Source organism: Macrosteles quadrilineatus, unplaced genomic scaffold (genome assembly GCF_028750875.1).
Source record: "Macrosteles quadrilineatus isolate MER2022 unplaced genomic scaffold, UCM_ALF_1.0 Scaffold_4__1_contigs__length_99947679, whole genome shotgun sequence".
NCBI lineage: Eukaryota > Metazoa > Arthropoda > Insecta > Hemiptera > Cicadellidae > Macrosteles > Macrosteles quadrilineatus.
Genome location: NW_026542597.1, coordinates 24,106,050 through 24,166,997, shown reverse-complemented (window position 1 = coordinate 24,166,997; position 60,948 = coordinate 24,106,050). Strand labels below are relative to the sequence as shown.

The 60,948-nt window shown below is 36.1% G+C and overlaps 1 protein-coding gene across 1 annotated transcript; it reads right to left on the bottom strand.

The window, feature by feature from the left end:
- Window positions 1-810: 810 nt before the first annotated feature.
- LOC128991604 (toll-like receptor 7) lies at window positions 811-42,135 on the bottom strand. Its single transcript, XM_054414627.1, has 2 exons — window positions 37,605-42,135; window positions 811-1,760 (listed from the first exon to the last, which is right to left on the bottom strand). Exon 1 carries the CDS (start codon window positions 41,708-41,710, stop codon window positions 37,625-37,627), a length of 4,086 nt encoding a protein of 1,361 aa, XP_054270602.1. The 5' UTR covers window positions 41,711-42,135; the 3' UTR covers window positions 811-1,760; window positions 37,605-37,624.
- Window positions 42,136-60,948: the final 18,813 nt, after the last annotated feature.

Below are 60,948 nucleotides of genomic sequence, written 5' to 3'. Positions count from 1 at the left end.
TTTTATTTTTATTTACCTGAATGCTTGAATACAATAATATACATTGAGGACTTATTAGTCTCATACTTTGCTTTTCCCCATTTTTTAAAAATTAGTTATGATAATTATACATTAGGTTTTACCCCAGTATAAATTCATTTCACTACGACTTCAGGTCTGACTTTAAGTAAAAAATATAATTAAGAACCAAAATGCATATAAATTATATCTGTGTTGATTGCATTAATGATTTAATACCAATGTGAGAGCACTGAGTAAAAACTCTTAAAACCAAGGATAAGAATAATTATTCCTCAATTTTATTTCTTCTAGAGAACACCAGTTCAAGTGGATTACTTTCAAAATAGGTTACATAAATTAACACTCTTTATCGACTGTTTCGCAATTTGATTTTGTATTTAATGTGCTTTGAAAATGTATTGTTCAATAGCAGTTTTTATACATTAAACATACTACTTTCGTAAATAATGTGTGCAAACTACTACTATAAAAAAACTTCAGCCTTCTACTTCATTTCTGGTAAACTTTGTTTTGTGTCCATTAATTTTTCAATTTGAAATTAATCATTCAGGTATTTCTATTGCACTTAATTTGGTAAGTTTTAAACTGAATGATGGACATTTAACTGAATTCTCTTAGTATTTTACAATAGTAATTTATATTGAAAAAATGCTCATATAATCTTGAACTGATTCCATGATGTGCAGTACTTTATAATAATGTTGCACGTCATTTGTTATTCACTTTTTCATTTTTTTTACTTCATAACACTGAGAGGAGCAAATGAGAATGGTGAATGAAACACAGATATGAATGGTACGGTGACTGGTTATTATTTCCCTATGCTGTACAGGAACTAGTTTACATTTGTACAAAATTAGATACACGCTTTTTACATATAATACAACGAACCTAGGCCTATAACGTACACTTATATAAATTACATGTAAAAATAGTTATGTAAGTAGCGTCAAGTCGTTTGACAAAGCTATCAGTCGTATATAATAAAAAATCTAACTTTGCTTAATCACAATTCGAACTTTATTAGAGTTGAGCGGATTCGCTCCCCTACCTACGCAGGCACCAGTTACCGCCTTGTATCACATTGAAAACTGCTACAGAACACAAATAAACATAAAACTAACATGAACACAAAATAACCCTAGTCGTATAACTGTATGCTTTTGGCACAATTTTGTTTTTCCCGTTGCAATACAGAATTTTAAAACAATTAGTGTGTTAGTAGATACATGACAAAACTCATATTTGGTTTCAGTAAAATAAATAAAAAATATGTTTAATACAGCTATTAAAATCCAAATTTAAAATAAAACAAACTATGATTATAAATACAAAAACACACAATATTGTTTTTAAATATATAGAAATGATTATAAAATTTACTTAACAAAATTGCAACATTTAAATATTTAAAGCACCTTATTTCAATTGAAAAGTTAACAAATACCGTATTGATAAAATACACAGTTACAATACTCAGCGAATCCCAGAGCTTACATTCGAATACTCTTACTCAAATCAGGAACATTACACAAGAAAGCTTAAGTAAAAAATACATAAACGATAATAAATATAAAACACGTATAAATATCAATAATTGGAATATAAGTCCATATGACTATGACTGAACAATAAATTATGCTGACGAGTTGAACAAAAGCGACGAAACGATGATCTTAAGATACTTCGATGATTCAACGTAAGAGCACAGGTCCAGGAAGAACTGGTAGCTCTTCAATCTGGAACAAAATATACATTTATTAGAATATTATTAAATTATTAAGTACATTTAGTACACAATTGGTTGAAAATACAAATAGAACATCATAGGAACAAATATCTCTTCTTGTTTTTACATATTTTGGACAATAAAAACGTATGTGTAAACAATTTAAACCCCTCCCTTCTATTCGAGCAACAGGCATCATTCCAGACTCCTCAAACTCAGAGAAACAAAGTTTCAAGAAGTGTTGAAGAGGCTAAGATTCTGTTAAGAACTTGTATCATAAAAGTTAACAAGTCGGCTAGTATTACGCATACATTTCTAAATGTATATCTTTAAACTGACCTATTTGCTAAAAGTTATATCTTAAAAATACGGTAAACCAACTAAATAACCTTAATGGGCAATGTCTTCATGAAATGTTATTATTCAATTTTATTTCTCTGTGATAACGATGAAAAAACTGGCACTATTGTTTGTCAATTTTAGTATTACTATTAGGCCTATTTGAAACTATTTAAGCATCCGAAAACGTATTGCTAATCTAATACTTAATTAGGGTAATAGAAACATTACATTGTAAACTCTAATTGACAACATAATTGATTGTTTTACTGTAGTATTTACAGCCAGTAAGACAGCTACGGCCAAAGTTCCATCAAATGTTTATGTCGGTTTAATGAGTTTCGATCACCGGTAATCATTTCTAATCGAAGTTTTATCGGCGAATTTCATTACAATCATAACATTTAGGAGCGCCTCTTCGCTTGGTAATGAATTTTGATGACGTTAGTTTGGTAATTGTGTGACTTTTTATTGTTATAAACATAAACATTAAAACTAATGACAGATAATTTGTTAATCCACTCCACTGTGTTGTGACTAAGGCCTTTTAAATCATTTAGGTAAAAGTGTTTTAATGAATCTTATGCAAACTTGTGTGTCAAAGATTATTCGTTAGGATGAGAGACTATTGCAATGATCTAACAGTTTCGCATGCATGCGGATTCAGTATTTATATTTCATTAGTTTCACACTGGCTTCAATAATTTTGTATATTACAGTTACATAATTATATACTGTATCTCATCCTTTGGTGTGTTCTTAATGCACTCGGATACGTTGATAAAGTCAACACAATTTTTATCTGATTTTATGGTAAATATTCAATTTTATTCGTATTTTGGTTTGAATATATAATATAGTAAAGAGTATCGTTCATGTCTTCCTAACCTAACCTAACTTAACCGAATCTAATCTAACCACCCTTAGGTTAGGTTATGTTATAATTATTAGGTGTGGTCGGAGTAATACCAAAGTACCCATAGCAATTATGAATCTGGTTAAACTTCAAGTAATAGTTAACATAGAAACACTTTTCAGAGTACAACATTTCCTGGATTTCACCACCTGATCCATTCTAATAAATCTATTGAAATATTACGCCTTCACAAATACACACCCAAACATACGGATGAAATCACTTTATCGCTTCAACATCCAGTCCAAGGCGCATAAAAAGGAGGTAAAACGATCGATAAATAATACCAGCAGGTCTGAGAGTCAAATAAAATGCAAAACGGAAAGCGTTTAGCCGCCATAACGCAGACAGGTATTTTTATCCGTTTTTATGATATCCAAGAACCAGTCCGTGGCTTAGCGGCTCGTAACTCGACTGGGATCCTAGCAGTGATTCGTATCCGCGATTAATCGAATTCGCAACGCTACACCGTGTAAAATAATTAGGTCGTGGCGATAAACTATCGTATTATAACCTGACGCAGTTGAAGTTGTTATTTCAACGAATGTGTTATAAATTTTGTAAATTCCCATACTGCATGTCTTGCAATTGAATCGAGATGTCTTCACAATGGTGTATCGTAAGGAAACTAAGTGAATAAACTTTCTAGTTGGATATTGTAATATATAAATGAATTAGGATCACACTTATTTTAATTTTGTACGACCTTGGTTGAACATCTGATTGATGGACACAGACAGCCTATAATACATTTCAAATGTAAAAGACTGCAACTGAAAATTAAAATGATCTCATAAAATTAAAATTTAATTTAACATAATTTTAATGTTGCAAAGTAGTTCATTTTTGGGATAAACACTAGAGATTGTTCAAGGTTTCGATCCCAATGTCAAGAAACTTTCTAAATCCTAATCCTTTAATTCCCCTCTTTGTCTATTTGTACTTTCCCTTTTCCCCTTATTTACCCGTTAGTAAAAACCCACTGATTAACGATTCAAAAGTAGCCTACGTTGTTTACTATTTATAAGTCTTAAATCTTGCCCACACGGTTCACCTGTAAAGGTCCCACGATTATTACGTTATACATATTGCACCATTGCCCGAAGAAGTATTTTGTATTTTGGATTTGAGACTCAATGCACATGTTACATCCTGCTCACTAATCATGTAACAAGATCTCTCTGCTCCCCCGTATCACCAAGGAGGAAGGATGACATTCATTTCTTAGTTCGTCTCATTTGGTTCCCCTCCATCTGAAACGAGGGACATTTTTCTCCCTGATCCCAGTTGCGTGCTTTGTGTACACGTGGAAATATATTACTTAACATACAAACATAGTATTAAATGTGTATTTAACGGTTCCGAGGAAATTAATTTATGTACGTGAAATAGTATGCACTTCAGAAATACACTGTGTTAAATACTGGTTGCAACGAGGGTGAATTGCTAGCAGAGCTTTTTGAAAATCGACCACCCCTCGAGTTGGGAGGAGCACTTGACCTAGAGCCAATAACTCTTCCAACTTAACCTGGGTGAGAGCGACCAGCGATTATTACTGTTAAGTTCAGTATTAGTTTCACAGTACAATTGTGGAGGGTTCGTCTAGGAAGCTGGACTAAATATGTTTGAAGTGAGTACAAACGTTACATTTTTAAAGAAATTTGTTTTACGTTTATGAAAAAGAAATTTATGAACGGCTTCTTTGTAAAAAATAAATCCTATTAGTTTTATTCCAGATGTGTTTATTATTACTATTGTACCATCTGGTTGGTAAATATAATACTTTAACTCTCGCTATTACGTAAAAGAACTGATTACAATATTACTAGATGCTGAGATTCAATTTGAGAGTTGAAGACGACAATGTAAGGTTACAAGCACAATAAAACTGTATTTGTACTTCGCTTCATTACGGGTCGAGATGGCCTCGAATACAAATTGTCTTTATTCAAATCTCTCTTCCGCACGCAACACAGCTGAATATGAAACGCTGTTTATTTCTTTCCTGATAGCTGTTGGCGAGAAAAGTGGCTTCGTTTTGTGGTATCTTGGCAGGATCGCGTTTTGGCTTCGGATTGATTTCGGTCTGCTTCTAGGACGTCGACCGCGTCGAACAATCGATTCCTGTTGAATAAACATGGCGTATAAATTACGTTTTAATATCCTGAATTATGTGCACCGCGAGTACATGATTTATTCAGCAGACGCATTAATGGGCGATACATTGTCATTTTCTAGACGTATTTTTAATCTAGTAAAAAATCACTTTTAATAACGGTTTTGACCTTGGGACGACCACTTATATTCTACACTATAACGAACCGAGTCTTTAGCTTTCGATGACCATTATTAGGCCGATAAGGAATGATCGATTAAAATTACCATAATTCAAATCCGTCGCTGATGACGCACCATGGGACACGCATCTCGACCTGCGCTCTACAGTAATTATACAGAATATCGACACGTTAATTCTTCACGCGTCGCGACAAGTGTGCCCATTAGGGTAATTAAAAGCGATGACGTCGCGAATTGAATTCGTTAAAAGCATTATTATTCGTGGCTCGTTGCCCGCTCTACGCGGTAACGGCTGAAATTATACGTAATATATTAAAATGATTTCGTAATTAGGGAAATGAAACAATCGCAACGGGGACAGGCCAAATTGGCGGGAAGACGTACGAAATGCCCGCGCCGTATAATAACACGTTATCGAAAACACTCGATGTGTAATCATTCAAAATCCTGTTTGACCTGTCTTCTGCTACAAAATAAAGAACGGGTCCGGTTATTACCGAGATTGCCAGTAGTTCTATTACAGAAGTCGTCTCCGCTATCAATTAATACAGCTGCGTTGCCGCGCGGCCTATTAATAATGCCGAGGCTACACTGCGGCCCACGGTAGCCGCCAGAACCTCACTTCTCGGCCTCGGCACGCAGCAATGTAACCACCTCTTTGTCCAACACCTCGCTGCCAACTGGATCACTCCGGCAGCATGCAACACTCCCACATACCCGGCCTCTGTTCTCGCCGACAGTTGACATCTGGAGTCGATGTTTTTGTCACATGTGTCGGCGGGAGTCTCTCTCTGACGGCTAAATTGGCATTTTTTCGTCAGTAAGCCTGTTTTTAGATTACCACGAAATCCCAGTGATCAAACATTTTCTGTCACAACACGGTATAAATCTAACGTAAAGTGAGTGTAATTGTTGTTGAGTTTGTGGTTGAATTAATTGATAATCTACAAATTAGTGACTGAAATATCACGGTGTGAACTTACTTTAGGATGTGAAACAGGTAAAACTGACAATATCGAGGTAACCCGAAATTCTGAACTAGTAATGATCCGGCTGATCTTAACATGCCTGTGTTCAGAGATCCGTAAACGTCCTTCGTATATGTCACGTTTTACCCTGAAGCCCACGATGTTGTCACTAAGTGTTACCGAAGAAACCTTTATTCTATCAAAACTGGATAACATTCTCACGAAACGCTTTTTGACGCAAAGAGGTGGCTGCGGAGACAATGGAAGACAAATTGAGGAATAATAAACAAACCGCAATGACACTTCACCTAACCTCGGGGTAAAAGAGCAAAACTGCGAGATATTTGAATGGCTACGTCGCCGCACAAAGCCCGTGATAGAGTGAATAATGTTTGTATTCAGAATTAACGAAATAATGAAAGACAATGTGGCCGGTGGCTGAAACGGTCGCAAACAAACAATAGTTGGTAGTGGACGAAATTATCATACAATGCTGGGCATTTCCATTCCGACCTTGTACAGACAAATAAATATTTTATACTTCTGTTCGGCGGAGATAATTCGCACGCGGTCTTCACGCGGTGGATCCTCATACACCGCTTTACAAGTTAGTCCCGCATACATTTATTCATACGCTGCACCACTTCTTTGAAGCACCAACCGACCGTCTGTCTCTGTTTCATACATTTTTCACAAGCCTAACCTTCACCGGTCTAATTAGGCTGGTTTCATCTCGTCTCGACTGCCTCCGTTCCACCCGCTCTGTATTCAATCGCAATCGCAGTGCATGCAGCACTAACGCTTGAAATGTTGCATATGAGTGTTAAATTTTGTTTATTTCTTCGAATACTTTTTTGACTTAGTGGAAAAATATCCAAATTCGACCATTAAACACCTCAAAGCGAACAGCCTTGGTTGTTTTCGTTAAAATACCAGCTAATGTGATCCAATAAACATTTATCTCAGATTGTTTTTCTTTAGTCACTAATTTATTGACTCACGTATGGAAACTATATAAACGTACAGAAACTTAAAATTTTACTCGACAAACCCATACATGCAAAACTTTCCTAAGTTTTGCAAATTTTCAGTTACGAAAGTATGACGAGAGACGCAAGTTTGCCAACAATTCACGCCGGCAAACGAGTTATTCAGCGCGACGATAAAGGGAGGAAAACAAGATGTAACTTGATTTTAAAACTCATATATTTCCCTAGTCTGGAAAAGAAGTAATAAATAAAGGAGGCATTAAAGAGTCGTCATCACAAGTTAAGCTGCATTGTGGTGTTGCCGCTTCATTTCGCGAGCCTCAGAGCGTAAATCACGGGCGAGGCTTTGATTCACAACTCGCCAAGGTAATCGAATCGCGCTATATTTCAATCTCAAAGCCTATTACATAATGTAAGCTCTCATTCCACGGTAAAATTCTCTTTCCTTTGTCAAACTTTTTACCGAGCACCGAGTCCAGACGACTTTATTTCCTGTACAACCCTTGCCGGTTCCCACCCCGACGCTGATAAAAGAGATCTTATCCCATAGAGGCCGGTGGGAAGAATAGCCTCAATGCGGATCCTTTATGAAAGCCGAGCTTAGAAGCCCATCTGGAATAATTCGGGCTGAAAGACCGGATGATTTACCTTTCAAAATATTGTTCCCGGTCAGCCGCGGCATCCCTTGGTTTTTAAAATGAATTTGTTTTACCAGATTTAATAATATTTATCTTCTAGACTATTGGCTATTTTTATTTTTCGCTTACACAATGATTGTAAAAATAAAAGTGCACATTAGTTTAATTACTACGTGCATAAATAGAAATACTTTCCAAGAGAGTTGTATTTTTTTAGTTATCACAAAACTGAATAATAGTGCCAAGAGAACTTAAGCAGAAAGTTTATTATTTGCAAACTGACTTTAATTATTGATAATAATATCATAATGGGACAGAGCCTTCCACAGGAGTGCTCTTTGGAATAAATTATGTGACACACTAATGCAAAAACTAAGTTTAAACTTAGTTTTAATCCAATCCTCTTTTAAACCTGAGACGCTATTTCCAACCGTGACTGCATAGCAACAGAAGAATAATCCCACACCACTATCCATAATGCAATTCTTAGCTAAATTGCAATTTACGCAAACGCAGGCTAGAATCGAACTGGAAACTTTCCATTAGGACAAATTGAGGGATGCCATGAGAGCAAGGGTAATTGAATCGAAAAGTTGCACAGCTTGCGGCCGGACGCCTCTGTAATCCCGGACACCGGGTTATTATAGGGGCTTTGATTGACACGGGCCCCGGCGGACATATGGGCGGTCCCCGGCTCGTACCCAGATATGAATATTGATACCCGGAATGCCGAAGTAACCTATGCTGGGCCGGCTTCCACCTTGGAGGAATTCTGGGCCGAACGTTTAGACTCGATTTTGTCCAAGTAGATTACTTTGCTCCTTCTTCCACAGGAACATAAGAATGGTAAGTGATGTAGGAGTTGATGTTGATTTCCAAGTAATTTAACGTTATTGCTTTGCTGCTTATTAGGGGTGACACTTTGGATACCAAAAGATTCATGCAAATGAATTTGGATTTTCCAAAATACCATTTTTCCACGAGATGTTATGCATGATGCTGTATTTCAAAGGATTTGTTAGGTAATAAATTGTGTAATTTAGGTGGGTATTAGTACCATAATCTTCTATTAGATGTGTGTCCAGTGTACTCGTTGTACAATTTATGATTTCGCCTACTATGTTACAGTAGAAGTAGATTGAGGTAATTATATTTAGTGAGTGACGTACACGTGAGTACGATATGTTATGTAGAGAATATACAATACGGCAAATACTTTATTTGATGATTAAGTGTGCACAAATTGTTCATGTTCAACGGGCCCATAAATTCAACGGGTTTCTCACGGTTATACCCATCTTCAAACGGTTCCACATAAGGAAAGTGTAGCCAGACAATTACTAAGAATTGTGTTTCAAAACTGCACGGATCCTTTGTTTACTTATGAGTCGTGTCTAGGGGAACAATAACTGTACAGTTATTGGAAACTGCCGAATCCCGCACGATACGACCCGTGACCCATAGTAGACCCTAGACCGGCCACTCAACTCTACATTCTTCTACTTCTGAAGTTCAAACTGAAATACACCGACAAACGGAAATGGAATTCACTAGAGAAACCTTTCGATCCTTCTTTTGATAAGGAGTATAAAGCATTCGTGAATAGAAAACAAGATTAATCACAACATTTCTATTGATCTTATCCGGGTGCTTTCAACAAATCGAGGCGGGGATGAAAACATTGAGCAAAACTAATGATCGTAACTTTTTACTCCAATCTTTCAATAGGTAAAGGTAATTACTTTCTTAGTGAATTCACTTTAAACACTTAAGTATCGTTTAAGATATTTAAATTTTAACTTTGCAATTCAATTTTATTTGAATTTGCTTACAATAATTTCAATTTCAATAAGCCCGTTGGTCGTGAACTTTTCATAGTTGCACAGGTAAAACCTGCTGTGCGACCTAGGGTCGTATCCTACTGATCGTTCAAGGCAAACAGCTTTCTACAGTATTTACATTACGCTTTAATAGTTCTGGTTTTAATGAGTTTGCGGTTCATGACGAAAACGGCCTTGCTGACATGACATAGTGAAATATTAGTCTGTAAGTCCATTTATTGAGATCTTGAGATTGAAATTAATATTTACATCATTTTATGTATTTTTAATGCGTTAAGGATGGATTTCAAATTTTGTTTTCGCAATTAGTCAGACAATTGTACCCACTCCCTAAAATCATTTCTAAACTAAAAGTATTGTTAACACATTATTGAAATTCCTTTCAGTTTCTTTCCCTACAAAAAATCCCCTGTAACAACGAATTACACATTTTCTTCCAAGGCAAATCACAATCAGTATTCTGTCCAGCTAGATTTTTATAACAATACAGTGTTAATGGAATAGTAATAAAACGAATGTTAATTCACCGATGCACGGAGGTTTTAAATGAACTCGGTGGAAATGCAGGTCGTGTTATCGGTTTTCAATTAGGTCTCGTTGATTTGGCTAGAGAATCAATCTCGGTGGACTCATTTCGTAAACAATTTCCTCCGCGACCTTTCAACCTATTATGTATGGGACTGAGCCCGGGGCCGCTGAATAAATGAGTTAAAAGCTTCGCAGGTTCAGCGTCAGCCTAACGATAAGTTGATGACCTCGGGTTCCCATGAGAAAGACACTGGAAATGTTGAAACGATGGGTCCTCATATGGTAGATGGAAATTTAGCGAAATGAGTATAGAACAAAATATATTTGTTATATCATTGTTTTAGACTGACAATTATATTTTGTACGATACGTTATTTTTATTTTTTTTCTAGGACGCTAGGCACGAGCCTGGGATTGTTTTTCACATTACTTCAGGCTAGACCTAGAGGTCGCGGCATTATCAATTAGATAAAATCCATTGGTGACTTGGCGGTGATCGAACCCGGGACCTCAGGGACTGAAGTCCCGCGCTCAAACCACTACGCCAGCTCGCTCCCCGATACGTTATTGCAGAGTCTACACGTTCAAAACATGTATCTTGGATGTTATAATTAATTATTGCGGATTTTTGCTAACAAGAGTCGTATTAAAATGCAGTGTTGTTAGGGAAGTTTGTAAGTAAATTACAGTATTTGATTTCAAACAGTTAGTTCTACTTCAAAGTTAATTTCCTCATGTACAAACTTTAGATCGAGTTGTATAACCAATAAACACATCAGAATAAAGAGCAAGTGTGTTTCCATACTCTATGCATATAACATTGAACATTGCATCACCTTTAAGTATGGTTTGGTACGTTTTAACCTCCGAACATATCTACTCAACACTGAGGAAGTTTCGGACACAGATTATTCAAACAGAAACCCGCTCCCGGGCGAATTTCTACTATAAACTAGCGCCCAACAATCAGCTGTTTTCCCACATATATCAAACGATGCTCCTACTCGACCAGTCTACCTGGTATCCGTTACACCTACACACTACCAGTGTTATAATTACCACCTCGCCCTACAACCAGCAACCAGCCCGGCCTACAATCTACATGAGCACCACCTGAGCCGCTCCAGCCGTTCCCACATTTACCGCGTAATGCCATGTAAATTAACGGGTTCCAATGAAAACGTCAATTTGCATAATCATATTGTATTTGCATCTGAGTGCATCGAGTGCACGCGCGCAAACCAAATATTACTTGATGAGTTTAATTGCTTCTTTTTGCGTAATTGCGCGAACAAATTGGCAAAGAAAGTCTATTGAGTCCGAATTGCAATTCCGGCTTCATCGACTATGAAAGGCCTCGACGCGAACTTATTTAATTACCTTCTTTCCATTGGAATTCATCGGGCGAAAGAAATTATGACTTTTATTAATTCGAAGTTATGATTTGCGATCTCTGATTTGAATGGTGTTTCGGCGACTTTTAATTTTGAAGTAAATTGTCTGCGAACACAATTTTCACGTTAAGCCATATTTTGTACGAACAAGTATTAAATGTAAATATGAAAAATCCCTCCAAAATATAGAAGACACTCGATTAATCAAAAGAATGCTCGTGACTGTAGCAAAGTCTGCTTTAAAATAAAGACCGCGTGTGCAAAAATGTCATAAATCCACATTAGGAATGTTTTGGTGGACTGGTTCCCCGATATTTACATACATCTTGAATAACCCAATGAGAACGTCATCGACGTTTAGATTCAAGTAGAGGGTCTTTTACACCCTTCTGCATAATGTATGGAATTACAACATCATCAATAATTTACAGCTCACCGAAGTCATGGATGAGTTTGGGAAGAAAACAACAATTCCTTTGAAGCTATTATTAATTTTTAAAACCAAAATATAATGCAATGTACGAATTCGAGTCATTTTAATTTCATCATCATGTATTATCTTCCTATTTAATGATACTCTAGGTTGTCGTCAATTAACTTCACATACAATACTGAAAAGATGGTAGATAAAAATGGATAATTTATCACCTTCACAATTAATTTTATGAACCAAGCAAGATGAATTATACCTATTTATTTTAGAAGCAGATATACAGCTATTATACAGCATACGAAACTTATGCTCAAACTGTGTTTATTGGCGTAATTTAAGCAATAATTTTTCCTTACGTATGAATGATATTTTCCCATATTTTACTTGTATATGAAAAGATTTCCTATCAGTTTAAGACTGAAGAATCCACACATAAAACAGAAATATTCACATGAGCATCTGTTAATTTTTTGTGACCTCCGACAAACAAAAATTATACAAACCCAGACAAATACCATATCTGAGGGAGATCTGAATATCATAACTTCCCAACTATACGGCCTACCGGCCCCGAGATCCAAATCTGTACAAAACATCCCTGTGGGAAAAATCTTGATTTTCAAATTCTAGATGGTACGTACAGATACAAAAACCGTAAAACCCGCAAGGCTCCGGGTGTCAAAACGGGAAACGTCACTAATATTTCAAAGAACAATTCCACCCTAACTAGCGACGGGTCGTAGCAGGTTGACAATACAAAGGGTTGCAACGGGAGACGAGACTCCCCCGCGGGGTCGGGCCGAGGGAGGACTCAGATATTTCACGTCACCCCCCGGGTCTAAGGGCGGGTTCCCATCCATGGTCACCTCATTAGACACACTTTGATTTACATAACGAGGGAGGGTGAAAAACCTTCATAAATTCATGGCTTCTGGAATGTTGACAATTGCGGTAAAATTAATTGGACTAATCCGCCTGCCCATGACGACAAATTGGCTTAGTTACTGGATGTGGGTGGGAGCGTATCCCGTTAGCCTGCACCATGGAATGGTTACTGTAAAATCTTCCCTGGATAGTGTGTTAATTGTTGACTGGGTTGGGGAAAACTCGGATATGATGACGTGGGTTATTTTGGGGACGGATTTACCCATTTTTGTTGTTGATCTTGATGATTGGTGTTCAGTTTTCAGAGTTCTATGTGCAGTGATGGGAAACACCGATCAACGGAATAGTAATAACAATTCAAAATGAGTTTGAAAAGGTTATTACACAATTATGTTGGTGAACACAACAACAGTTTAAATATTTCTGTATGTTATACTGTAAAACTATATATTTAGTCTCCTTTCGTCAAAATTCACTCTAAGACTAACCACAAATACGTTTAGGGAGGATAATATATTAAATCTCGAGAAACTTCAAAATAGTCTAGCTAGATAGAACCATTGAGGACAAATCTCCAAGCGTAGCAAATTCATGGGCAAATAAATACTCGTTTTTATACATCAACGATATTGGGTTGTTTGAAAATATAATATCACAACCAATATCGGACATTATGTCAACACAAACCTCGTATTGCAAACAATTCACGGTCACTACACGCATGTTACTACAGTCGTCAACAGATACAATGATGAAACAGTGTAAACTATACAGCTGTTTGATGTGACAAGATTTATTGATTAAACAGGTGTGTTACACCCCCCGCGTTACCTCCCCCTAACCACTAATTCCCCCCTTCAGTATTAGGTCAAATTAATCAGAGGTGATCGTCCTTAGTAGCTGTAACGTAATTATACTAAGCTGATGGGATATTAATGGTGTTATGTGGGTGAGAATTTCGTCGGAATTTTGACAATATTAAAAAGGTTAAGGGGTGGGTCTTGTGGGGTGTTTAATATTTAGATGTGTGCAGTATCAGTAGTTTGGAGTTCGGATTCAGGACAAATTCAGGGTTAGGGAACTTAATGTATAAATTTAGACTTAAGTATATCTATTTTTGTTTAAGCAAAAGATGACACAGTGTTTTGTTAAAATGACAAATAGATACTTAATGCTAGAGGACTAAGGAAAACACAGTTATAATCTCCAACATTATTACAAGTAAAAATAAACTGCTGTTTGTCTTGACCGAAAATACCCACAACCCTAAGTCCAAATCCCGAGTCGAAAATACTTAAGCCATCGAAGCGTAAAACCGGGGTTTCACAAACATCACTTTTAGATGGCTAAATACGGAAACAAAGCAAAAGTGACTCATAACGCCAAAATGAAAGAAAAACAGTCCTTTATGTCGAGGAGACAAATAGACGGGGAAACAAAGGACAAAAGGCTTAAGACCGTAACAAGCTAAGAAGGAGAAATAATGTGTCGAAGTCTAAGTCTCGGTGAGAGAGGCTTTGTCCAAATTCTCGGAACAATCTCCTGAAAATCGATAGAACCTCTTTGCTCTTGTTACACACATAAGACGAGTTTAATAGAGCCTAAATGCATATTGTAATGACTCTTGATTTTGAGTAATTGTATTTTGTGTTATATAGGTAAGTACATGGTGGAGTGAAAGGTCAAAAGACAACATACTTGTCTAAGCCAATAGAACAATTAGTTTATATTATATTCTCTTTACATTTTATGTGTTATAAAGTACACAATATACACTAACTGGTATAATTTATTCTAATATTTATCCAGTCCAACAATGTGCGGACTTTATATTTTGTTTTTCTATTTTTTTATTTTGCGGGGATTTTCTAAAAACTCGAGTGTATTGTTTTTTGTTATTTTTTTATTTAATCGCCAGTATTTCACTCACCAACACCTTATATCTGTCATTACACCACTTTGAACACTAAAAGAGGTCGTACAAAGCGATTACACTGTTTTTGACGATTTCTTGGAAAACGCGCATAAAAGCGATGGGTCTGTAATTAGAGAACTCAGTGCACTCGCCGTTCAAAGCGACTCATTACCAGAGCATGAAATCGAAACGCAAGTTCGCTATGCGCGGCTTGTTTGAAGCGGGCGAGTTGGCGAGCATGTGAGTAATGCTCAATGTTATTACTTCCTCGGAGTAATGGCCTGTAATTTTACTCTACAAAAAGCGTTTGAGACAATAACTGGATAGGAAGCTAGCTTGCGTGTTCTGTGGACACGCTCTTCTAGAGTACACGTATGTAAATATTGACAATCCTTCGGACCCGGTGTTTATACAACAGAACTGCCCTACTTCGGTCAACGATTCACATTGCTTTGCTCGATACTTTGGGAACTATTTTTTACAACTGATCTATAAGTAGTTATATTTTTTATTGGTAATACATTATTTTTGTTCGCTGCTGTTCTTTAGATCTACGTTTTATCTGATTTTCCAAACTCGGGTTGATTTGCAAACTCGCTTGTCCGGATGTAAACTGTACCATGTAACTAGTAAGTTATCAGAATATCGGAATATCTTTGAAAAAGTCAATACTTGACATAATCGATAAAAACACAAGATCAATTCTGTGATCACATTTCCTGCTTCTGTGCTCCTGTCCTGTTTCAAAATTCCAGAATAATGAAGTAATTTGTTTCGCCATTACCATTAAAGCACCTTTATAATTATATGGAGGTTATTCCAGACAGATTGAAAACGCGTCCCTTATTATCTGGTAGGATCTATTAGGGCGCAGTTTGGGGTCTGACGTTTTTTGTCGTTTTCCATTAGGAGCCAGTGGGCTCGGAATTTATAAACAGTTTTCGCTTGACCTCTCCCGAATAGCTCGTTCGTCTTGCGTGTCTTTTCAGAATTTTCGTGGTTGAGAAAAAAATCTGCGTAAATAGACGACAAAGTAATTTAATTTGTTTAACAGATCCAAACTGAAACATCGTGGAACAAACGTGCGAAGAGGAATACATTGATGCAAAAACAAAAGCAGTAAATTTGCGGTTTGTTTGCAAACATCGAATGTTGATTAAATGTTAGTTAGTTCTTTACAAAGCGTATTCGTTCCCGTATATCGCAAAGGAATATGAACACGGCGAACAGCTGTTAAAACTAAGTGAATTAAAATCGTTACATATACATTGCCGCAATGAATATACATTGTCCCGTTTGTGCCGTAGGTTGAATACATTTGCTTCTGATATTCCTCCAGTCTCGGGTAATGGTGAGCTACTCGCAATACCAATGGAATGCTTCCTCATTTCTCCCATTACTGGACTCTGGTCTCCGGTCATGTCTAATTTGATGTGATGCTACTCCGCGGGAGGTCCCGCATGGCGAGAGGTTACTAACGCATAAATAAGAAAAACGCTTCTTGATTTTACACTATCTACCTGGATATAAGTAGTAATAGCAGAGAGTGTTGAAATCGGCGGAAAAAATAGATGGCCGTAATCTGTGGGCTTGGATTCCAGAATACATATTAGGCCCCTACTAAACCTAATAACTGTAGCGCATTGTGAAAAATCCATTACGGAAACTGTACATTGAAAATAAATTGCGTGATTGCAGTTTAGATTGAAGGTTAAATGATTGTTAAATCAACACACACGAAATTTTCGACCAATAGAGTTTACGAAAACTTTTGACCCTGTAAAGATTTTGAAATCAGCAAACTTTGTGAAAAATATTCCTTTTACGAAACGTCACGATAATTAAGCATTACTCGGGTTTCTCATTAACCCGAGTTTAAAAATAAAGTCTGAGCAACTCCGTTAACAATGTAAAAACTTCTTGATCAAACTTTGTGAAAAATCCGCGCTGATCATATTACGTTATAAAGTCTTATTAAACTAGAAACAACGCGAGAGGGTAATGAAATAGCCTCGGTGTATTAAACTCATCGGACAAGCCTTATCTTGTTCCGTCCGTTCCTTGTTGGGCGTAATTTATTAGACCCGATTTGTCAGAGAGAAAGAGGGCCACATCAAAGAAACCTAACTTAATTAAAAGCATTCTTAAAGAAATGCTCAGCAAATGGGGCGTTCCGGAGGGTTTAGTCAAACATTCCAATTAATTTTGGGGTCGTTTCCGAGAAGAGAACAAGAAGTAAACGTGTTTTATCGATGTCGCCATGCTAGACGCTATCTTCGGACCCATCGCCTAGGTAGACCCTAGGGTCGATGGTCTGGGAACAAAGAGACGACCCCTAGCCAAACTTTACGTCACCAATAAACACGACTACGTAAGAATGATTTATAGACCACTCCACTACAAAATACAGCGTCATAACCGCATCCCACTTTCTACAGTTCTAAAGCGAAATCTAAACATTAGACAAGTTGTCTAAACACTGCTATTTCTGCCCCACCTATAAAGCCCGGTTCCTGTAACACTGCCAAAACTGGACTATAGAGTGTGAAGCTTCAAAAGAGATACCTGGAAGGCGGTGAGCTCTGCTCAGGTAGCCTTTGTGTTTCTTTAGACGTGAAAGATTCCCGATGTTTATACAATTGCTTTGAAATATCCTTCAATGAGGTTTCCTTCGAGCTTTTGAATTCTGTGTAAAAAACGTTTAAAGGTTTCGTGTTTTCTTGAGGCGACACGATCCACAAAGAGGTAAATTTACAATGTTGTTTCTGTGGAAATATTTGTTTGACAGGGAAGAAAATAGTTTAAATTGCATTCATGAAGTTTGTTAATTTCATCACCATTGGTAAATTTCTTTACACCCAAAGCAACAGAAATAAATTCACGACTCTCTCGAATTCTCGGATGACTTATTGCGTCTGAAGACAAACACAATTTCAAGCGTAATAAATTCTTCGCCAACGTTCACCGAGTTATGCTAAATACGGGACCTTCGCGTAAATCACAACATTATGTAGATCCAGTACCAGATCGTCCGATCTAAAATAAACAATCACGGGACAAGACAATAAAGATAATCTGTTCCCCGACATCGAAAGGGTTCGAGTTATCGGCGTCGGGCTCAATTTATAATCCGAATGTCCCCGTCAGTCCGACCCCGTACAAGAGCTATTTATTCAAAATGAACGCGTTTAAATTTTTCTCCAACCGCGGTCTTGGGACCATCAATTGCATAATATCGGATCCGGTTCTGTAGTCGCGGGCAGTAGGCAATGCATATATCACCGGTGGCATAGAGAGTGGCTTACACGATACAGAATCTGGCAATTGATCTAATGATTTTGGCCCAGTAGATGTTTAATATAAATATATGCATCATGACTAAGTTGCTCTCTATAAACTTAATAACTGTAATAGATGTAGGGTAAATTTAAGTTCCGTGATGAATTGGTTCCAACATTTCTGTTGAGTCACAAAGGACTGTTACACTTCAGTATTTTATGTTACTTTTCGTATACAGATCTTTTCAGATATAGGCGCCTTAAAAAAAGAAAATAAATAGCAAAACCTAGAAATAATTAGAACACAGATGAAACCATTGTTGTTCGATAGTGAAAAGTATTGTGAATAACATATCAAAAGTCTCCAAAAATATCTTTGGTGGAACACCACCATTTTTCCAAAATGGCGGCCAAATCCAGTTGTTTTTTTGCTTTTCATTGAAATTCTGACTTTCCAGTCAATATTGGTGAAAAGTCGTCAATACATTTAATGTTCCTCCTGAAATTACCTTTAAAATGATACCAAATACATGTACCTACAACAAAAAATAAACCCCGTAGAAATAATAAAATATTTCAAATAAAAATATTTGTTATAAATTAATGTAATAGTCCAAGCAAACTAAAAATAACGTACACATGGATCGTATAAAAATTTGCAAGTAAACATTTTATGGTTTTATTTTTATTGTTGTGGCAGAGTGACATACCAAAAGTTGCAAAAAATCAGTCCACGGGAAACCCCTAAATAAAGGAAAAAATGGCGGCTTTTCCCAATATTGGACAAATTTTGCAACAAAAGATACCACATGTTTTTTGCACATTTTTCGAGATATTGACTTGGAACCACGACCGATATTTATTGGATAGTCCGTACTGAATTTCAATAGGGGACGCTTTTTGGGCCGCCATCTTGGATCAGCCATATTGGATCTGCCATATTGGATATAAATATATTTTAATGTAATTATAGTGTTGTGACACATCATTATGAACTAGATTTCCACGCTGATTTCAATGCTGAAATCAGTTTTTTAAATAGCGTTTTACGATTTTAAGATATATATAAAAACGAAAACTCTCCCCCATACATTTCTTATGGACGTTTCGTACTTTGACAATTTAAAAACACATTGAAAACTACCACAGTCTAAGGTTGTACTATCAGGTTCATGTATGGCGTGGAAATAGTTCACCAGCAGATCCAACAGATTGGGAGTGGTGTTTGACTGATGGTACATATGATTAACTTACTTATAAATAACTGTACTTATAAATAACTGTAACTGTGTAACTTGGAAATTATATTTAGATAAATATAAGATATGGCCTTTAAAAAATTACAACAAAACATTTTATGGTTTTATTTTGTAGTGTTGTGCAGAGTGAAAACGGGAAAAACATAGCTATTCGTTAATTATTGACTTTTATTTTAGCTATGGATTCCTTATTGGGAGTTATTTAGAATTGGGGATAAATGTCTTTAACTAAAGACAAATTTCAAAATAACAATAATTCATTCAATAGTTCATTGAATGTAGGCCTACATGATTCGTTTTAAATTTGTCATGTGTCATTTAATAATCAATAAAATTAAAGCCAAACATTTATTGAGTACTTTGATACCAGAATGAACTTGTTAACATATTTACAACCCGAAATATAAATATTTTAACAAAAACTGTTAAAAAAGTTTAATTTAATTTTGTGTTGGGGTTTGTAGCCTACCTCGTCTATAACTAGTCTGTTTTAACTACAAATAAAACAAAATGAAAGCTAACTAAAATGAAAGATCTTTTATCACTGAATATTTTAAGGCTAGAATGAACTGCAAGCAATAATAATACCTGGAGAAAAATAATCCAAACACATTTTCAAAGTAACTTACGATACGTCCATAACTGATGTATAGGGGAGAGTTTTCGTTTTAATATATCTTAAGCAACGAAAAAACTTATTTAAAAACCGATTTCAGCATTGAAATCAGCGTGGAAATCTAGTTCATAATGATGTGTCACAACACTATAATTACATAAAACATATTTATATCCAATATGGCAGATCCAATATGGCTGATCCAAGATGACGGCCCAAAAAGCGTTCCCTATTGAAATTAAGTACGGACCATCCAATAAATATCGGTCGTGGATCCAAGTCAATATCTCGAAAAATGTGCAAAAAAAACATGTGGTATCTTTTGTTGCAAAATTTGTCCAATATTGGGAAAAGCCGCCATTTTTTCCTTAATTTAGGGGTTTCCCGTGGACTGATTTTTGCAACTTTTGGTATGTCACTCTGCACACCACAGCAATAAAAATAAAACCATAAAATGTTTACTTGCAAATTTTTATACGATCCCTGTTTCTGGTTTTTTTTAGTTTGCTTGGACTATTACATTAATTTATAACAAATATTTGTATTTGAAATATTTTATTATTTCTACGGGGTTTATTTTTTGTTGTAGGTACATGTATTTGGTATCATTTTAAAGGTAATTTCAGGAGGAACATTAAATGTATTGACGACTTTTCACCAATATTGACTGGAAAGTCAGAATTTCAATGAAAAGCAAAAAACAACTGGATTTGGCCGCCATTTTGGAAAAATGGTGGTGTTCCACCAAAGATATTTTTGGAGACTTTTGATATGTTATTCACAATACTTTTCACTATCGAACAACAATGGTTTCATCTGTGTTCTAATTATTTCTAGGTCAAACCACATATTCAGGGGCCTAATAGTTGCGCGATTATTAAGGACATACAACATTATACGCCATCAAAATAATGATTTAGACTTTGAAACCTAGTCGAACGACAATGGCGTTTAGATAGCGAAAATAGGTAACATGTATATACAATAATTATCATCAGTGGGGCATTACGTAAATTATGAATAACCAAAACCACCTTACACAAAACTATCTAGTTACATATTAACACAAATAAATTAAATATGAAACATTAAACCAACACATTGAGAATATTTTACGCTAAACCCAGTTAATCCATTTATAACGAACCCGGAACAGCACAAAGGCCAAACAGTGAGGTTTTGCAGAGAAACAAACGAATAATAATTGGCAATTAGCTCCAAACGCGTACAAAACCGAAAATACGCTTGTCATATTTCAAACATGAGCATTATACGCAACTGTTGCTTAATAACAAATCGATAGGTGCGATTCCCACCAGGCCCAGCCTGTAGTGGCTATATGGTGAAATACACTGACAGTGAGCATTTGTCATGACAATGGTGGTGATAAACAGACTATATGACAGGCACTGACATGTATAAATGCGTATGGATATGCATGAACAGGTATGAGCACTCGCAAATAGCCGTAATAAACCAAGTAAAAGATGTCTCAAACTAATAGAGTGGTCGTAATTTGTTTTGATAAAAATCTACTAATAGTCAGTCACCATTAAGTACTTAAAATATTAAGGTGCGGATACGATAAAAGTCACATATACCAGTGCGTATGGCGGAGAGAACTATAGCAAAGTTAGGGTTATCAGTCTTTTACGTCAGTAGTCTATCACTAAGGTAATGTTCGGTAAAAAGAGTTAGATTTCCTGGGCTAAAAATTTTTTTTACTGATCATAAATAATGAGACAAATAGTTTTAATTAAATGGGTTACATTAGTTAACGTTGTGTAAGTTGGTCAATTCCGGAATAGTATTTGGCTAAATATTTTAAATTATCAATTTTACAAACGTTTTGGACGCGAAATATTCTACAAGTCTTTTTACTTACTTATAAACAATCGGACAATTACACATACTTCTCTTAAAATGAAATATTAAAATATCAAAGTAACATAGCTTTATTGAAATTGATTCATCACCAACGATTATTTACATAGACGTCTTGACGAGGATTAAACCAACTTCGTCCCTTTTTAAACACGTGTTCCCCGAACCCCCACAAGTTCCCATCGACACCCACGTGGAATTAGACAATACCCGTTCAACCCATTACCAATATGTAAGCTTCGATGGCAAACCGCATAAATCAACCCACTTGTCTATATCGTGCCTAGCCAGTCAAGTGAGGGTATTATTGAATCGAAAGTAGGTTGAGCGGAGAGCACGCTAGCTGGCTAAGCGGCGCGATACTGTAATAAACGGGTATTTCCCTCGCTGCATCGATCTGCAAACAAACTGTAATAAATCATAACAAACGAGCAACGCCTCACGCCAGCCCGTGCCTTCGGAAAAGGTGGGAAATGTCAAACGTTTTGGAGGGAGTTTTGTTAATGGTTTTAGAAGCGATGGTTCTGTAAAGCGATTTCTGTATATCTGAAAATGCAGATTGAGATGGACAAAATGTGAGTGAAAATGGTTTTCAGCATGTTACATGTTAATGTGAGAAACATCTTCAAGTTCGAAATAGAATAGGTTGAATGACATGGATTCGATATAGACAATTCATCATTTATGCTTCGTGTTACGAAAATCAGCAACTGCAAATGTGGAAATCTGTTTTGTAACATCAAGAACTAATGAATAAGCTTCCCTTCCTTATTTTACCAATACAAAACGATACTTTTTTAAATCGTGAAACTAGATTTAAGAAATGAGAGACTGTATTTTATTGAAGGGTTCGTGTTAAAATCCGGAACCAATATTTTTTAAGGCCCTAAATCAAAATCAAACACCATCCCCTAAAACCACAAAATGTCATAGCTTTTTTCACAAAAACTTCAACACAATGCCATTAATTCAAACTTAAAACGCACACTGCGCCCCATTTAGTAACAGATGGACGTGAAAAACCATCCTACGGAGACATTAGGGTGAAATCGATACAGAGGGTCCTCCCCTAAAACAGATGATTTACGATTTTAAAAATCAGAGCCAAGAGTAATGGTGTAATGGCTCGGTGTTGGTAGTAATGTAACTATGTAGTTGCGGCGACTGCAGTGGTGGCGTAGTTATTGCAACGGCCAAACCCGGTATTAATCTGCTTTGGGAACAAAAGCCGCCACAACATAATATGGAAATAATTCAACAGCTGGCGCGCAGCGTTCCTTCCGCATTGTTTGCCTTTCTGACCATCACACGTTTTTACAATCTTTCCGCACTACTTTCCAGCTTCCATTGCGAATTAGTTTGCATTGCGGAATTTTATTTTATGTCCAACTGTAGGATGAAATATTTGCAGTTATATACCGTATTTAGTTATGTAAAATCATATTTGTTGTCACAAGTTTTTCTTTGAAAATGTTCATTGAATTAAAACTGTAATATTTAAATTTTCTACTTTGTACAGTTAAGGACGAATTAAAAAATATATGGATTTGTAGTAATACATTTCAACTTACCGAGCATGTTTTCAAATTTTTAGAAACACCCTTAGGCTGAGTGGTGTCAGGATAACAAAGTAAATATAATTTTAAATGTTGGAGGGGACGTTTAACTTTTATATTGAAATGCTATCAACACCAGAACTTTACAATATGATCAGCCTAACATTTAATCTGACTTGTAAAGAATATCAAAATCCAATGGTAAAATATCGATATCTTCGTTTTTTGACTTTTTATCACCGTTTAGAGAATAGGACACGGAACGCACCAATGCAAAGTGCGATTCACTACCCATTCTATCCAGGAATCCCATCTCCTACCCGTGGGACGTAGTCCTTGATCCTGCGGGATACATAAAAACCATCCTACATTACGAAGGAGCGGGATATAACGAGAAGGCTGCATAGAAGCTGATTTAATGGTACGTTTGGTATGAAAGGACTGCTCGACCGAGATTCGACGCGCTCTCAGATATGAAATAATAGGAGACCTTGGTCTTGGTGGGGAAGTGACCAGTAGGGGACAAAGAGAAATGAGGGGGAGCTAGATTGCATACATACAACGTATGTACGTACATATAACGATAATATTGTTATGTTTGATATTTTCAATCTATGTACCCAACCACACGATATTCACACTCAAAAACAAGAAAATCAATGTGTAACCTGAGAAAGATGCATTGATCCGTATACAACAAAAATCTATTTCACTAGGAATGATTGAAAGGGAATTGATGTGAGAATGTGTAAATAAATAAATATTGCATGGATAAATTGTTTAAACACTTATTAATATTTGTCGTAAACAAACTATGAACTCTACCTCAAATAATCAGAGAAGAAATGTGAAAAGTTCTATTATTTTTTACAGAGACCCGGAATTGTTAAAATTTTGTTTATGTACTATACACATTTGTGAAAAGAGAAGCAATCTTGACATATTAAATGTGACTAAGTGTTACTAAACAAAGCCACGCAAAATATGAAACTATATTATTAAAATTGATGTCAGTGTGTATATTTCAAGTTAATGTATTATTTGATTACAAATATAACCACATACTGATACTTAAATGAACAAATATAAATTACGAACCATAGATAAAATGCCATATTTTTTATTTTTTTCTACATTTTTATCAAACACTGTTTATGTTTCTCCAAAACATTTTCGTAAAAAATAAATACCTACTATCCACAACAGGACTGCGCACTAAGCATTAAATACGTAGCAATAAACACAAATATTAAACGTTCTGAATGTAAACGGTAAACAGCTAGAGTATTGAATGTGTGTGAATTCTAATGGAAAATATGGCCTGAAGCCCTACCCAGACTGTGTAGTGTAACACCAGTTGTGGCGGGGTTTGTGCAGATATAACTTGCATAAGGTAGTAAACTATTTAGCGGTTTAGGGAAGTTTGTTTGAACAAATATGGAATATAATTCAATATCTGTGTAGGATTACCAACTCGTTTAGTTAGATAATGAATGAATTGTAAATAACTGTTTTTTTTTTTTTTTTTATTGGGGATGAGATTTACGTTACACACCTAATTAATGTATTTATTGGGTAAAATACTTAAGTATTAAAACTAGTTTGGTTTTTGATCAAAAAATTATACTTTGCTAAACAAGTATTCACCAACATTCCGTACATAATGCAAATAAATTGCGATTTCCACTCTCATACAATAAATAAGGTTAATTTTAATGTCACATTCTAACAGAATCCCTGTTGTAGTCAACAACATCCAAACATTGCAATATACGATGTACACACTACAAAGCAACAAAGCAATAGAGTCCGTTTTCGCATCACACAAAATCAATTTGCCCCTGATATCTGTGTAACGGTACCCATAGTGCGGAAGCGACTAGCGACTGTAATCGTTTCTTAATTACGATATTGCGGTAGGTGAGGTTAGCTTCTGACGGTAACAAATCGAGGCGGGGCTACGTTGTACGCTCCATCGCTACGTTTTAATTAAAGTTATGCCCACAAGCCGGCGCTCATCAGAGAATCCGATACTTTCTGTGACGCCTCCCGGGCCTACGTACGCCAGGAGCATCACAACTCGGTAAAATATGTTTTGTAAACATTTGGGGAAGTATTTAGCAGTTCAGAAGCTAAAATACATGGATTTACTCCAGTAGCACAGGAAATGGTAGGAAAATCCTAATCGAACTACTTGTTTTGGGTCCCACCTTATTATTAGGTAGAGGTATTTATCAGTGGATAAAATCCATAGGTGATTGGCGGGATTTGAACCCACGACCTCGGGTTCCGAAGGCCTAAAGTATACCACTAGACCAGCTCACTACTGTATCCCTAAACGAAATACTACGTTGAATAATCTAAAATGTCCTTACTTTATTTATAGTCCTCGCCACCCTTAGTTGAGGCAGCCCAAGGCCGCACTAGAGTTACGCCGTGCGGCCTTGGGCTGCCTCAACTTAGGGTGGCGAGGACTATAATATGATTTTACTGACCTTACCAATTACCAATGAAATGTGATACGGCTTGTAGTCAGTGGTTCAAGCACGTATTAAGCTGAATCTAACTGTCCAATACAAGGATATGTAGATAAAGAAATGAGAGATTTCTGCATTAGAACACTTTCTCTACCAAAAAGAACGTTCTTAGAATTAATAATATACCCTACCAAACTATAATTTATAATAATAGGATGTTTGCAATATATGCAATATACGATATTTTTTTTAATCCGTTTTAAATTGCGATGACAAATTATGTAATTTCCAAGAAATCTGTTTTGTAAATATTTTATCACAAATAATTACCTTTAAGTATCGTTAAACTCGTTAAAATGTCAGCTTACCCAAAATAATTTGGACAATTAGCAACGAAACACTCAAAGAAAACATTGAATACGAAATCACAGCGAAAAACACCAATTAATTGGAAATTATGCTAAACACAGTCATTTCACTAGCAATTTGTGGTCTGAATTCCAAGTGGAGCACCGAATAAGCGGATTTCGTCCCGATTTGAGCGTCCCATCTGATAAATAGTTAATGATATTCTATTAGCGTGTAACAAGGCAGACAGATGGGTGTTTGCAAACGGTGGTAAATTAGGCGGACATCGCCGCGAAGACTTAAGTAAATCTTTTAGTGTTTGTTAAACATCGAGCCATTAGCTGAGTTTGAAATAAACCGACATCGACTCCTTGTCAATTGTCACGTGGATGTTTTGGAGCTATTTAGGGCCTGAAGCGTTAAAAGGAACAACACGCAAAATAATACAAAACATGGTGTATAAGTTCAGCTAAAAATAATAAAAACATGACCTACGATCGACGAAAACGTGTTATACTTGAAGATTTTCCATGTCGAAGATCTTAATATTACAACAATGTATTGTTTATCTAAACATTGTTCATAACCGTTAAGCATTCCCTCTACTCAGGTAAACCACCTTTTATTTCGCCAACGCACGACGAAGCACTTGTTTGTTCTTTGCAACGATGATTGCAGACAACTCAAACATTTTGTTTGATGTTTAATTGAAATTTATGTTTGCTGAGTCAAAGGCCAGATTCAAACAACAAAGTTCGGTTTCCGTTTGCTTTCAAGTTATTAGCTTTGAGATTTTAAAGCAACACATACCTTCTGCATGGTAATGGTCTTTTTATGTTGTATATAAATGCGGAGGTTTATTTGTTAATTGGGGAAGTATGTTGTAGAACTGTGTTCTGATACTGATTAAAAATAGGGTGTAAAGCTGAGGTGGCCAAGTTATATTCTAAATTCAACATTAAAGGATAAATGAAAAGGAAAGATTACATCGCCATTAACGACTGAGAAGCTAATAACAAAATGTAACTACTAAACAGAAAACGAGGTGTAATAACATTATATTCACAGGTACCTACTACCACTAGATTACATTTACACACAGCTGTTTTACATATTTACCACAGTTTAAGTCAACCATTTCGGAAAATAAGGCATTTAAACGGCGAAGCTGGTATTTGATGAGGCTCTTGACAAAGAAGATAATAACGAACTGGTTTCAGCTAACGGCCAGACGAGAATATTACGAATCGCCAGATTAGAAACGAAGCGAATAAAGCTACCAAGAACGTCGCTAACAGCTGTTAATAGTTGGTCAGGCGACCACTAGTAGCGCTAGTGTCCGGTGACCGAGGCGCGCGCCGCGGACAAAGCGGGAACCACCCGTCAAGATGGCCGCATTCTTCGCTTCCATATATCGTGGCATTGTCCACGTTATTAATATATTGACAGGATAATTTGACAGTAATAGCCGAGTCTGATGAAAGTTAAGTAAAGCGTATCCTACGAATCGGTCCCCGCTCCCGCTGACTTTCTAATAACCTCATAATAAATCCTTCAACCCGCGGGATTGTTATTAAACTAATTACTCTATGTGAGAAGTGAGATGTAGCGAAACTACCACAGTAACGGTCCAAAGACAGCCAAATGATTGTAGAAGTGTTCCGTTATTTTAAACGCCTGTGATAAAAGGAATGATAATCGACACCTTTTATGAGGAGATATCTGTAACTGGATCGGTGAAATGTTTTTTTTGTTGGTTAAGAAAGAAATGTAGGTATGTTGAGAGGTAAATTACAGCACTAAAGCCAAGAAAGATTATATTGGCCTATAAATGTTGGAATGTTTAACAATCCGTGTAAAGTGTGTAATGTAGGCTATAGAAGAAAACAATCTTTTTTGCTGGATACTTAAATTATTACAAGAAAAGGTCTAACACGAAGTCAGGTGATTGCTATTGTATAGCCTACCTCATAGAGTAACGTGATTGTTAAATTTTAATTATTTTTAATTGGAATTTTAATGGGTAGGTATTTTCCAATAAAATCTCATATTCGAGTCAAACAAATTAGATTAACAGTCATTGTGTTAAGCCCCTTATTGAATTCTGAAAAAAATGCACAATCCCTTAACACTTTATAAATACAGTAACAGTAAAAACATCTTTGCATTTTTTGTGATTTCCCCAATAAAAACACGCAGTTACCCCTTCGTTAAGCACTGAACCCCTGGTACAACACCCAACCAAGGAAGATCTTATTAACATTTTTATTTTCTATAGGTACTGTACTGGGAACATAATATGAAAAATACAACTCGTGAAATATTGCAAATCAACCAAGAGACAGAGCAACTTTAACGTCTAAACTGCATTTTGAAAAAAATCGGAAGGGTGAGGGTTGAGAGTGGAGACAAAAAAGCTAATCTGTTTTCTGCACTCATTAACAAATCAATCTCGATACAAAGACTCAACTTTTTGAACCGAATTTCAAGAAAGTTGTTGTTGTTGTTGGAGTGAGCAGCGAGAGTGAGCGTAGGCGGAGGTGTGAGATCGTGACAAGATCTGAGAACCTTGGCCCAGCTGTGACTTACTAGGTCTTCGTGAACAACGAAAGTCCACGGCCTCCAATGAGATCATTAGGCCTAATGGTACACTGGAGCACATGACTTCTTCGGCTGATGGCCCTAATATGTTAGTGCTGAGAAGACTATTTGGATAACCACGCGTGGGCTGATTACCTAGCGCCCACCGTGGCCTAGCAGATACAGGACCATAACACTTAGCTGGGGTTATGGGGAATATTATGAGATAAGGGAATGTGGAGTGTGAGCTAATAGGTGTTTGGATATAAAATAATAAGGGGGTTCATTCTAGTATCGTTAGACCATAAACAAAATATTTACGTGTCTCAGAATATGTCTAAGGAATATGTCGGCCTTAGTCACTAACAAGACTATAAGATCGCGCCACTTATCTTACACTCATCCTTCGCCCATATTTGGGTTAAAATACGCACATAGTGGCGTCCCCATCTTAAATAATTGATAATTGATATAAAATTGATTCATCCCTTTTTGTTGGGGCCTTTTTGTTGATTAAACGCCAATCAGGCGTGATTAATGAAAAGAAAACAAAGTCTTTGATTGGAGTTTATAAGTGAAAACATGCAATATATTTCTTAACTGCATCTCAATTTGTTCAGAAGACATTTCTTTGTGCAATATCTTTAAAACTTGTAACAATAATTGAGATTTAAAACAAATAAACACCTAACACAAACATAGACATAATAAACCCCCCTTTTCAAACAGTACCTAATTCAACAATAAACAATTTATAACTATAAAATCGGCAAATAAATTGTTGTAATCAATAAAACACGATGTACAAAAAAGCCGTAACAGAATAAAGGCCGATGGAAAGTGCCGGCATCTGTAATGTAAAGAAATATGTGGTTGAAACTCTATTAAATTCATCCGCTTGTAAAATCACAGACATCCTTCAATACCGTGAAAGCTCTTACTGTCCCATCGTCATCGCTTTATATCTAACGACATTTGCAAGTCCTTTAGTTATTGAAATCAGCGCAGTCGGTTGAATGTGGTGTACTTTCAGCAAACCTTCGTATTTGTATTTTAAAAGGTTTTAGTGAAAGGGAAAACGTTTTTATTAAATGAGTTCGGTGAAATTTTTTTCAATCGATGGTTTTTTTTACGTAAGGGCGGTGTTTTTACTTTACACATATTTTGGACAATGTTGATTGCGTCTTTTATAATTGAGTTTTAACGAATATTTTCCACACTTGTGGTGCATAGATACATTCAATTGGAACCAAACTGTACAAGTTATATCAATAAAACTTCAATAAAAGATTAACCACAGTTTGGAATCCGTTCACAGTTCACACGATACAAATTTATTGGATTCCACAGGAGATTTGCGTGAATTCAGTAGAAAATTAAAAACTACGATCCTTGCAATCTACTAACATGTTCAGATACTTGAGAAGTAAACAACAACCACGGAATACGCGGTTGAGGATTAAATTGAAATCCAATTACCAAGAGGAACGAAAGCCCATTTGATTACATTCAGATTTAAAACTGATCCTAATGGAATATCGAATGCGGCAGTTTTGTATGCATATATAGACCGACCTCCTATGGATCCATGTTTATTAATCGCGGGTGATGTATCGGTTCTCGCGTGGCAAAGCGCGGGAAGGGAACATTAGTTGGCGCGTGAATGTAAAATGGCGGCCACGTCATGGGGGACAGAGGATCCGAACCATTGGCCGGAACGTGGGACTCCTGATAAGGAAGGCTATTTAGTTGTAACTCCGCCCACCGAGATCAAATTTGATTTGAATTTCAAATTTTCTTCATTACGTAATTTATTGGCGGTAATAGCTTCCAGAACTCATTTGGTTTTAATTTCATGCAAAACCGCTTCAATCTGGAAATGCATTTAGAAGTCAATGCCCATGTGTGTTTAATTTATTCATACATATACAGACTATGGTTAAAGTTTCGTATTACATTTTGAGAGCATTATTGCAGTGATGGGAAAAATTACACAAACTATACGCCATCGCAAAATGTTTTCAACTAAAACTGCGATAACCTCAAAGCTTGTTGGAAGTCAACAGCTCAACACAACAACTGCAATTTGTATGTATGACAAAAATCCCTGCAATATCAGAGTTGGTCCGTAAGCCCAAGTCCGCAGTGTTGTAGTGAGTTTCAACAATGTATCTGCAGTATTGTAGTGAGTTTCAACAATGTATCTGCAGTTTGCCCGCGACAGTACTACCATTGGAATACATTACCACCGGCCTTCACTGCTGGAACTAACGCTAATGCGTAGTAGGCCTATTTCTATGCGCCTATAAACCCAGACTTTGTGCCATAAAACAGAAAACGCCCGCGATAAACGTAAATCCTCCAGCGGGACAAAGAACAGCGGATGGAAAACGACGTGGTCAGTTTTAATTTAGATAATATTAAAACATTTATTCCACACTGTAAAATAACTATGATGGCTGTAGCGATAAACGTAATGGTGACTAAAAGTAGTTTGGACGAGAACTGTATCTACCCACGTGTTAGTAGACACATCGTAGTGGTGGGAGGGGGGGGGAGATAAATTGTCAAGAGGATAAAGGAGCCATAAGGTACTCGTTGTAATAAATTTAGAATCAACAAGTACACAGGCCTATAATATTACGTGCATATTAATATTGTTTTAATTAAAAATCAATAAATTGTTTTAGGAGATAAGACTTTGTTTGGAATTAAATTTATTATAATATTACTAGTAAAGTACCTGTAAAAGCTTTCTGTATCACCGGTTTTTTTTGCAAAATGAAATAGTTTAACATTTATTTAGAAATTATTCGGTCTGTTGACTCTATGATATAGCTAACAAAGTACTAATTAGGAATTGACATCAGAATCAGAATATTTATTAGAATTTTTTCATCCCATGTTACTTTTTAAACTACAGAGTTTGAAAATGACACTTTGACACCTTATACATCTTCAATTTATGGATTTAAAATGTCATATTCTGCAAATTTAACGTGTCAATTGATACATGTTATCGATTTTCCATTGCCAACTTAACACAAATGATTCAAAAAGCAGAGTTAAACAACACGAAGTTCACAAACACATCATAAAACGACTGGTAGTTTCTGTAGTGTTTATTGGTAGCCCTGCGGGTAGTATTTAAGGGCAGAACATAGCGTACTCGCCTTTATGTGGACACAGGGTACATTATTGAGCGTTGCGTCGTTGTTTTCTGATAAACAAGCCCACGTTTTACCCCTTTGCTTAACAGCTGCTCTTCGCGTAGAGTTTATAAATGTTGTATAACATAAAATGGACATCCTAACACAAAAAAATAAAACCAAAAATATTTCGTTTGATAAAAATATACGTCTTTGACTTCTCCTTACATACTATGAAATAGCAAAAAAGTGTTTTTTGTGAATCCAAAATCATCAACAATTGATAACAATAGAATCAATTAACGTATGAATAACCATAAAAAACAGAAAAAGTTTGAAAATAAATTATAACTAATTTTCACCATCACCTGTAATTCGAAAAATAAGAATTGTTGGAAACCAAATCTTAAACAATTCTGTTGTTACTCATAAACTGTATAAACTATCTAGTATTTGAAAACAAACTTATAGAACAATATTAGATAGGCACACATTTTAATACAAAAATATTAATTTAAAAGTATACGAGAGCTAATATTTTCTCTTTAAATTTTAAAATCACAAAAGGCTCTACTTTGAAACCGTGCTAAGCCCCTTTATGTGCGATAAAGATGCAAATGTAGGTTCTTGCGCCAAAGGTTTTGCCTGGTGTCCGGCCGTCAAATTTAATTACAAACTCTGGTTTGAATTATTGTTTAAGACTGCTACAGAACATTTCAAAAGTGCTATGTGGTTTATGTCTAGGTTTACAAGCCGTTTTATTGTTGGTACGTGTGTTTCTCCTTTCAAAAGATAATTAGAGATTGTGTGTATACATTTATATTTATACATTTTTATACAACAACAGATTTTGTTGATATTTTTATACATTCTTCTGTACATTCTTTCTCTCAGTGGATTAAAATGTGTTTATTTTAAAAGGTAACATAGCAGTAAAAGCGCATGTTCTATTGTTCTTTACACAAAAAGTTTTGTTTACCATCTTATTTATTGACCAATCCACTGTGGCAGTTACTCTCTTTTATTAGATTATTTTCAAATCTAATATTTTTACGCTTTGGAGATATGTATCACATTTTTGTATCATTAAATATATGTGAGAAATTTAGCATACTAACTGTACATACTGTACATGTACATACTGTATGTACCCTATCATACAAAAGAGGTTAACAATTACCGAGTATATAGTGAAACAAACACAATAATGATTCCATAACGTATGAACAGTAAGTAAACATTCCACTAAGTTAGAATTTGTTTGATCAGAAACTTAAAACGGAGAAACTTGTAAAGCACACAGACGAACAGCAATCAAACTGAGTACTGGAAACTTTTAGCGAATTAACAGAAGACAATAAAATGCCATCTGAAGTAGCGTAGGAATACAGTCTCGAATACAGTTCTCCCTAGGCCCGCCCACAGCGAGTTAAACTATTTTAATTTAAACTTTACCGAACGCGGAGTCGATTCCATCGTGTGGTAAATATTTGGAATAGAGTGACAAAATTAAATTGCAGTTGGCGAGGAATTTCGCCGCACAAGTTTGGAGAAGGGATCAATTCGGCTTTGGTCTGTATGTATCGGAAAACGCCGACATTCGTCGAAAATAATTTAATATTCTCGCGTTGCGGATTATTTTCTGACGCAATCAGCGAGAGCCGCTTACAGCAGCGGTTTGATGCAAGGAAGTTAAAGTATAACAATTGATTCGATAACTATTGTGATCCGATTTGTATTCGATATTCGGTTGAGTAACACTTTGTCGAGAGCTTTTGTGTTTCGGTCGAGCGTTAGTTCACTTTACGTAATGGTTTCGGTGTTTAAGATCGGTTATTTAAAGACCTATTACCAGTATAGACTTTTATCACTTATAGATTTGATTTTAATTTTAATGAATGTGACCAAGATTTACTTACGACTGTATCTTGTTCAAAGAGATGTTACCTTGAGTTGTGGCTATAATAAATAACTACAAAATTATGTTTGATCATAGATAATAGAACCATGATTTGATACACTTGAACTTAATTCTGTACGGTGAAAAAAACTAAATTTCACCCCCCCCCCCCCCAAGGAATTTGCTATTCAAGTTAATGCTTTCAGTAAACTTTTGCTACTTTAGAAAATTTATAGTATCTGGTCCTTGTATTTGTATGTATACAACACTACACTATACATTAAATCATATAGATAAACGAAAACCGTCTCAAGAATGTAAAAAAATCACAAACCTAAAAAACCCTATCGAAATACTTTCTCTTACCAAATATACTAGACTGTTCACAAACTACCCTATTCTCTCGACCTGCACACCCTAACAAAAGCTATTTTTATGCGCGAGGGTGGGAGATGCATATATCGGCTGAATGTGACAGGCCGGCACCACCGTCTCGACTGAGAACACCAAAACAAGATTGGATCGCGAAGTGCTAAGTGGAAAGACTTGTAGCTATAAAACATTGGAGGAGGTACCAAGCGTGGGTGCTTATACTACATAGTCCTCGGCCTTAGTTATGAGGTACTGTAGTGATAAACAAACTGAGTCATAGTTGTGGCTACAGTTGGCGATCAAGTGGTATTACAGTGTAATATGGTTAAGGGGGCTAAACATACTATGTGCTAGTTGTGGCTACAGTTGGCGATCAAGTGGTATTACAATGTAATATGGTTTCTAAACATTGACTGAGTCATAGTTGTGGCACCAGTTGGCAATACAGTACAATGTAATATTGTTAAGGAGGCTAAACATACTATGTGCTAGTTGTGGCTAGAGTTGGCGACCAAGTGGTATTACAATGTAATATGGTTTCTAAACATTGACTGAGTCATAGTTGTCGCTACAGTTGGCGATCAAGTGGTATTACAATGTAATATGGTTTCTAAACATTGACTGAGTCATAGTTGTCGCTACAGTTGGCGATCAAGTGGTATTACAATGTAATATGGTTTCTAAACATTGACTGAGTCATAGTTGTGGCTAGAGTTGGCGACCAAGTGGTATTACAATGTAATATGGTTTCTAAACATTGACTGAGTCATAGTTGTCGCTACAGTTGGCGATCAAGTGGTATTACAATGTAATATGGTTTCTAAACATTGACTGAGTCATAGTTGTCGCTACAGTTGGCGATCAAGTGGTATTACAATGTAATATGGTTTCTAAACATTGACTGAGTCATAGTTGTCGCCACAGTTGGTGATCAAGTGGTATTACAATGTAATATGGTGGGTAAACATTGACTGAGTCATAGTTGTAGCTACAGTTGGTGATCAAGTGGTAATAAAGTGTATGGTTTTGGTTAAGGAGGCTAAACATTGACTGAGTCATAGTTGTCGCCACAGTTGGTGATCAAGTGGTATTACAATGTAATATGGTGGGTAAACATTGACTGAGTCATAGTTGTCGCCACAGTTGGTGATCAAGTGGTATTACAATGTAATATGGTGGGTAAACATTGACTGAGTCATAGTTGTCGCCACAGTTGGTGATCAAGTGGTATTACAATGTAATATGGTTTCTAAACATTTACTGAGTCACAGTTGTAGCTACAGTTGGCCATCAAGTGGTAATAAAGTGTATGGTTTTGGTTAAGGAGGCTAAACATGACTGAGTCACAGTTGTGGCTACAGTTGGTGATCAAATGGTAATACAGTGTATGGTTTTGGTTAAGGAGGCTAAACATGACTGAGTCACAGTTGTGGCTACAGTTGGCCATCAAGTGGTAATACAGTGTATGGTTAAGGAGGCTAAACATGACTGAGTCACAGTTGTGGCTACCGTTGGCGATCAAGTGGTAATACAGTATAATGTGGTTTATGAGGTATCATATCGTCGGGAATTTGTTGTACGAAGCTCACTACATGATACAGTACGTAATTGATTTTAAACAAAGTAAGAATCGTAAACAACTATGCTTAATTTAAGCATGTTAGTGACGTAGCAAATGTCAAACGTGTCTTGTGTAGAAACAAAACAAAATTAAATAGGCCTATCATAAATTTAGGCGAGACTAGGATTTTTTAAATATTATTGTATACGTGGTAATTATACAACACGACCTACATCAAGCTATATTGTGCAGTTTAAAAAGTTTTCACATTGATATCCGAAGCTAAATACTACCATAGTAATGAAACAATAGCTGTAATATGTTCCCTTTGTATATTTTTAAAAATATCTTCTAGAATCTACCAGTTATCGTCTGGTGATTTAATTACGAGCTTAAGTTACAAAATTCAGCTAATTTCCTACTCTTAACTACATAGACCTAGTCTTACAATAATAAAGTATAATAATAACTATAATAACAATAGAGCAAAGTAAAGTAGATATATAAGAAACTAATTAACCAATTAATTCAAATTGCCACATGAAATAATCATATGACTTTAAACAAAGCGTGAAAAACTTATAAATTAATAGTTTCTTGATATTTAAGTTAAATATGGTACTATAATACTGTTTTATGTTGACCCATATTTTAAAAATAATCATAGTTTTTGTTTTTGGTTAGGTGTTAATCAAAATGTCCACAATAAATTATTAATTAAACGTTAAAAATGCAACAGTAAAATTAAACAGCAATTGAAACATTCATTGGGAAATTTAACGTGATAGTATTTAAAAACCGAATCAGTTTTATTATATTGGTACGTATAATATGATACTTGTGTATAAAGTATTTTAAGAGATATTTAGCACTGTTGCTCAATATAATATAATTTTAAGGGAAAGGAAGTCCTTTAAGTACACAATATTCAAGAGCTCAGAGGGAGGGTTTAGTGCGCATTTAAGCTTTCTTTAGTGAGAATATTTCTCGGGGAAAACCTCTTTAAATGCATTAATATTAATTAGTGTGGATATGAGCATACGCGAATTAAACCGATGAAAATGTATTTTAGAGGAGATTATAGTAAACATTTCAATAAATTAATTACAGTGCTTAGGGAGTATTAGTGCCATTGTGCGAGATTAAATGCTGCGATATTTAGGATTTCTGATTTTTACAGTAACTATTTGAATCTAATAATAGTCACAATGGGTTGGGAATCTAAAAATGAAAATTAGCTTTATTAAGTCTGTAACGGTATTGTTATTTTTATTTGTTGAAATATTTTGTAGTTATGAGAATTATAGAACTTTTATAAGCTGACTAATTGCTGTAATGGTTTTGAAGTTTACTAAACTACTCTATGTACTGTCTTTGACGATTCAGATGTGCATTGTATTTGTAGCCTACTTTATTCACCAATAACAATTTTTTAATCTCTCTTATGGCTTATCTTTTATGTCTGGGTATATTTAACAAAAACACCTTCACTAGGTCAGGTTAGTTAAAACATCACTTTTACGAGAAAAAATGTCTTTTACTTGCAAAATATTATTCAGTAATATAAAATTATTTATTTGAATGCAAATAATTATTTTGAAATATTTAATATCAACAGATCATTTCCATAGCCTACGATGCATTTTAATAAAAATGATTTATTATTAACTTTAACCAGTTTGCCCGTGTATAAAGTCTTAACCTATTGATAGCATGACATTGTAACTCACCCGAAGGTCTAGGAATGCCATCAGACGAGGTACGCCTGGACGCCTCCAGAGTCCACGACCGTCGTGCCTGTCCTCCAGTTCTGTTGATGGATGGGGACTCCGCCCGCTCGTCTGATAGAGCTTCTCTCCAGGTTGGGGTACTCCGGGGTGTCTATGGACGAGTAGATGTGCTCTGACGAAGGCCGGTGCAGGGGTCGAGGCGAGGGGGTGGCAGTCGTCGCTGAGGAGTAGTTGGGGTCCTCGGGGGGTTTGGTGGGTGTCCGAGACAGTGTGCTGGACGACGAGTACGCCGGGGGGACCAGCATCTCTCCGTTGGTCACTACGGCGGCTTTGAACAGCGGATGACTGTTTATATGCTGCTGCAGGACCGGCGAGACGGGCTGCTTCGACTTCTCGTGCAAATACGCGTGGTTGTGCCCGGCGGCAGTCCTGTGCACTCCCGAGTCTATACTATAGTTATTAATATTCCTTCTATAATTACACGATTTCTTCTGACTGTTCGTACTGGGCATGACGTATCTCAGTCTCTCCCAGAACCGTTTCTCGCCCCACCGCACTCGCGCACCGGTCTTGAGGTAAGGCCTGAGGTCGGGGTCCAGCTCCGCCTCGGGGAGGATGCTGCCCTCCTCCACCAGCACCAGCTTGAAGATGCGGCCCTTGAGAGCCTCGTGGAGCGCCGACCGGAACTCGAACCTGGACCACTCGGTCTGGAGGAAGTTGCGGGACAGCACCATGATGACTCGACGACTGGCTTCAGCCGCCTCCACGACCACGGGGCATGTGGTGTGCTGCATGTAGGGGGAGTTGGAGTTGACTACGTGGTGAGGCAAGTCCCTGTAGTGTAGACACAGTTGGAACGAAGGATTCCCGTGCTCTAACTCCGCTACGATGCTCTGTAGGACGAACTCCTCGTCTTTGGGGCTGTATACTACATAGCCGTCGTACAACTTCTCCCTGTCCTCACCGTAGTACTTGGCAGAAGCCGCTTTAAAGCTAAACAGTCTTATCCCGTATCTCGAATACAGCCAGATTCTCACGGGGTCGCGGAAAATAAACATAATGATGGCGAGTAAAATGACAATGATAAACGCGGAGAGCGTGACGATCATCATGGGCAGATAGTCGGATACAATGAGGCTCTGGATGACAGAGTTGCCCGAGTAGTAGTCGCTGCAAGCCGTGTTGTTGAAGTCGACTCTTCGTCGGTGGGGAGGCTTCGTATCGTTAGAAAGACAGAAGATCGCATCGCTGTCAATCACCTTGTGCCAGTTGTCGGACACCCAGAGCTGCAGCTCTTGCAGGAACCTGCATCGGCACGACCACTGGTTGTTGGCTAATGAGATCTCCACCAGGTAGGAGTTGAGCGTCAGTTGCCACACGGGGAATGTCGCCAGTCGGTTGCCGTCCAATCGCAGCACTTCTAACGAGCGCAGAGGCAGCAGCGTTAGGTTACTGATGTACGAGATCAGATTGTTATGCAAATACAACTCCCTCAAATGAGACAGGTGCTCGAACTCGAATCCGTTCAAGGACTTTATTAAATTGTTGTCAAGATGAAGAATTTGCAACGAAGAGAGTCCGTTAAACGTTCTATTCTGAATACTTTCTATCCTACTGCTGTTTACGTATAAGACTTTCATATTTTTTCTTCCGATAAAAACGTGATTTTGCAGCTCCTTGAAGTTGTTCCCGTCGAGGTAGACGTGCGTGGCGTCCATGGGTATCCTGCGGGGGATCTGGTCGGTGTTCTGGCCGGAACAGTCGACCACGTTGGTGTTCCAGGTCTGGTCGTGGTGACAGGAGCAGTTCTGAGGACAAGTCATTTCGCAGTCGCAGGCGTCGAAGTCGCAGCAGTGACACAGGGCGAAGCAGTGGGTCTCGTAGGGACACAGGAACTGTGAGGGCTTCGCCTCGAAGGCCGGGACATGCATCATTCCCCGGGAGTAGGTCATCTTACACATCACGTTCTCCAGATCCATGATGCGCGGATATTGTCGAACCGCGGTCATATTGTTGATGACCGGTAGCCAGTCCATAGAGCAATCACAGTGAAACGGGTTCCCTCCCAGATAGAACTCCGGTAATGACTTGTTCTGATCTACGGGATACAACCGCAGAGCGTTCAGATCCAATTTGGTCAGTTCATTGGCGTACATATCCACACGTGCCAGGTTGGTTTTATCGAAAAACGTATTCACTTTGACGTTCGTGATAAAATTATTGTTTATGAACACGACTTCCGCACTATTAGGTATAGAGAGTTCGTTCAACTCGCTGATTCTATTGTGACTAGCGTCTAAAGTTTTAATATGAAGCTCTTGAATTTTATAATAATTTCCTAATTTCTCTATGTAATTACCGTGAATATCTAGCCACTTCAGATTACTGTGAATGAAGGCGTAATCGAACCACAGTAAATGATTTTCAGACAAGTTCAGCCATAAAAGATTCGCCAAAGTTTGAAACACACCATTAACGTCAGATAAGAAATTGCCGTCGAGTCTAATAGCTTCGAGCTGTTCGTTTCTGTCAAAAGTGCCCCTCTCGATTTGTTGGATCTTATTTTTCGCCAAATTAAGCACTTGAAGGCCAGTTAAATCCCACAGCATTCCTTTGGTCAAATTTCCAATATTGTTGTCGATTAATCTCAGTCCCGTTAGTTGCTGGAGATTTTTGAACGAACCGTTGCTGAATCCACTGATTTGATTTTCTCCTAGGTCTAACGTTTTCAAAAATGATAATTCACTGAGAGCTTCTGGAATGTATTGAATGGCATTGGAGCTGAGATCGAGTTCTTTTAGATCGGAACAGTTACGGAAGGCTTGAGGATCTATGTTTACGATTAAATTATTATTCAAATTTAATTTACTTAGGCCGAACAATCCGTTGAACAGTTGGGACGTAATATGATGAATTCTATTTTCAGCTAGATTTAGAGTGTGCAAGTTGTATAGAGGAAGGAACGCATTATCTTCGATGAATCCGATGGAATTATTTCTTAAATCCAAAATCTGCAGGAAGGACAGGTCTTTGAACGTTCTGGCGTCTATCCTAGTGAGGGCGTTGTGAGACAGGTTGAGCACAATCAATCTAATGAGGCCGACAAATGTGGTGTCGTCGATCTGATTGCTGCTCAGCTGATTGTTGGACAGATCTAGGACTAACAGCTGTTCTAATCTATGCAGCAGACCTCGCGCCAGCTCGTAAAGCGTATTGTTATGCAGATAAATTTCTCTTATTTCTCTACAGCTAGCGAACAGTCCGTCAGGAAGCGATTCTAACCTGTTATTCGACATGTTTAACACTCTCAGTGAGATCAGTCCGTTGAACGAGTTGGGTCCGATATCCGCGATATCGTTATCTTGTAGGAACAAATTTTGCAGCCTTCTCAGTCTAGTTATCCCCGAGTCGTCGGGAATCGTTCTGATATCGTTGTACGACAGGTCGAGCGATCGCAAGTCCAGCGCGTCCGCACACTCAATCCTAGCTGTGGTAACTGCAGTCTCTTGGAACTCTTTATGCTGCCTCGGTGAGAACCCTATCGAGTTCATATCTCGAATACTGTTCCTAGTGAGGTTCACTACTTGTAGGTTACCGAGCGAACAAAACACCTCGTCAGGCAAAGATCTCACGTTGCTTTTCGACAGATCCAACACTTGTAGCTCTCGCAAACCGTCGAAGCTGTTGCGACCGATCGCTATAGTTTTCCCCGTACCCCAGTCCATGTTGTGGGTGTTGATGGTTAACCGCTTCAGCTCCCGCAGTCCGTCAAACGACTCGGCCGGCAACTCCATGATTTTACAGTTGCTGATGGTAAGGTCCTCGAGTTGATGGAGTCTCTGGAAGTACCGAGGAGGAAGGAAGCTCTCGTAATGCAGGAGTTCGCTACAGTCCACGCGCAGTTTGACCGTACCGTCCACCGGGAGAGTGGTCATGTTAGCGCCATCCGACCCCAGACTCCGCACCCGGCACGAGGCCGATACCTTGCCCGTCTCGTTGTTGTCAGAACTCCAAACGCACTGTTCCGGCGTCTCAATCTTGGTCACCGCGGTCACCACCAGCGCGGACAAGGAGACCAACATACCCAGCCACGGCACAGGCTGCATCTTGACAGTTATCGTTAAATCTGGATTTTAGAATAATTCGAAAAACTTCTCTTCAACATTGTTCCCCCGAAAATTTGTTTCAAAAATCAAAATTAAATCACTAAATAAAATTTACAACTTACATCGGCTCGATATATATCCAAATAATGTTGTGGAACTTTTTAACTCAAAGGCTTTTAAAAATCCGACTGGATTTTTCACTCATTTTCACAACATCGCTGATCCAATAGATAATCCAATGTGGAGCACAGAACACATCACTGCACTGAATCACTATCCGGAGTCGAAGCGGAGTTCAGAAGATTTACAGGTCACACGTTTCTTCGATACTATACACTATGACACGACTTTGAAAAAAGCGCGAAGAATGACAGAGAGAGCAGACCGCACGACGAGGAAGCGCCTCTCTCTCGACACCGTACAGAACGAGGACTAGCGCTTGACTGACGAGAAATGCGAGGTCCACTGAGCGGTGCGAGGAGAGCCCGCGTGGCAGCAGCACCGTCCACGCGCATACCCCCACCTCAGCCACCTTCCCCTTCCACCACCTCCAGCGCCTCATAGAGCAATGTACTAATCATAATAATTGTCAACTATACAGGTAATCAACAACTATTTAGCTATAAATGTTGTATAAAGTATATTTGCCATAAACTATAAATCCTCTTTGAATTATTTTTATGTATCAATATTGACAATATTCAATAACACTAAAAATCCCAAATATATGTTATCTACCAATTGATTAGCTGTATTAGGTAACTTTATATTGTTTGATTAATTACAGCCATATAGTGTAGTATACGTTATCATTTCAATACACCTTTTACGACTACAAACATAGTTTTTGATGAATCTTTGGACAAAAAATCGGAAGCTAAATAACTGAAACTCCTCAGAAATTTAGCTACCTTACAATACCCTAACATTTAGCAACACAGACACCGAGACACATCCCCTGTATTTAACACTCTTCACTAGTCCACTACGTACAACCAATCTTTCACCATTATTTAAACTTACGTGTGAACATTTCAAACTTATCTATGTTAAGTACCTGGGAGTCTGACTCTATATCACCCAAACCAGCTGTGTACGTGCTACGGGCAAATTGTACAGGGACATCTACCGATCTACCGTGGGGCGTGGGAGTTGGTAATTAACGGCCAACGCGTTTAAAATCACATTAGGCTGTAAGAAGATAGAGGCAATTTAGTGAACGAGGTGAGGCGGTTTGCATAACCTGATAACGTTGATAAGAAGTCAGGTCACTAATTCCCCTATCTGATACCACTGGACACGGTCGCATGCTATCCTTGTGGCTTTTGAATATGTTAAGTAAACAATGTACAATTCCGTGATTTTGTGAAATATTTTTTTGTTTAAATGGGGTAAAGGAGTATTAAAAACAAAAACAGAGTGCTGTGTACTAGTTGTAACATTAAAGTTATTGTTATCGTTAAGTTTTTTTTTTTACTATTCATTTGTATAAAATCTGTATTTTTTTACTAAGAGAAGTTGTGACTCTTGGGATTTTTTCTTTAATAGTAGCTTATTTAACTTTGTTTTATCCTAATGCTTTAGTTCTCTCGAATGTTCGTCTAGAAAGTATGCAATTTTCTTCAAAATATTTGTTTATTTTGTCTCGTTAGTTTGTCATTAAATTTCCTTACCAAGCGGAACCTCCAAACATTCTTTTAAACAGTGAGAGTTGTAAAAAGATTTTTGATCTCATCTCTTAAGTTTTGTCACTTCTGGTGAGTCTGGAGAAAAATGTCTATCAGAAATTAGTTTAAATATTTTCTGAAAATATAAATAGTATTCTGGGACTTTACACATTTTGGCCACCATGAGCTCCCAACACGTACTTCGGCACCCGGTGCAAACCATCCATCATACTTTGGGGGTTTCGTTTATCATTTTCTAAAGACCCCAGTTACGTGATCAGCCATCCGAAGGGTTTCTTAGGACCGTTTACCCCCCTCGCCCCCCCCTCATTTTGGAAAAAACCTACCGGTGGGTTATGCTTCACGGACCACGGGCAGACAAACCAAAACAAACATCACACAATAGCGCTCCGCTACAAAACAAGTATTCATTGAGCTACAAAGCATCCTCTTTGTCTGCAGCCCTTTGACTATTCGCTTAAAACAACTTTGGAAAACAGCTGCCGATTGGGTTCAAAGCAGCCGGCGTTGTGGCTTTTTCATTAAGTTGCAATTTTGGGGCAACCTCTTTTAAAGAGCGGTAAGGCAAATAATGTGGCTGGAATGGTGGTTTGTGTTTCATACGTTTGTAAAATCGATAAATGTACAATTTTGTTTATTTTGTAAATTTATTAGTATGAAACAATATTTTTTTATATTTTTATGTAACTTGTTTGTTACTTTTGTTAATTCCGCAATGGTATCAGTGCTAAAACCTAACAAAATGCTAAAACCTAACAAAATATACGTACTGTACAAAATTAGTGCAGTTGTATATATATATATATTATATATATATATTTTTTTGTAACACCCATATATTCATAATACCGTAGATCGCTCTAAATTTTAACGATACAATCAACCTATAGTGTATTACATAATATTTTTAGGACCCTACATTTACGCAAGCGCCTATTTGTATCTAGCAGACCATGGATTTACGTAGGAATCATGAAACATTGTTAGACTATTATACAAACTTTTCCACGGTTGAACCTTTAGTTGCATCAACTCAAACAACAAAAATATAACAGACAATTGCAGTGCAATTTCCTAGTTTGTTTGAAACATCGCATTTTCCACCAAGGGAAGTGCAGGTAAGGTTGCATGTCAGATGGCAATGTGTGCCCAGTATTGCATCGTTAGAGTCGTGTTCACTATTACCCTACTCGTTTTTTGTAAATCTGGGTCACTTGAATAAATTGTGTATTTATTACAAAAGAGTAAAACCAACTTTCGGTGTGTCTGAGATTGAATACGAGTGTTATTTGTGGATATTTCAACATTAAAACATTATTACTTATGTTCATGTGTATAGAATGTAACAAATATGTTCGTGTTGTTAGTATTAAGACGTTTGAGATGGTGCTACGATAAGTAGTATGAAAACAGTAGAAATTTCAGTAAAGATTAATATAGCATTGATAAACTACAATAATAAAGTATGAAAAGTAAAGGTAGAATTTATAAAACATTTTAAAACACAGTTTCGCGTTTTTCAGGAGGTCAAAGTAGATGCTAACATTTACTTGTGACTATTTTTCATTAATTTATATGCAAAATTTATTTCTCTAATACAATTTCCCAATGGACTTTTAATAGAAGTATAGATCTGAAGGCATAGTAATTCCAAACTACTAGACTTAGATTTATTGTTTTATTAGTTCAAAATACAAATAAACTTTAATTTTTAAGACTGCTTCCAAAATAATATAGCATTTCAATGTAGATAAAAAATATAATTATAATTAAAACCATTCCCAGACCTTAATAATTTCCTAAAATATTTAATTTTTCATCTGTTTCTAAAGATACAAGTAGAACAAGATACACACATTTACTGTATATTTACACACATATACACATTTATATACATTTACTGTATTTACCATAAACGATCCAAGATGAATACAGAACAACCACAAACCACAATAAAATTTACGGGGAATAAAAATAAACCATCACATTAATCTATAATCAAACACACCTCGCATTTATACCTTTCCCAACAAACCACTGTTATCGACAAGATCAACCAATGCTTGTCATACGGTTTATTTATTTTAACACAACGACATAAAATACGACGAGAACCAACCGTGTAAACAGGACGGTGGGCAAACAGCGCAAACAGCCAGTGATTAAATGGACTTGAGTGATTGCGTCAAAGGCAGGATATATTACTCATCAGGAAATAAAGGTGAAAAATGTCCTTCCACAGTTGTCCGAGAAACTGACGCTCGTGTATTCAGTTAAAAGTTGAATGATGTATTGTATGTTCTCGTTGAAAAACTGTATTGTTGATTACTTGATGCATTTGTCACCGTTGTTGAATTAGATTTGCAATAGAATTTGGCGATTAATTTTGGAATATTACCAAATTTTATGAAACAACTGTAAGTGAGTCATGTTTGTGTGAAAATAAGATATTTCTGTCCAAACAGTTTTTTTTACTATTTCAGTTGAAGTGACAGTAAATTAAAACAAGATAGTTAAGACTGTTTCATTTGTTTTATATTGGTATCTACCTACGTCAGTGGGATATTTTTGTTTGTTTATGGAATGGGCAAAACCCTGTTCTTTTTTGTTACTATTTGACATCGAACGGTTGGTAGAAAAGGGGATTAATTGAAATTGATAGATGTCAAATTGTATTTGGTTCTGGTAAAACTTAAGCTTGGAATTGACCCAGCGGCCTTTAGATTTAAAAGCGAGATCTACAACCCCTTGGATATCAAGACAGTTTTAATCTAGCTGTAATCAAAACCCGATGCAATTGTTTCATTCCTTCCACATTAAAATCTTTTTATTTACCCATAAAATCTTTTAAAACGTCCATTTTATTTACAAATGTCACTCGGACACTATTAATTTGTGACTAATAACCTTATAAGGTGTCCCAATGAACAATGAATTTAAAATCAAATTATTTAACTCGTGTTTTTGTCATAATAATATATCAGTCAGATACCATCTCAGTAGACAAGGATTTCAGTGAATAGTAGGACTTTAAGTATTTATAAACATCCTCCGTTTACAATTTCGGGTTGACTTGAGCGCCAAATCCCGTTACCAGTAGCTGAAAGGCGTTTTCCTTAAACGTCCGCCATTCACCAACAATAGATTCCCAGTCATTATGTCTGGTCTACCGCAGAATTTGACAGTTTCCTGCACGAACGGCGAAGCGTCTTTGGACGGAAGTGTTTTTGGAGAATCCCCTGAGGAGGGGTGGTCAAAATGACAAAGGGAGGATTCCTAGAGAGGTCCTGGGAACAGAAGATACCTGGCCCTAGGACAGACCCCTGGGGTACACCATTGTCACAAGCCTACCTCCCAGCTAGCCACAAGATGTATGGTGAACTGTCGATGGGGCCACGGGCCAACCATATATTAGCGAATGGAAGATGGGATGTGTCAAAACTATGAGGTATTGTTGTGAACCACCGATCTTATCTGCGGAGTGACTGGATATTCGGATTTGGAAATGCATGACTATGTGGGAAAGCTATTAATATTTACGGATATTCTCGAACAAGTGTTGAGTTTAAAATTCCAATGTTTAGCAATGTCTTTTAAAGGTGATTAATTTTAAAATTAGCACGAAAAGTTTTAATTGATCGTAAAATTGTATAATCAAAAAGGTTTCATTCTATAACAGTACATTTTTTTCATGAAATGGTTGTAAAGACATCACATTTTCAAGAAATCACATTACAGAATGATATAAACAAATGATTCAATTAAAATCAATAATTAGAATCAGAATGCTATGTAGGTATTAGATACTCACATACCTGTCTAAATAAGTAATATAATTTAATTCATTAATTAATTATTGTTTACGTATACAATAAAATTAAATTAATAAACAACATTCTATTAAGTATATTGGTTGTATTTAGAGTATTAAAGTGTATACATTGTATTCAATCCTCTATTGATACGTTTAAGCACTTCATATGTTATTATATTTGGTAATTATTATTCTAGGACAATTATAAGTCATAGAATATCAAGAAAAACGACGAAAGAAGAAGGAAATATATTATATGTATTGCAAAAGTCAAAGATGAATAGTTGTGTAATATTATTCCATATATGGTAGTAATACAACATCCAACACACAGTAGGGTTGGGAGAACACTGAACACTGAACGAACACTGAATCCTAGTCGATTTTAGTTCAGAGTTTCACCATTTGAAAGCAGCACTGTGCAGACCGTCGGTTAATAGCGGTGTAAAAGTAGAAGTATTGACCTTCATTTAGAGTGAAAATGCTTTGAAAAGGTTAATCAATACATTATCTGTAAATATTGAATATTAGGTAAGTTATTTAGGAGATGCCCCTAAACCTTTGTACTATAAAATATTTTATGATTACCTACAAGTCACGCTTGCAATTACATTGCATCAATAGTATTATAGTACTGAGTACAATTTTATAATTAAAATGTTTATTAAAGTTTCCAAATTTTTTTTATAATAGTGTCAATGACGTTAAACTGTCTGTAGGAATTAATACCTTAGTTATACATGGTAAGAATACAATATGTACCCTTATAATTTTACTACAAAGATACAGGTATGACAAATAATACATTTTAATTCATTTAACTACAAAATCAAATAATATATAATAGCTATGATTTAAAGCCTAAAGTTATTGATAAAATCTCATATTTTATAATTGCCGTTTTAAAGAATTTTGGTGCGCCTGCTTGAATTGGGACGCAAAAAGACGGGCACAAACGAATGGCACGTAGTATAACTCGACTTAAAGGAGAAGCGAGCTCAAATGTAGAAAGAAATAGATAGGTTATAATAGTTCAAAAGCTAATACAGTAGTATAAAAAAATATGGTTTAATTTTATTTTGGTAATACAGTAGTTATATGTAGACACAATACCACATTGTGAGGACGATGCCACGTTGTGTATTGCATATTGCAGTAGCTAATGTCTCGTGATACAGTGTTACTCAGTAATTATTGATACAGTTGTATGACAATGTAGTTATATGTAGACAAAATACCACATTGTGAGGACGATGCCACGTTGTGTATTGCATATTGCAGTAGCTAATGTCTTGTGATACAGTGTCACTCAGTAATTATTGATACAGTTGTATGACAATGTAGTTATATGTAGACACAATACCACATTGTAAGGACGATGCCTCGTTGTGTATTGCATATTGCAGTAGCTAATGTCTCGTGATATAGCGTCACTCAGTAATTATTGATACAGTTGTATGACAATGTAGTTATATGTGGACACAATACCACATTGTGAGGACGATGCCACGTTGTGTATTGCATATTGCAGTAGCTAATGTCTAGTGATACATTGTCACTCAGTAATTATTGATACAGTTGTATGACAATGTAAATATATGTAGACACAATACTACATTGTGAGGACGATGCCACGTTGTGTATTGCATATTGCAGTAGCTAATGTCTCGTGATACAGTGTCACTCAGTAATTATTGATACAGTTGTATGACAATGTAGTTATATGTACACACAATACCACATTGCAAGGACGATGCCACGTTGTGTATTGCATTTTGCAGTGGCTAATGTATTGTGATACAGTGCCACTCAGTAATTATTGATACAGTTGTATGACAATGTAGTTATATGTAGACACAATACAACATTGTGAGGACGATGCCACGTTGTGTATTGCATATTGCAGTACCTAATGTCTCGTGATACAGTGCCACTCAGTAATTATTGATACAGTTGTATGACAATGTAGTTATATGTAGACACAATACCACATTTTGAGGACGATGTCACGTTTTGTATTGCATATTGCAGTAGCTAATGTCTCGTGATACAGTGCCACTCAGTAATTATTGATAAAGTTGTATGACAATGTAGTTATATGTAGACACAATACTACATTGTGAAGACGATGCCACGTTGTGTATTGCATATTGCAGTAGCTAATGTCTCGTGATACAGTGTCTATCAGTAATTATTGATACAGTTGTATGACAATGTAGTTATATGTAGACACAATACCACATTGTGAGGACGATGCCACGTTGTGTATTGCATATTGCAGTAGGTAGCTAATGTCTCGTGATACAGTGTCTATCAGTAATTATTGATACAGTTGTATGACAATGTAGTTATATGTAGACACAATACAACATTGTGAGGACGATGCCACGTTGTGTATTGCATATTGCAGTACCTAATGTCTCGTGATACAGTGTCTATCAGTAATTATTGATACAGTTGTATGACAATGTAGTTATATGTAGACACAATACCACATTGTGAGGTTGATGCCACGTTGTGTATTGCATATTGCAGTAGCTAATGTCTCGTGATACAGTGCCACTCAGTAATTATTGATACAGTTGTATGACAATGTAGTTATATGTAGACACAATACAACATTGTGAGGACGATGCCACGTTGTGTATTGCATATTGTAGTAGCTAATGTCTCGTGATACAGTACCACTCAGTAATTATTGATACAGTTGTATGACAATGTAGTTATATGTAGACACAATACCACATTGTGAGGACGATGCCACGTTGTGTATTGCAAATTGCAGTACCTTATGTCTCGTGATACAGTGTCTATCAGTAATTATTGATACAGTTGTATGACTATGTAGTTATATGTAGACACAATACCACATTGTGAGGACAATGCCACGTTGTGTATTGCATATTGCAGTAGCTTATGTCTCGTGATACAGTGTCTATCAGTAATTATTGATACAGTTGTATGACTATGTAGTTATATGTAGACACAATAGTACATTGTGAGGACGATGCCACGTTGTGTATTGCATATTGCAGTAGCTAATGTCTCGTGATACAGTGTCTATCAGTAATTATTGATACAGTTGTATGACTATGTAGTTATATGTAGACACAATAACACATTGTGAGGACGATGCCACGTTGTGTATTGCATATTGCAGTGGCTCATGTCTCGTGATAAAGTGTCACTCAGTAATTATTGATACAATAGTATGACAATGTAGTTATATGTACACACAATACCACATTGTGAGGACAATGCCACGTTTTGTATTGCATATTGCAGTAGCTTGTGACTCGTGATACAGTGTCACTCAGTAATTATCAATACAGTTTTATGGCAATGTAGTTATATGTAGACACAATACCACATTGTGAAAACGATGCCACGTTGTGTATTGCATATTGCAGTAGCTAATGTCTCGTGATAAAGTGTCACTCAGTAATTATTGATACAGTTGTATGACAATATAGTTATATGTAGACACAATACCACATTGTGAGGACGATGCCACGTTGTGTATTGCATATTGCAGTAGCTAATGTCTCGTGATACAGTGTCACTCAGTAATTATTGATACAGTTGTATGAAAATGTAGTTATATGTAGACACAATACCACATTGTGAGGACGATGCCACGTTGTGTATTGCATATTGCAGTAGCTAATGTCTCGTGATACAGTGTCTCTCAGTAATTATTGATACAGTTGTATGACTATGTAGTTATATGTAGACACAATACCACATTGTGAGGACAATGCCACGTTGTGTATTGCATATTGCAGTAGCTTATGTCTCGTGATACAGTGTCTATGAGTAATTATTGATACAGTTGTATGACTATGTAGTTATATGTAGACACATTAGTACATTGTGAGGACGATGCCACGTTGTGTATTGCATATTGCAGTAGCTAATGTCTCGTGATACAGTGTCTATCAGTAATTATTGATACAGTTGTATGACTATGTAGTTATATGTAGACACAATAACACATTGTGAGGACGATGCCACGTTGTGTATTGCATATTGCAGTGGCTCATGTCTCGTGATAAAGTGTCACTCAGTAATTATTGATACAATAGTATGACAATGTAGTTATATGTACACACAATACCACATTGTGAGGACAATGCCACGTTTTGTATTGCATATTGCAGTAGCTTGTGACTCGTGATACAGTGTCACTCAGTAATTATCAATACAGTTTTATGGCAATGTAGTTATATGTAGACACAATACCACATTGTGAAAACGATGCCACGTTGTGTATTGCATATTGCAGTAGCTAATGTCTCGTGATAAAGTGTCACTCAGTAATTATTGATACAGTTGTATGTCAATATAGTTATATGTAGACACAATACCACATTGTGAGGACGATGCCACGTTGTGTATTGCATATTGCAGTAGCTAATGTCTCGTGATACAGTGTCACTCAGTAATTATTGATACAGTTGTATGAAAATGTAGTTATATGTAGACACAATACCACATTGTGAGGACGATGCCACGTTGTGTATTGCATATTGCAGTAGCTAATGTCTCGTGATACAGTGTCTCTCAGTAATTATTGATACAGTTCTATGACAATGTAGTTATATGTAGACACAATACTACATTGTGAGGACGATGCCACGTTGTGTATTGCATATTGCAGTAGCTAATGTCTCGTGATACAGTGCCACTCAGTAATTATTGATACAGTTGTATGACAATGTAGTTATATGTACACACAATACCACATTGTGAGGACGACGCCACGTTGTGTATTGCATATTGCAGTGGCTATTGTCTCGTGATACAGTGCCACCCAGTAAATATTGATACAGTTGTATGACAATGTAGTTATATGTACACACAATACCACATTGTGAGGACGACGCCACGTTGTGTATTGCATATTGCAATGGCTATTGTCTCGTGATACAGTGCCACTCAGTAAATATTGATACAGTTGTATGACAATGTATTGTCTGTATGTATGTATGTATATGTACACACAATACCACATTGTGAGGACGACGCCACGTTGTGTATTGCATATTGCAGTGGCTATTGTCTCGTGATACAGTGCCACTCAGTAAATATTGATACAGTTGTATGACAATGTAGTTATATGTAGACACAATAGTACATTGTGAGGACGATGCCACGTTGTGTATTGCATATTGCAGTAGCTAATGTCTCGGGATACAGTGTCTATCAGTAATTATTGATACAGTTGTATGACAATGTAGTTATATGTAGACACAATACAACATTGTGAGGACGATGCCACGTTGTGTATTGCATATTGCAGTACCTAATGTCTCGTGATACAGTGTCTATCAGTAATTATTGATACAGTTGCATGACAATATAGTTATATGTAGACACAATACAACATTGTGAGGACGATGCCACGTTGTGTATTGCATATTGCAGTAGCTAATGTCTCGTGATACAGTGCCACTCAGTAAATATTGATACAGTTGTATGACAATGTAGTTATATGTAGACACAATAGTACATTGTGAGGACGATGCCACGTTGTGTATTGCATATTGCAGTAGCTAATGTCTCGGGATACAGTGTCTATCAGTAATTATTGATACAGTTGTATGACAATGTAGTTATATGTAGACACAATAGTACATTGTGAGGACGATGCCACGTTGTGTATTGCATATTGCAGTAGCTAATGTCTCGTGATACAGTGTCTATCAGTAATTATTGATACAGTTGCATGACAATGTAGTTATATGTAGACACAATACAACATTGTGAGGACGATGCCACGTTGTGTATTGCATATTGCAGTAGCTAATGTCTCGTGATACAGTGCCACTCAGTAAATATTGATACAGTTGTATGACAATGTAGTTATATGTACACACAATACCACATTGTGAGGACGACGCCACGTTGTGTATTGCATATTGCAGTAGCTAATGTCTCGTGATACAGTGCCACTCAGTAAATATTGATACAGTTCTATGACAATGTAGTTATATGTAGACACAATACTACATTGTGAGGACGATGCCACGTTGTGTATTGCATATTGCAGTAGCTAATGTCTTGTGATACAGTGTCACTCAGTAATTATTGATACAGTTGTATGACAATGTAGTTATATGTAGACACAATAGTACATTGTGAGGACGATGCCACGTTGTGTATTGCATATTGCAGTAGCTATTTCCTCGTGATACAGTGTCTATCAGTAATTATTGATACAGTTGTATGACAATGTAGTTATATGTAGACACAATACCACATTGTGAGGACGATGCCACGTTGTGTATTGCATTATGCAGTAGCTAATGTCTCGGGATACAGTGTCTATCAGTAATTATTGATACAGTTGTATGACAATGTAGTTATATGTAGACACAATACAACATTGTGAGGACGATGCCACGTTGTGTATTGCATATTGCAGTAGCTAATGTCTTGTGATACAGTGTCTCTTAGTAATTATCAATACAGTTTTATGGCAATGTAGTTGCATGGAGATGCTACATTGTTATATAGACTAGTGTTTTGTACAATTTTTCACAATAGTTTTTATGGAATTGTACATAATGAAATAAAATTATTTTTTACACTATCTGATATAAAAAGAAGAGGGCTACTATGCAAAATTCCCACGAAGGATATTATTTGCAATATTTAAACATTGATATAATGTTTTTTTGAAGTGATTACATTATTTCAATCGTCTCAAAGTAATCTAACTTTCGTAAATGTGTAGGTTTAACCTTTTATCATGTATTTTACAAATTATAATGGTTTTTCTTAAATATTAATAATGGACGCTTTCTCGTTTAACATTTTATTTTACTGACCTGTGTAACCCATGTCTTAGGCACATGGAAGCTCTATGGTAGCGTTATGGGCTAAAGCCAGGCAATGCCGGTTCGAGGCTTACTGTCCTCAATTTTTTATCCCTACGGTGCATTGATAATTCTGTGTTTTTTGAATACCTTACGGATCGGTAGTGTGTAGTGACAGTTAGGTAAGGTTGTTCTATAAAACATCATAGAGTTAGCTTTAATCCAGGGCTTTGATGGGAATTATGATGCGCCTTCAATCTGTTGACGTCAATCAACGTGGCAAAGCACTGTACATTTTAGTTGCGACTCTATGAAGGGGAATGTGTACAGATATTCACTATTTTAAGTAGTTTGTCGACTAAATACTGATTCATTTATTAAAAATCTAATAATTTGCAATAATTGAGTAACTATTTGATACTACCAGCAATGCCGATCTCGATGAAAATATTAGTTTTATACAATCTTTTTACTTAAAGTAAATTTTTAGATCCAGCTTGAGTCAATTGGCACCATATTTCGGGATGAGTTCTATTTATCTCCTTTTGAATATTTTTAATTAAACTAATGAAAAGAGTACAAAACTAGCAATTTTTTTCACGAATGCTAAACATGGTATAGAATCAAACGATAACGTTGCTGTTCAACCTATAAGAAATCTTTAATCCATAATTAGTTTAGTACAGGAACAACAAAATTGTAAAGTGATATACTGTTTTTTATTCACCAGATTATTTAACACTAAAATAAAAAAAATAAATATTTATCTTATACAAACTGTGTAAACCATAATGACAATAAAAAGGGCTTTGAAGTAAAAAAAAACATCAACCCCAACAATCGTGATATTCCGAAATGCTTCATGGAGAGATCACTACAGATATCCAATAAGCAACAAATAAGGAAATACTCCGATTTAGTTTCGAGAGCCAAACTTGGTAAGCCTAACAGTCTGGATCAGTTTAGACTTGATTGTATTGTTGTTTCGGAGATGTTTCAGACGGAAAGGTATTTCCAAGGTTAGTCGTCTAAACGTGATAGTTCGGCTATTGATTAACCAAGTTGGATTGAACCTTAAATATTTCATGTTTGAAATTTGTTGTCAGTGAATAATTTCAAAGTGATTTTAATTATCTTTTTAATATCTTTATATTGATGGATTTAGGTAAAAATTAATTCACCTTTTAATTTAAAACCCTTCGTTGAGTGAGTTTTAAATTTGATAACGAGTATTCGTTTGGTTGATAATATGTATTCTTTAATTTTAAATAATCTATTTATGAACACTATTCACATTATTTTCGAATTTATTAGCAAAGAATATCTACAAATATTAAACATTAACTTAATGTTTAGCTGACTGAACAAAATAATGTTTCAATCACTAAACAATCCTTATGTTGTTATGTATATTATTTCGGACATTTTTCATCACGAAAAGAAAAATAAGTTTTTGCCACACTACAATGTTTTAGCTGTTTTACAAACCTTAATTGGAGGCTGAAAGTTAGGTATTGCTTTCGATACCAGCTGTCATCGTTATTTGGGGACCGAGCAAGTTTTTGCAGCCCTAGTACCGAAAATCAGTGGATCGCTTATTTACTTAAACCATTAATGTATATTTAATACACAAGCTGTATTCATGCATTGCAATAAAATTTTTATTGTCACCGCTGCTTAGCAACAGTTTTTTTTTTATCATTTTTACCGATCCCTTTAAAAATATTTCTTGACGGTTGTTTATCTCTTAAAGTTGCAGTCGTGTTGACTGTTAGTGTGAATATTGTATATAATTTCTCCAGTTTGTACAGTGTGGTGAAAAATAGCCTTCGTACCACGGACTGAAAGGGTTTTGCAGCTCCTGATCGTTCTCAAACTTTGAGTATTATCTTGGGCCGGAAAACCTCATTTTCGGCCCTAAGTACGAAATATTTTTACGACGTTCGATTTGTGAAATCTCACCCGCGCTCAGATGAGGGTGTATGTTTCTGACCAGAAGACAGCATAAGATACCAGAAAACGTCGGTTTGTTACCAACTGTGATGAAAGTCTCAGCTATAGGCTGAAATCTCTCAAATAAAATAAAGTCACCAAACAAGGATTCCTTTTAATCTTAAGTTTTTTTTATAATTTCTCTGATAAATATTTGTACTTCTGTAACGGGTATTAAAAGAAAATGACATATATTTAATTAAATCAGCTGAATTAATATTTACGGTAATGCAAGAGCTACATTTTTCCATAGAAAAAGGTACACTGCACACAATGAATTTCTGTAACGCTATAAAATATTTTGTATTTTAATAGATTTAAAAAATATATAGGGATGAAATTAATGGGGTCACACTGCAGGCTGGTATCTTAGGTTCATTTGGATCTGTTCCAAAAACTGATTTGCGCCAAGAAACGTATGAAAGTATCTAAGATGAATCCCTTATAGTTGCCTTACTATACACTGATATTTCATTGTGTATAAGGTTTTAAAAATGATACTGCATTTTCTGCGTTGTGATAAAATAAGTAAATTAAGTGGTTGTGGTAGTGAACTTATTTATTATTATGAAATACGATAATAACTGGTCTACGTTGGAATGACATTTTAAAATACTGTAATTACATACCTATACTAATAATTTACTGTACACGACAAACCCGTGTTGCTTTATTGAAATTACAATAATATTTGCAAAAAGCCCTTTTAACTATATGCCTAGTTACTTAAATTTACGTTTAAAACATGGAATTAAAATATAATTCTTTGAATAATCCTAAAACACAATCATTGAGTATGACAGTCATTCATAATTTCTCCAAAAGGTACGTTTTATTTAAACTCAATAATCGTTTCTATTTACACATCGTTTATTTTATAGACTAGGTTTTTTCTATCAGCTATTATATCTAGTCTAAAATACCTACAATATTCTGTTTACGTTTGGTTGTTATTAAGAAATGTGTAAATTATATTGAAACAAATAACACCGTGGATTATTTTTGTCTTTCTTACATTAGATTATTGTACAATTAATGCAATTTATTTAAGATTACATACAGCATTTCATCCAGGTATTTTGCGTTAGCACTCTCAAAGATATTATCCTAACTAATGTATTGGTTTATGCAGTTAGAAGTCATGAGCTGCATGCGATATTACAGGCACACCCTGCTTATAATTTATGTTGATTATTTTACCATGGTTCGAACGCAGAAATCCAAAATACCCAAATACTAAGAGGGGCTTTATAGAGATTAATTTAAACGAACCTATTCAACTTGGGTAATTAGCATGTGTCAAATTTCATACGAGCTGCATTCATCGCATATATCTATCATTAGGACCTATTCATGTCACATAATTACATGAATATATGACAGAAATACAGAACGAAGCATGCAAATGTTAGCCTTTGAATACAACCGTCAGATAGCTAATTGCTATGCGTTGTTAATGATGAGGAAAATATCAAATACGTTGGTGTTAGACTTTATTAAAACATAATTTATGTATTTATGGTATTTTATATTATCACAAGTTTTACAAGTATGACTAGTTTTATTATATTTTTCTTTCGCGGTACTTTTATTTATCATAATGTTGGTTGATTAAAATTGAACTCGTTACTTTCCCTTTCTCTTCCGAAGATAATTTTTCATAAATTTGAAATATCACTATTTATTTACCCATTAATGATTACTAAATTATATTTAGTCGTCAGAACGCTATGATTCAAGATTGTGCTGTCTTCGAGTTATTTTGGCTGGCTTTTATTCTTTAAAAAGAATATTAGTGGTAGGTTTATGTATGTTAGTATCTTTTAGTTCAAATGACAAATTACTAGAAAATCAAACTAAATTAACGCTTTATAACTAGTCAAAGTGTCAGTGAGGTTTCAATAGGTTGCAGAAACAAATGTAATTTAAAAAAAAATATATATATATAAACTGATGCAGTGTATATTTAGTATGTTAGCATATAACCTATTTAAATTGTAAATACCATGCTAAATGTAAAGCATTGTTTATATTACGTTAATATAAAATAATGCAACAAGCAGGATGGTCGAATTTAACTAAGCTAACCTTTAATTGATTTTACCGACGCGGTGATTCTATGACCTTGGGGTTAGGAACCCATTGGTGATGTTGGTAGGTATAATACTCTCAGTTTTCTTCATTAAAAAAACACCCTCCACTATTTAGCCATACGTTATGAATATCGTAAAAAAACATTAAAAAACAGTTTTCTGCAAAATATTTGCATTGTACTTGTACGCACGTGCATCGGATGCGAGATTTTATCCAGTAACAAGAGGGATGTATGTGAGGGGTTGTGACATTGAGCACGTGGTGGGTAACATGATCTTGACATGAGGGAGTCATCATCGTGCTGAAGTGAGGGGAGTACAGTACAGCGTAGCGGGTGGTCTAATTTTGTGGTGTTGAGGGGTTCTGTGGTTAACAATTATATAGAAAAAATTGTTTTTGGAACATTTTGGCCTTTGTGAGCGCCAACTTTATTTATGTATGTTCAAAATACTAGGACGCAAGGGTGTACCCGGAAAAAAATGTATACATTACTTCAGACTAGGATTAAAGGGTAGGGCGAATTCATTGGTGATTGGCAAGATTCGAACCCGAGACCTATAGGACTTAAGCCTTGTGCTTTACCTGCAAACTTCACATTTTTCATTGTCAGAATTATATCGTACTAATTACAATGTAATTCTTAGGACCATTGCGATGTAAAGGATATATATTTTTTTATTATTTTATAACAGCTGTTTTTATAAATTCTTCCGTAGTATAACCAACACCACCAGTGTTACAGTAATCACTAGTCTTGTCACCAGATGAACACAGTGTCGAACGCTTCCCCGGATGAAAGTGTCTGAAGCGGTGCCAACTCGCAGTTTATTACTCGCTGGTGTGAATTAATTGCCGTCATTTGTTTTCTTCTAGTGTGGAGTGTTAGTTTCTTTGAAACAGGCCAGAAACAAAATCGTCACACTTCATAAAAGCCGTCTCTTCATTAGCTGCTACGACGTGCTACATATTTTAACAATAATTGCCTCTTTGTCTTTGCCTCAAACTGTTACTGCTGTAGAAATAGCAGTGGTTATTATGCCTCAATATTTATAAGCCACGAGTTGTATTTACAGTATATATAAATATCTATAAATATATATTATAAAATTCATTTAAGATTATATGAAATTCATTAGTTGTTTTATTTCGCAATAGTCTGTAATAATTAAAGGAATGCGGGTGTGATAATTGAAATGTTTTTTACAAAAACTATAAACTTTTGATTCTCCACGTACAATTATCATCTTGTTGTAAAATCTTCATCCTTAATAACACTCGAATGCATTAATCCAGATGAATGTTTCTGTCACGTTTTAAAAAATTGGTTTGATAAAAATATAGTTTATCGCACTCTTTCTTTGCCCACAAACGTGTGTCTTTACCTGTGTATAAGATTAACATTGGGCTCAGGTCAAGACTAAATTGAACTTTTAAATATTTTGGTGACGCTAAAACCTAAATCCTCAAGAAGCTAATGTATCCGTCGAATATCAAACAATTTAAATTCAAACTATAACCCGCTTAGGAAAACGTAACAAAAGAACAACTTATCAAATTATTAATTTGCTCAGTGTGAAATGTCGTTGACATTTCATTTGAAGCATTTCATTGTCGGTTTTAAACGACGAGCAATAAAAGACCTTTGAGAGCGGCTACCGCACAAACATCAACTGAACAAAAACACCTCGACATTTACCTGACATTTCACTGTGCTCATAAAAATACCGATGTGGTAGAATAAAGAGGTCACTGACTTGATATTGAATGTGGGAGTGTTTGTTTAAACTTCGTTCAGTAGATATGTTGTGCGTTTATAATCTTAAGAAAGGGAAATATACAAAGTTGTTCAGTAAGAATGGTGTAGAACTAAACGGTTGGTACGTCTGTTACCGTGATATCAAACAGCTGATTGTTACAACAATGGAAAGAACGTGTTTTTAAGGTTACAAGGTTATGTTATGTCTTGTTGGAGTGGAGTGCCACGATGCCTGTCAACAAATAAAAACCATTTTGTGTTTTAGAGTTTGCTCCAACTAATGCTATTGTTAGTATTTAGGTAAATTTAGGAAGGAGGATCCTCATTGGAACTGCATAGCTCGTTGAGTGAGGCAATTCAAGACAACTGGATGTTTGTGTGCCGGGAAGAGTTCGGGCTATCCAGACGCTGTAGAGAGAATCGGAGCTAAGTTTATAGTTAGCCATTTGTTAAAAGGCTTCGTGGTACTCTACTATGCAACTGAGATAAAACATAACCTTGAAAATAAACTTATAACCAAGTCCTTTCCATTGTTGTAACAATCAGCTGTTTGGCATAACGGAAACAGTTTAGTTTTACATAATTTTTTTAATAGCTCTGTATTACCACTGTTAATGGATATGAACATGTAAGGGGAGGAAATCATTTATTCTAATGAAACAAAAGTGTAAAAAAATTATCATTAGCTTGATCAATTGAGGTAGGAAGGTTTCCTATGTGCATATTTTAACCAAAATATAGTTGAGGGATGAATGTAGAATGGAGTGAGATGATCCGTGTAGCTTTTGTTGCTGACCAAGATCAGAAGTTTCATTAGTCAGGATCATTTATTTAAAGCCTACTTTTTATTTTTTTTTATTTTATTCAAACTCTTATTTTTCTCAGGTCCGATCTGACAACCTTTTAATTGTTAGACGAGCACTATTACTAATATGTTTATGGAAAAGTATACCAAACAAAATACAATGGAATACACAATAACACTAATCATTTAACAATATTACAAATAGTGCTTACAAAATAATCACTACTGAGAAGTAATAAACACACAATGAAGATTCGTCAACAACAAG

Coding starts and splice junctions, on each gene's coding strand:
- LOC128991604 (XM_054414627.1), bottom strand. CDS start 41,710: ATGCAGCCTGTGCCGTGGCTGGGTATGTTGGTCTCCTTGTCCGCGCTG.